Source organism: Podarcis erhardii (assembly GCF_964252035.2).
Source record: "Podarcis erhardii genome assembly, chromosome: 1".
In the NCBI taxonomy this organism is placed as follows: Eukaryota; Metazoa; Chordata; class Lepidosauria; order Squamata; family Lacertidae; genus Podarcis; species Podarcis erhardii.
The window spans coordinates 34,216,980-34,286,875 of NC_138497.1; the positions used below are offsets into that span (position 1 = coordinate 34,216,980).

At 42.1% G+C, this 69,896-nt stretch overlaps 1 long non-coding RNA gene across 1 annotated transcript; it reads left to right on the top strand.

Annotated features, from left to right (window-relative positions):
- Window positions 1–2,465: 2,465 nt before the first annotated feature.
- LOC309345395 lies at window positions 2,466–51,533 on the top strand. The gene is made up of 3 exons (XR_014158221.1): window positions 2,466–2,626; window positions 50,304–50,484; window positions 51,368–51,533. It is a non-coding gene; the product is annotated as an uncharacterized lncRNA (long non-coding RNA).
- Window positions 51,534–69,896: the final 18,363 nt, after the last annotated feature.

The following is a 69,896-nucleotide window of genomic DNA, read 5'->3' on the forward strand; positions in this document are numbered from 1 at the left end:
AGCAGGTTATTCAAATCTATTTCTCCACCTGAGAAAGAAGGCTTGCTCCTCTTCAGCCTGAACAGTTCTTGAATCAACACACTATGGGAAATTGGATACAAAAGATTGTCATGCTTGGACACACAACGTTTCGTAAGTCCCTGTAAATAAAAGTGACGCATAAAGTTTACTAGGTTATGTATGCAGGGCCATGAAATCCAGGGTAACATTTAATAAGGCACAGGAAGGCACCATACTAAATAAATACTGAAAAGTATTTGTATGAAGGTATAGCTATTAACATTTAGAAATAGTTTGGGTTTCTAACCGATGCAGTTTCATTGAAACAGTCCTAATTAGAAAGTGTAAAACAGACACTGTAAATAAGACTGAAGACCTGGGGCAAAAACAAAAACAAAACATGCTTGGATGCAGTGCTTTAAAGTTCACAACTGTGCCTAGAAACACAGCACAAAAGGAAGTCTGGATGAGTCCTAAATGGTAAAATGTGCTTTGGAATCCTTCAGAACATAAAACACCCAGAAGTATATAAAATCATTCTGCCATCTTTACCGATAAATAAACTGCACTACAGTACTTGTGTAAAATAAGCCGTAAATGGTTGGGAAAGTTGTTCAAAAACTCAGAAGCAACAATACTTGGGTTCAGCAGTCAGAAAATTGTATGCCAATGGCTGGATAAAACAGAAACGAGGATTAACACAAGTATGATTTGCACAGCAGCCCATCTGAGAGTGATATTTGCTTCGATTAAACAGCTAATGTCTAAATTACAATCTACCACATGTCAGCGGAGGAAATGTTGCTGTTGCTTCACAGCAGCTAAGACAATGATTATTACGTTTCTATTTATTTTCATTTGCCAAAAGAAATTTGGTGGTTTGCTCCTAATCTGCCCCACCAGCACAAGGATTACAGTTAGCACAGTGCGATTTCTCCTTCTCCATCTCCTGCACACACACACCCCCCCCATAGCTCAGATCTGCTCTGGGGGGTTGGGGGAACCCTTAGAAAAGATTTAAGGGGCACATTTTTGAGAGGGTGGGGGTGGAAGTTCAATGGTGTAATCAGAAATGCTTGCCTGGAAGTAACTGCTTACTTAGTGCTATGTTGAATAAAACCCTCTTTTTTTACCAATTTCCCTATACAGGGCTGCCTTCAGGTGTCTTCTTAAGGTTGTATAGTTACTTATCTCCTTGGCTCGGGGATCGCATAACTCTTTACCCTTAAACATTTCTCTTATGAAAATAGTGTCGCCCTAAGGAAAAGCAGGACATCCTGGAATCAAATCAGAAACTGGGACAGCTTCTGTGAATCCTGGACTGTCCCTGGAAAATAGGGACACCTGGAGGGTCTGCATAAACACTTATATGGAGTAAACTTAATTCAACTCAGTGGGCCCTAATTACAAGATAACATGCAAAATATTTCACCTTGAACTTGCCACCCCAAAGTCTCATGGTGGAAAATGTTGTACAGTCATACCTTGGGTTGAAGTAGCTTCAGGATAAGTATTTTGGGTTGCGCGCTGCGGCGACCTGGAAGTAACAGAGTGTGTTACTTCTGGGTTTCGCCGCTCGCACATGCGCAGACGGTCAAAATGATGTTACGCGCATGCGCAGAAGCGCACAGACATGGGTTGCGTTCGCTTCTGGATGTGAACGGGGCTCTGGAATGGATCCCGTTCGCATCCAGAGGTACCACTGTATTTGGGAAGAAGGCACTTTCTGATTCCTCTCACTCCTCCAGTTTAGACAGAAGATAACTTGGAGTTTAGCCAAGATATCGGTTAAACTGATTGATATATAATTTGAAGGCAAAATTCTGTTCCCTTTTTTGTGGATTGGGATTTACAGTAGTTGAGCCTCAGCCTTGTGGTGTAATCCCAGAGGGGTTTATTCAATCAAACAGTTTTGCTGTTGCACAAGTACCAGTCAAATTATGTTGGAACACTTCACAGGGGGCAGATGCTGTCTTCCCAGGTGCCTCTTTACTAGACAGTAGAGTAATTAGCTCTCCCACTTCTCAAAAAGTAACTGTAGGCCATGGTCTGAGAAGAGAGAGATCACTAACTAACCATTGAGGTTTAATTCCATGGTCAAATGATATCTTGTACTGGTATAAATGTTGCTGCTCCCTCTCAGACTTCGACAAATTAGTAGACAAAGGGTTGCGGTTCCATCAGCAGCCTGCATTTACTAGCTTTCAAAAACTTGTACATTCTTTTAATTGGAGAGCAGATTCAGACCAAATACGCTTTTGGGTGGATAAACATTTCTTTTTAAAACCCCTGAAAACTTTGTAATAGTTTAGAATTTGAGCTCAGGGGCATACCTTTTATATACAGTTAGAAATGTCTTGTTTTTTTTCCAACTTAGGCTGGTTTTGCACCTCACTTTGAATCTGGGTCCCAATTAAAAGATATCCCTTGTTCTTCTAGCAGAGGGAAAAGGTATAAAGTAAAGTAGCTCTAAGCTCTTAGGGTTCTAAGATATGCAAATAGTTTTCCCACTTCAGATCTCTGCATAGACTCGGCCGGTGCAAATTACTAAAGCATTCTGTGTGCCTCAGAGAGAGACAATGAGACCGCTACAACAGATGAAAAAGAGTTTCCAGCATGTTTGAAGGTATGCATCAGAAACTTTACTTTATTTTATATAAAATTATATGGTGTTCCCTCTGCATGAATTGTATTGAAAGTGTGTTTGGACTTTAAAAATTGAATTTAAATTGATCTTTAAAGCTTTGAATGTCCTGCTGCCATAAAGAATATAGAGAATTAGCCATTTTTCATGAATTATGGATTACCTTAAGAATTGCTGCCACTACAAGAAATGCACGCTTTTGGATTTGAATTTAAGTTTGTATATTTATCTAAAGAATTTTATAAAGATATAGTCTTCAGCCATATTTTTTTAGCTAAAACAAAAAGAAAAAAATGTGTGCAGTTCCTTACAGGAAAGTTCTATCTTGAGTTAACTGAGCAACTATTCTTACTAGCAAAACCTTAAGGCAGTTAACAAAAATCCAAGTAAATTAAAAATACTTTTGATATTTGTATTTGTCCAGTTAATAAAGTATTTGTCCAAAGCTCATTTTTTCCAGAGCTCTTCTTTCTTCCTCATTACTGAAATTTAGCAATATACTTATTTAACTATTGCTACAAAAAGAAAAGAAGTCTTAATTAAACCTTTATATTATTCAAATCCATTTAAAGTCTTTTAGTTAAGCCAGTTTGAGGGGGGTAGGGGAGGGATCATAATCTTACATCAACTTCTTCAAAAAGTTGGTTTACATCAGCAACAAGCAGTAAGACTGAAGTAGCAACTATCCATCTTAAACTCTCTTGTCTTTTAAGTTTGTTCTTCACTGTTCAACTGCAATGACCACTCCAGCTAATTTTTTTGTATTTCTTTGAGTATATGAGTAAAGAAGGTATCCTTAAACATTTGTTTTAAAATGCACACATCTCAAGGCTTCTTTCCATTCCTACATTTTACCCACACAGTGGCCAGTTCAAAATAAAACACTGAGTACGTACGTACGACAATCAGCCTAATGAGAGCAGCCTTAAGACTTTCTGAGATGATTGGCCAAAACATATTTCAGCTTTTGCTGGATTTCATCCTTGTATGGAATATTATCCTTTTGTGGGATAGTCCTACATATTCTAATTCAAAGGCAATAAGATGATTTCTGGTCTACATACACATATACCGCTACAAGCATGAGTTTGACCAAACTGCGGGAGGCAGTGGAAGACAGAAGTGCCTGGCGCGCTCTAGTCCATGGGGTCACGAAGAGTCGGACACGACTAAACGACTAAACAACAACAATACATATACCAACTAAGATGGCAGCCTTGATGGGCAGGGCATTAAATGTGTTACTTAAAAATCAAACAAACACAGGAGAGATGCATTTCAGGGCTGGAAAAGAAAACAGGTAGTGGTGGCAATTATTTTGATTCAGAACTCTACTATATATTTTAGTAGAACTGATATATTTTAGTAGAACTGAAATGCACATTATTCAATTTAAAAATAAATCACCAACGTACACTCAGCAGTTGACAGATAATGAGACTAGGCCTCAATGTTTCCTTGCACAGTGATGTGTTCTAAGTTTAGCACTGTTGTTTTCTGTGTATAGATATGTGTGTGTGTGTGTGTGTGTGTGTTCGTTCCATCTATCCATCCAATATAATGCTGAAGTCCATTAAAGCTTCACAACACACCTCCTGGAACTATGTATGGTGTATATATATAATTGGTTTCTTATTTTATTGGCCAGACCAACTTAACTTTTGCTGTACAAATTGTTGTTGTTGTTGTTGTTCTTGTTGTTTTTAAAAAACTACATTGCACAGCATCTAAAGGGAATATAAACTTTATAAATAAATAGGTTTGTTGTACATGTTTGTTGTGAGGAGTCATTCCTTTCGTGTGGCAGCACCTATACATTGGAATTCCTGGCCTATTGAGATTGAGCTGAAATCACTTCTGTTTCAGCAGGCCTTTCCAGACACCTGATTTGGTTATATTTGAACTTTATTTTTTTTTTTTTAGATGTTTATTGTGTTTTATTGGTTTTAGATGTTTTAAACAATTTTTAAATATGTTTTATCTATCTATTTATTTATTTTGTTTTGCTTTTTAATAACAGATGTGTTTACTACCCTGTGCTCCTTTGGCGGGAAGAGTGGAATATACATTTAATAAATGAATGAAAGAAACAGTGATAGATTTGCACTCAAAATAAATCATGATTCATATGCCAACAAAGTAACCCTGTTGCTTAAATCTATTTTCATCCATAATCTAATTTTTAATTAGAAATGGTATCTTTGCCCTATTGATATAATAACCTATAAAACCTTTTTGGTTAACTAGTAAATTACACCGCTACAACTTCTGTAACTTCCTCAACTTTTTCTAACTTCTAATCCACCCTCAAGTCAGAATATTTGAACTTGAATATATGTTAGCCTCAGCCTTCAGCTTTGCAGTTACTCTGACACACACGCACACACACGGGTCAACGGGCTTGTCCATGTTGCTTCTTTACAAATCCCATTTCCTCAGAGGTGACGGAGGGCTATGACACACTTTAGAGAAATTTAAGTGTATGGTAAATGTGTGTGTATAGCAATCAGTTGACTGCTTAACTGCACATACAGAGCAGCAGGGTGGGACCACTTAACTCATGTGTGTCTATGAATAAAAAGTTATCTGAATTGGTCTTTAGGAAAAATCTACTGTCAGCAATGGAAAGCACTTCCATATTCATCTGAGAAAACTGAACTATCTTGTAGGACCTGTTGTAAAGGAAAAAGAAAGGAAACAGTGTGGTCTCTTTCTCTACCAAATTGGCAATGAACGTAACACAAATTGCCAGGTAGGATGACCTTTCACATTCTGAGTGGAATTTGTTTTCTCCACTGTAGTACCATTAAAACCAGATAGGTTGCTCTGGAGTAAGCAGGGCCGGCTGATGTTCTTGTGAAGCTGGCAGGGAGCACTGCTGATGCCTGCTTTGAACCCAACGTACGGTAGTTACTTTTGTGGTCTGGCCCTAAGCAGGACCACGTGGTTGCTTCTGGCCAGCCTTTGGACCATGTGGCTGCACATGGATTGTAAGGAATTAAAAGGTTGGCTTAGAGCCACTTGGAGTGCTACCAGCAAGGGCGACTGATAGACGACAGGGCTTACCAGAGGTCGATTTGCCCAAGGCCCCCTGAACATAAGAAGGCTGCAGCTCTGACACATGAAAAGAAATTTCACTTTACAAGACAGGGTGAGCAGAGGAGGTTATTTTATTTATTTAACAAGATTAATATGCCACTTAATCAGAAAAACCGCTAAGTTGCATAAAACAATATAAAAGAAAATAGTGATTTGTTTTTTTAAAAAAAAAACCAACCCACTAGCCCCGCCTCCCAGTATGTAAGACTTTGGAATTCATAACACTTCCATTTTATAATTTGTTCCTTGTTAATCCCCTTTTCCTTTGACATGTACTTACCTGCAAGGCATGTTATCTTTTTTTCTCTGGTATCCTTGCAAATATGAAAAATAGTAGGTGATTTCATGCTCTTGGAACTGATGCACTATTTTCATAAGTGTTCCTAATGAAATACTTAAAATATTTGGTTCTTTGTTATTTGGTTGGTTGCATTCTACTTTCATGTGTATTGTCTACATTAAAATAAATAAAAATGGAAGGGAGGGGGTAAAATAAAGATTCTGTTAAACCTTTAAAAAAACACAACCAAACACCAAGTAGCCATAATGAAATTCTTCAAAACATAGATAAAAATGAACAGTTTTGCAGCAAATATATGCAATAAAATTACATATCTAGGCAGGTTTGCTGAAACAAAAAGAGGTTTTGGTGGGTGTCAAAAACAGAACAATGAAGGAACCTGCTTAATATTAATAGGCAAGGAGATCTAGGGAGTAAGGGATAAATTCCCTGCAGAAGTGCACTTGGAGGGTTGGCAGCCCAGTACCTCAGTGCTAGAGAGCCCCGACTGCTGTGGAAAGGTACCAGGAACTCACAGGAACAAGGAAAGCAAGCTACCTTATGCCACTGGTCCATCTAGGACAATATTGTTTAAGCTGACTGGCAGCGGCTCAGGTAGGGGGTCTCCCCCCGTTCCTCTTGGAGATGCCAAGGCTTGAACCTGTTGATCCTGGACCTGGCTACACAGGGGCAGAGGAAGAGGAGCAGGCGGCGTGCCATGCCCCCAGGACACGCATCATGCCTCTGTGGGTAGTGCGCCTCGCCCCTGGGAGACGCGCCAGCTCCATCCCTGCCTGCTCTCTGCCCACCGGTGTCGGTGCATGAAGCTCCGCCACTGTGGCTACATAGAAGCATCAACTATCGCAATTTTAAAAGGGCATTGTCAGTAACAGAGGGAAGTGTAGTGGTATCGAATTTCCAGATGCAACGCTCTACATTGCCCATGAGTAGGAAAGGTGATAGAACCTAAGGATAGAATTTATCACAAATGATCCTGTGTTGCCTCCCAAAAGTGTTTGTAAGCAGAACTGAGACCGTGTGTGTCTTGCAGTATTAATTCTCACTGTGCTAAGGGGCTAACTAGAATGCAGCCTTCCATGCAGGGCCGGATTTCGGTTTGTTGAGGCCCTCAGCTACTGAAGATAATGGGGCCATTTCTATGTCCAGCTGTCCGTTGTCAACAATAAATTGTCGCTGTTTTTCATGTTGAATATATGCTATATGACAATTTGTGGACCTACTAGGTATTTAAAGCCATTTGCATGTTGCCATGCAACCAGTCCATGCAAACTGTAGGCACCCTATATATAGAAATGAGCAAACCAGTGATATTTTAGGGAGCAGGCTAACAGATGGGGCCCATTACTTACATCATAGGAGCCTACACAACACAAAACACTCTTGCTGTATGTAGGTTTGATTTTATTTGTTTTTTATCTTATATTTTGGAAATGCACATCCAGTTTCTTTTTTCCTTTACATTTTTTGGGGGCCCGCAAGAGAGTGGAGCCCCAAGCTATAGCTTGTTAAGCTTGTATGTAAATCTGCTGCTGCTTCCATGTGTGAGAATGCAGATCTGGCACACCGTGGGAAAAGTGGAAAGGCAAAGTAAGGAAGAGAACCAGGGGGCAAGAATACTGGGTACTGAAAACGTTTTCTTCTTGATGCATTGGCCACTATAACCACTACCATCCCCATTGCAGTTATCCCAAGTGAGCTTCCTTCCGGTTTCTGAGCCACAGTTGCTGCAGAGAGCATGGCTGCTGCAGGAGGGATTTCAGGGTTAGAAGCAGAAAGCAGAAGTAGGATTCGGCACTCCTCTCCAGTTCACTGCGCCTCCTATTTGAACTGATAGTTGCACAGCAGAACTACATTCTAGCACACCACTGCTGTCACAGGGTTTTGAAGGGGAGAGGTTAGCTCTCGCAGAAGGCACAAATCTCAAATCCCTGACTCTGCACTCCATGTGCTCCAAGATCAGGTTTACCACCCCTTCCTCTATTTTTCTTTCTTTCGGTGTGAGCACATCGCTGCAGCCACTTTCTTTTGTGTTTTGGGTGATTAGAGATTCTTTTACTCTTTAGGACTAAGGCTTGTGTATGTACTGATTATTTGCAGTCCTGTTTAAAGTAGCAACCACACACTCTGTCTCTTTCATTTTTGTGTATTAAACCAATCTTTTTCTGCTTCCTGGTGCAACAAGTTCTTTCTTAGGCATGCATACTTTAAACAGACACATGTCCTGACTCCACATGAAAGCTTCCATTCCTCTCAAGAGCACACACTGGGTCTATATCAGTGGGTGGATAAAAATCAATGATTTAAAAAATAATAATCAGATTTTTTAAAAATTTAAATTGGTGGTTTTTTCATTTAAATTGGATTTTTTTAAAAAATTGGATTTTTAAAAATAAAATGCTTTCGGAGCAAAAATATTTCTATTTAAGTTACATTATAGTCCAAAGGCTATTCATCAGGAAACAAGGATTTGTTTTTAACTGTGTAGCATAAGGCTTTATATGCAATGTTTAAATTTTTTGGGTAAATTAATTCCATTAATCCATTCACTATGTCATGGTCTTCCAGAGGTTTCTGTAAGATTTTGGGGAGCAGTTTTTTCTAACGAGAAGACACTATTACAGATGCTTGTTTTTGCAGTTCTCAAAAGGGTGAATTTGTGTCTGCAGGGGTAACATGCCTTTTCTTCACAGGAAAAATGTTATAAAATAAACATACAGAGTTGAGGGGAAAATCTTAATCTGCACAAGTAGCTAAGTGTGAGGCAGTAAAATGAAAGTGCAACCTTGTGAGCAGAATACATTTGGTTGCCGAACGCCTTGGTACTCGTAGGTTTCGACTCATGAATGATCGAAACCCGGAAGTGACTGTTCCGCTTTTTGAATGATTTTTAGAAGCCGAACGTCCAACATGGCTTCCATGGCTGCCAACTGAGTGCAGGAAGCTCCTGCAGCCAATCGGAAGCCGCACCTTGGTTTCTGAATGGTTCTGGGAGTCAAACAGACTCCCGGAACAGATTAAGTTTGACAACCAAGGTACGACTTCAGTCTTCAGATCTTTGTGTAATAATTGTGCAAGTCAGTTGCATGTCTAGGCAACTCAGACTTGAGTCAAGTGCTGAAGGCACTTTAGGGCTGCCAACCTCTTCCAAATCTTACTGGGTTCCAAAAACTGCACTAGCACTTAACTGAGTAGGCACCTGAATGTAGAAGCAAATCTAAAGAGGTGGGTGATGGTGCTCAGTCTGTGTTTGTTTGTTTTTTAAAGTTTAACCACATCAGTTAACGAACATGGCTACATATGCTATAATGTTATTGTTTCAGTTAAATAAATTGTTTAAGCTTTTATTAAGGAAATGATTATTTTTCTCCTTCAAATAAAGCATAGCAGAAAAGTTGTCCAAATATAAACAGTTAACTTACAATAAATTCATAATTATCTGTCTATGTATTTCTAATAGTATAACCAAATCAGTAATTTTGGATATAACTGTAAAAACTACTCTGACAATTTATTATTCCAAAAATGAAACCTTCATCTGGTTGTAAATATTAAGATTATACCAGCAAGAATGAGTCTTTCTGTAAAAAAGTGATTTAAATCGAGTCTTACTGACTAGTGATTTAAATCATGACTTAAATTGTGATTTAAATCGATTTGATTTAAATCAAATCCACCCTGGTCTATATATGGGGTGGACATGTATGTGGGTTCAGATATACCGGTACATCTGTAATGCTTCTAAACTACAGTGGTGCCTCGCAAGACGAAAAGAATCCGTTCCGTGAGTCTCTTCGTCTAGCGGTTTTTTCGTCTTGCGAAGCAAGCCCAGTGACGGCTTAGCGGATTAGCGCTATTAGCGGTTTAGCGGCTTTTAGCGGCTTTTAGCGGCTTAGCGGCTTAGCAGATAAGCAGATAAGCGGCTTAGTGGCTTAGAAAGGGGGGGAGGGGGAAAAACCTGCAGGAACTCGCAAGACATTTTCGTCTTGCAAAGCAAGCCCATAGGAAATTCGTTTTGCGAAGCACCTCCAAAACGGAAAACTCTTTCGTCTAGCGAGTTTTCCGTCTTGCAAGGCATTCGTCTTGCGGGGCACCACTGTAGGGGAGATTAGCGGCCAAACCTAACAAATGCATATTCCTGCAAGTTAGCCTGAGAAGGGGCTAAGTCCACAGAGCTGTATTGCTGATAGACGGATACTCAGACCATAGAACTACAATTGGTAGAGAGGACTCAGTGTGATGTCATTTCCCCTCCTCTCCTGGAAAGGAAGAAGCATATAGCACTTCCAGTTCCTTTCTCTCTTTGACATGCCTGAAGCTGGTTATACTGTGAATATCAGCATTTTGCTTTTAACTTTGCTGCTAAGGATGGGATTTGAAACTCTGTTCTACCGACACACGTGGGCACCTGGAGGGATAAATTGCAATTAATTGCAATTATTATATCCTCTCCTACCCATTAAAACCCATCCCATATAAACTGGCTTGGACAGCAAGCTTCAGTTTTTAAAAGCCATCTGGAGGCTGTTCTTCCCAACATTTCTCCTGAAGAGTTTCAATTATAAATCTAGACATAAAATTTGGCACTCATCCTTTCATCCTTGACCATGTGTGTTAGCAACAAAAATAAGATTCAATGGAAATTTATGCTCCCACTTTTGTCTCTTACCTTCTCCAATATCTTTTCCGTGCCATAGAATAAAATTGGGAATCATTTGAGCCATTTCATTTTAATTTCTGGATCCTCCCCCTTACCACAAAGCAATAACAAACATCAACAAACCAGTTTGTATTCCAGTTATGACTTTAGCCTGAGATCTTGTATGTTTTTATAGACATTGAACTCCTTTTTACAGCACCATCTGTTGAATATAACTAGAATTTCAGTGTAACATTGTACCCAAACATTGTTCCAAAATTAGATTAAAAAGAAAAGCACACTGGCTACATTATGCCAGAAACAAATAAATCCATTCATTTGAGCGTCTGTGCAACCTCATCTTTGGGAGCCAATCATTTTGAGATGTATGAAGAGCTTTTATAATGATGGTGATTATGATGAGGGGGAGACTAGGTAAGGAACAATACACAATGGCCTTCAAGCAAAAAGAAAGGAAAAAAGAGTGTCATAGCAGAGAGCCTTTTAATGTAGGTGGGAAGTACCGCAGGGTGTATATTAACTGTAAGCGATAGCATTACATCTCTGCTTTAGACAGAGGCAGGCATTTATCAGAACCCAAACAAACAGATTGTTCCAGCGCTACACTGCTTTTTATAAGAAACACTGACAAACTGAGAAGTTCACAGAGCACAGCACATTTCCCAGCGCAGACTTGAAACGCTGTTGAAAATTGAGATATAAGATAGTGACTATCCCTTGATTTTAAAAAAACCACTATTTGCATCTGATTACAGCCAATATTTCCAAAGCTAAATAACATGCTTTCTCAATCAGGCTATAGCATATCCAATATGGGGACTTCCGGCTGGTTTGCTTCCAAGAAAATCTACACCCTTGCTTTGCCTGTTGGTGGTAGAGGCTGATAGTCATTTTTGCTTGCCTAGCTAACAGCGGGTGGCAGTGTGGTCTAAACCACTGAGCCTCTTGGGCTTGCCGATCAGAAGGTCGGCAGTTCGAATCCCTGCGATGGGGTGAGCTTCCATTGCTCGGTCCCTGCTCCTGCCAACCTAGCAGTTCGAAAGCATTCTAGTGCAAGTAGTTAAATAGGTACCACTCCGGCAGGAAGGTAAATGGTGTTTCCGTGTGCTGCTCTGGTTTTGGTGTTCCGTTGCACCAGAAGCGGCTTAGTCATGCTGGCCACATGACCCAGAAAAACTGTCTGCAGACAAACGCTGGCTCCCTTGGCCTGTAAAGCAAGATGAATGCCGCAACCCCAGAGTCATCTGCGACTGGACTTAACTGTCAGGGGTCCTTTACCTTTTAACTAACAGCTCTAATTGCTGAATTGTTCAAAAACTAGTAGAACTGACAGGATATGACAGAACTCAGAGCCTTCATTTAACTTTCCCCCTGTCATGATACCCAAGCTGGAGGCAGTAGGGACGGTGGTGGTGGGGAGAACAGAAAGCGTGGATGTGGCTGAAAACCATTTAGAAAGGAAGAGAGAAAAGGGGAACACCCCTTATACAACAATGTTTGGTCTTCCATCTGAGGGATTGTCTCCCCACTAAGCATTTTTTGTACTTCTGCAAACCTCGGGTTCCCTTGGGCCTTTTGATGTGCATGGGTCATGCCATTTGGGCTACTTAAGGATCAGTGCTCACTGCTGAACATCACAAACAGAGGGAATTATACAGAATTCTATGAGGTTCCCCCCCCACACACACACCACCATAGCTACCATGCCATCAAGATTATTGTCTGAGATAACTGCTAATCAAAGCAAGAATACTGCACACAAGAGAATGAGTCATTTGCTTCCATTCTGGGAATCATGAGCACAGATACACACACTGTAACATGAGTGGTCATGTAGGATTCAGATCGGATAACACACAAGCTTTCATATGCGGTCTACTATCATGAGATGTGACCTGTTGCACTCTGATATGTGTGGGTGGAGAATATTCTTTTTTCATCCACGAATTCCCTGCTGGATTGGAGTGGTTGACTTCATTTTTGTTTCTGAAAGTGCAATGCAAATGGCAAATGATAAAACAAAGCTGAACAGATGTTCCATTTTGAATGGGAAAAGGCTTGCTTTGCTTATTGGAGAGCTCCCAGGGAAATCTTCCAGAAGATCCTAACAATAATCGGAAGCTACGAACGACGTTGCACTGTTCCTGGCGCTAGTCAGGGACAGAGAGAAAAAAGGAGCCTGTGAACCTCATGTGAATTTGAGGGGAACACCATAAAGACAAAGGGCACAGCCCAGCCACTTCCAAGTCCCAGTGATTTTGAGGAGACAGAGGAAACACCTGCTTACTTCTCCTGCTGAAATTAAATGGGACTTGGAAAGGCTTTGAGCCAGTGTGGTGTAGTGGTTAAGGGAGGTAGACTCGTAATCTAGTGAACCGGGTTCGATTCCCCGCTCCTTCACATGCAGCTGCTGGGTGACCTTGGGCTAGTAACACTTCTCTGAAGCCTCTCGGCCCCACTCACCTCACAGTGTTTGTTGTGGGGGAGGAAGGGAAAAGGAGAATATTAGCCGCTTTGAGACTCCTTAGGGTAGTGATAAAGCAGGATATCAAATCCAAACTCTACTCTTCTTTGGGTCCTGCTCAGAGATAGTGCTTCATTGGAGCTGTTAATGGAAATCTTGTCACATGGCAAGTTCACTTCAAACCTTTCCTTTGAAATGCATTATGAAATCCCCAGTTATTACAAATAGGTCAATGGTACCGGGTTGGTCCAACTCATATTATCTGAACGCCACCCATAACTCCAACTGCCCACCAATTCCTCTTATTGCTGCCATTTCCTAGGTAACCAAACAGCCAGCCATAGAAATGGAATGTGCAAAGGGAAGAAGGAACCCAATCTGGAAGTATTTCTATTTGTGTCTTGTTTAATCGTATTCCTAATTCTCAAGAGTTATCTACGATTGACGTCAGAAAACACACAACACAAAAGGCAGGGGAGAGGTTAGGTCAGCATGGAAGAATGCAGAACTTTCAAGCTGCTGTGCATTTGAAAGTTTTGACTTTAGAATTTAACTATTTCACTGCACGAAACCCACACATTTAGGATAGTTTTATGATCCAAGACATTGAACTTTGGAAAGAAGACTGCATCACTGAAATTCTGTGCCATCCACAAATCTGCTCTAGGTTTTTTTAAAAGCAGTTTTTCCAAATGCACAAATTCCACCCCACACTAAAATAAAAAGGCCAAATGCACACAAAGATTGCTTTGCTCTTTGCTGACACTCTGTATCAGTTGCAGTTTCATCATCCTTCACCAGAAGTTCTCATGGTGGTGCACAAGATAAAAATACAGGGTAAAAGCACAAAATAAATTGTTAAAGTGCAGACTTTTCAGTACTGACTCCTTTTAGCTCACAGAGGAAATAAGACAACTCTTGACATGATGTGGTATTATTGTTTGGGTATCTGTGGGCTCAGGGGGTGTGGGGCATACATATGGGGGGGGGAAGAAAAGAAAAAAGAAAAACCTCTCACACCCCCATGCTAGGCTCAAAACATCCCTGTACAGTGTCAGACCTTGGCTTGTTCTTGTCTTAGCCAGCAAAGACTCCAAAAACTGTCCCCTGCAGCTACAGTTCTCCTCTTCCCTCTAGTTTCTTCTTGCTTGATCCTTCCGCTAAGTTCTTACAGTACTGATTTACTTACTGTACTTTTCTGTGTATAAGACCATGATTTTTTCTTTAAAAATCATGCTAAAAAGTGGTGGTGGTCTTATACATGGGTAGTGCATAGGGTGGATTGGTTGCTGCCATGGCTGTCAGCAGCTATTGTGCATGTTATTGGTTACTGCGCCAATGGATGGTGTTGATTCTGTGATGCTCCGGCAGGTGGGCAGACGATTGGCAACTTCCGCTGGTGATGGGACAGATGGGAGGTGGATTGGGCAATGTGTGCGTGTGTGCGATTTATGGCAACCCCCCCCCCTAAAAAAAAAGCTCAAACAACTCTGGGCAATCCTCCAGAAAAAAAGCTCAACAACTCTGAGACATCTCCCCCCATTTCCTTAAGTTTGAGTCCCCAAAAATAGGGGTAGTCTTATAGACAGAGAAATACGGTACTTAGTTGTTTCTCAGTTTAACAGATGTCACAGGGCAGGCCCCAACTCTTTCTCAGAGAGACTCCCAGACTGACAGCTGCTAGGTCTAGCAGACTCACTGAGCTAGGTAGGCCAATGCAGAAAAGAATACCTCCAGACAAACTGAAGGACAGTGCCATGTAAGTTTGTGCCTTGAATGTATTCTGAGAGTGCAAAGTCTGTTAGAACCTCAACAGATCTCGCAAAATACATGCTGGTCTATGGATTATCTTAAAAATACATTCAAATGAGACAAATTGACTGATATTTGTTTTTATGTGTGTGGTGCATGCTCTGGTTATCTCCCGCTTGGACTACTGCAATGTGCTCTACGTGGGGCTACCTTTGAAGGTGACCCGGAAACTACAACTAATCCAGAATGCGGCAGCTAGACTGGTGACTGGGAGTGGACGCCGAGACCACATGACACTGGTCCTGAAAGACCTACATGGCCTCGGCTCAGTATACCTGAAGGAGCATCTCCACCCCCATCATTCAGCCTAGACACTGAGGTCCAGCGCTGAGGGCCTTCTGGCGGTTCCCTCACTGCAAAAAGCAAAGATACAGGGAACCAGGCAAAGGGCCTTCTCGGTAGTGGTGCCCGCCCTGTGGAATGCCCTCCCATCAGATGTCAAAGAGAAAAACCACTACCTGACATTTAGAAGACATCTGAAGGCAGCTCTGTTCAGGGAAGTTTTTAATGTGTGACATTTTAATGTATTTTTAATCTTTGTTGGAAGCCGCCCAGAGTGGCTGGGGAAGCCCAGCCAGATGGGCAGGGTACAAATAAATTGTTGTTGTTGTTGTTGTTATTGTTATTAAAAAGCCACAACAAAGCTGCAATAAATGTTGCTCCTTCTGCCAGGTGACTCGGTAGAGTCACAGTAAAGCCAAGCATCCCTAGTCACAGAGCTCTACCACCCCTGAACTTACCACAAACCTGTAAGCTCCACCGCCTGGCTCCACCCCTAGACCTGCTCTGAGCCCCTGCCACCTCCAGGCACTAATCACGTACCCAAACTACTGACTTGAGGAGGTGGCAATCAACATGATTTTGGTTGCATGTATGAAGAGCACAACCTCTCACACTAGACAGTATCTGCCATCACTTTAGATTTAGCGATTAAAATAAAATAAAACCCATCAAAGCAAAACAGATACTCAAAGTTTCAGCATTGAATAACAGCTGCATCGTCAAATAAAGCTTACTCGTTCAGCCATTATTTGCAAAGCATTCAAATGGCTTATCCAGGCAGTTGTGGAGATTTTTAAACAACAAATAAAAATAATACTCAATTTGAATTTTTGTGCACATGATTTCAACTTCACTATGCACAAAAGTTTCAATGTCCATAACGATTTTATCTTCTTCTGAGAGCTGCTTCAGTTTGCTTTCCTGCCTAGGTTTCTGCCTGCCGCTTCTAATCCTCATTTTTATTCCTGTTGGTTATCTGATCTCTTTGATCCTTCAGAGGAGGCCTTGAACTCTGGTTTTATTCCTAATGGAGTCCACTGGCAAGAAGTGGTGTTTTTTTTCCTCCTGTGGTTTTGCAGTCTTTATCACATTTGAGCTTTTTGTTTACTTTTCATAGGTTTTTGTAGCTTTTTTATATTTTCTGGAGATTCTGGACATTTTGTAGCACAAGAGAAACTACCCAAACACTTGATATTTCTTCAGCCACTGAGAAAATGGCCTTTTAATTTTTATCTTGTGTTTTCATTAAACAATGAAGGAGTTGGGGGGGAGGGAGCGGAGAGAGAGAAGGCAATGTTTAAACAATATGGCCCAAGATACAGTCTGAAGACACATGAGGCCACTTAGCTTGATGAGCTAAGCAGGTTTGGGTCTGGTAAACACCTGAGCAAGTGACTCTCTGCAAACTGCAAGTACACTGCCATGGGCTCCCTGACAGAAGAAAGGAGGGATATAAGTGTGAGAAAATAAATAAATATGGCAGTACAGTGGTACCTCTGGTTACATACTTAATTCGTTCCGGAGGTCCATTCTTAACCTGAAACAGTTCTTAACCTGAGGTATCACTTTAGCTAATGGGGCCTCCCGCTGTTGCCGTGCCGCTGCCATGCGATTTCTGTTCTCATCCTGAAGCAAAGTTCTTAACCCGAGGTACTATTTCTGGATTAGCGGAGTCTGTAACCTGAAGCGTATGTAACCCGAGGTACCATTGTATAGAAAATTCAGATTATAGACAGGGTCAATATAAATACATCTAGAAGTCTGCAAAAATTCAACCATGTCAATCAGCCTAGTGAATGAATTCCCTTTCTAAAGTTACTAGTGATGGGGATAATTCAAACCAAAAAAGGCAAGTCTGAGGTCAGACTTCTTAGATGTCCTCTCTAATCTTAATTAATTAATTAATTAATCAATCAATCAATCAAATTTGTATACCACCCTGCATTTGAAAATCACAGGGCGGTTCATGACAGAAAAATACAAAATACATAATAAAATGTAACCCCCTTCTCACAAATACGTTGGCAACTGGCTGGTAGTTACTTAGATTTTTCAAATCCAGGGAGAGTTTCTTGAGGAGTAGTTTTACCACTGCCTCTTTCAAGCAGGCAGGGACCCCACCCTCTCACAAGGAGGCATTAATCACTTCCCTAGCCCAGCCAGCTGTCCCTTCACTGCCAGTTTTTATCAGCCAAGAGGGGCATGGGTCCAGAGTGCAAGTGACTGATCCAACCACGTTATCCACATCCTTGAGCCTTACTAACCGGAATTCACCCAACAGAACACAACTAGACAGTGCTCTGGAAATCCCTTGAGAATCCAACTGTTGTAATAGTGGAGTGAAGACCTCAGTTGACACAAGTGATTTTGTCATCAAAATGCTTTCTCAACGAGTTGCTGTCGGTTCTACCACCACCTTTGGGCCAGACTGTGTAAAAGGTCCCACACTACCTGGAAAAGCTCTGCCGGACGGCATAGTGAGGAGACAATGGAGGCAACAAAGTATGCCTTCTTTGCTGCCTTCACCGCCAGTAGGTAGACTTGATGATAAGCCCTCACCAGTGTTTGATTGCATTCCACTGGAGTTTTCCTCCACTCACATTTGAGCCGTCTCCCAGTTTGTTTCCATTCCCTAAGCTCTGGAGTATACCAGGGAGCCAAGTGGGCTCCACAAAGTGGGAGAAGGATGTCATTGGATCCATCAGTCTCTGAGGGTGGACCATGCTGATAGGTCCCCCGTCTCTGCAGAGGGAAAAAGGTGCTGAGAGCCTAAATCTCAGCAGGAAGTGATCTGACCATGACAAGGGACTGATGTCAAGATTCCCCACTTTCAGTTCACCCTCTTCCTGCCCAGTTGAGAAAACAAGGTCCAGAGTGTGGCCTGTCACATGTGTTGGGCCAGTGACAACTTGGGGCAACCCCATGGTTGTCATGGCAGCCATGAAGTCCTGAGCCACTCTAGAGCCAGTTGCATCATCAATCCCCCAGAAGGAGTCTGGGAGTCCTCAGCATTGTCTCTGAGACCAGGTCTGTCAGCTCAGGCAGGGAGACTGCTGGGCAACAAGGCAGGTAGTAAACCAGCAGAATCCCTAATCTGTCCCGACTGCCCGGTACCAGGAACAAGCACTCTAGTTCTCCCTGTAACTGACAGAGAGCAAGAGAGAGATGCAATCTCTGCAAACCACAGCAACGCTCCTCCCCCAGTCTACCCTGATGCTGCACCGAGTACCCAGGTGGGCACAGCTGGGTGAGACCAACTCCACCCTGCTAACACAACAGGGTATTAGTTTTACAGATCAGATCATGGACGACAGAAGTCCTACTCAAAGTAGACCTGGCATTCAGCAACAGCAGCCGCAGAGCTGAGGGCTGGTTAAGGCCCACATCACTGAGATGCCATACCTGCATCTCCACTATACCACTTCATTTTTTTAAAAAAATGATATTTACAGTGGTACCTCAGGTTACATATGCTTCAGGTTACAGACACCGCTAATCCAGAAATAGTGCTTTAGGTTAAGAACTTTGCTTCAGGATGAGAACAGAAATCGTGCTCCGGCAGCACAGCGGCAGTGGATGGCCCCATTAGCTAAAGTGGTGCTTCAGGTTAAGAACAGTTTCAGGTTAAGAATGGACCTCCGGAACGAATTAAGTATTTAACCTGAGGTACCACTGTATTCAGCACGCGGGTGGCGCTGTGGGTTAAACCACAGAGCCTAGGACTTACTTGCTGATCAGAAGGTCGGCGGTTCGAATCCCCACGACGGGGTGAGCTCCCGTTGTTCGGTCCCTGCTCCTGCCAACCTAGCAGTTCTAAAGCACGTCAAAGTGCAAGTAGATAAATAGGTACCACTCCAGCGGGAAGGTAAACGGCGTTTCCGTGCGCTGCTCTGGTTCGCCAGAAGCAGCTTAGTCATGCTTGCCACATGACCCGGAAGCTGTCTGCGGACAAACGCCGGCTCCCTCGGCCATTAAAGCGAGATGAGCACCGCAACCCCAGAGTCGGTCATGACTGGACCTAATGGTCAGGGGTACCTTTACCTTTACCTTTACCACTGTATTAAGTTTTCCAGTTTAACAGTCCAATAAAAACCTTATTAAAACATTCCAAATTATAATAAAATAAAAAAGCCGAATAATCATGCCAAATTATATATCTTTGGGTGACTTCCCATGCTCTGAAGTTTGGGGAGTGATGATCTAATATTGTACTGCATTCCTTAATTAGCCCAAATAGTCCCTATAAACATTTCCAATGTTCATCCTTCGTTTATTTTTAACAGCCTCTGAGTTCGTTTAACAAGTGGATTAATCCTTTGTAGTTCTGTGTGAAATATTTTAATTCTCTTCTTCTTTATTGTCCTGTTGTAATCCAGCGTTCTCATCAATGCACTTTCACTTTCTGCACACAAAGGCAATTCTTAGTGCGTCACATCCAAGACAGAGGGAGATGTGCCTTCCGCCATTAGCGCCGGGCGTATATCCAAAATTCCCTTCTGTGATCTTGTTCCAGCTGCTGACAAGCTGATGCCTCAGTAAAAATGCCATAGCTCCCATCATATATTCTTTTTGTCATTCCATTAAGGGTCATTGCCAGAATCATAATCAAATTTTCATACAGTCAATTTTGGAGTTAAACCATAACAATAACGATAGCAAGATACTCTTTCAGTCCCGCTTGCATATTTCAAACAGACAGTCCTTCGGGGGAGATTTGCTGAATAAAGCAGCAAATGCAAAATATATCAAGAGAAAATAATGGAGGGTCACCTCCCCCAACATACCGATAGTTACAGTGAAAGTCCTTCTCCAGGTCGAACCCTTGGCACCCAGTGGCTGAATCAGTTAGCAGAGTACTTTATCTCCCCTAGTTCAGAGCATGCCTGTTAGTTAAGTCCAAATTTTATCTTATAAAACAGGTGTCCTCTGCTCATGGCAACAGCTTGGGGGAGTTGCCGAAATGCGTGGTGCAATGCATCCAGTTCCCCCTGCCCCCCGCATTCCTTCAGAATGGGCGGCAGGTATCGGACGATCTGCGGGTGAAGCAGCGGGTGAAGCAGCCCCCCCTGGGGTTTTGGGGGGAGGATAATTACTCCCATATATCCTCAATTAGCTGCACGGAAAGGCTCCGCTGGCATAGGGACAGTGGTTCGCCATGGCAGCCAGACAGGAAGTGCCCACTATACCACTTCAGACTGCAGTTCAGGACTCACATCACTGAATACTTCTCCACAGAAAAAAACAAAATGTCAGCGAGATGGTGGCCTTCTGTGAAAACTAGGCCTAATCCTTTCCAAAGAAAATGCTTCCATTGAGTGTCTGCCATGATTCTCCCGAAGTCTTTTGCCCCTCTTTGTTCCTTTTGTCAGTAAGTTATGAGTTTGCTGTTCTAGAGGTAGATAAAATTCTGTTCAAAGGTACATTTCACAGCGTATAAAATACATTTATTTAAATTTTGATGCCATAAGGCATTTTGTGATTAACTTAAGGAGTCAAGCCCTCTTTACAGGTTATATAGCATATCTGAACTCTTTTCGCTTGATCTCACCTTGAAATGTGGCTTTGCTCCCTGGTTCTTTATACATGCTACAATGCATTCTTCTTTGGAGTTTCTGTCTTACAGAATGTACTATTCATGATTTTCTTTGTTGCTTCATTCCTTTTGCATTTTAGCCTTGAGGATGTGAGAAATGTAAACGAATTATTTCTTTTTCAAACTCACTGCAGGTTAAATATGAAACTCCTGTTCTGCTGGACAAAATATCTGTTTTAGACATGAAGGGCTCACAGGAGATGCTTTTGTCATAACCTTCCACATTGCAGTGCACCCTTTGTAGGGCTGACACTGAAGACGGTTCAGAAATGACAGTTCAAAAATAAGGCCACAAGATTATTAACTGGCTCTGGACATTTTGACCATATTTTATCAGTGCTTTATCAACTGTGCTGGCTTCCATTCCATGTTGAGGTCCACTTGGAAGTCTAGATTTTAAGCTCTAAAATGTTGAGCAGCTTGGGATCGGGTTGTTTGGGGGAGGGGGAAAGTCTTCTCCTGTAATTGCCTACCCAGATCTTAAGATCTTCTTTGAAAGTACCTTATCAAATGAGGGTGGCTGCTAGCCTTCTCAGTGGTGACACCCCAACTGTTGAATAGCCTCCTCAGAGACACTCACATGGCACTTCTTTATGGTTTATTTCGTGATAAATACAAGGTTGTCTACCTTTAAGGGCAAATTTCAAATTTTGAGAAATGACCATGGGGACCAGTCACAAAATGGCTGCTGTGAGAGCACAGAATAGCACAAAATGCCCAAAGACTACTGTGAGGACAAGGCATAATGACCCACATCTAAGAGAACAAAAGATGACACAGGACCACAACATAGTGCATGTCCCCTCCAATCAGGAGACAACTCAAGGGGCAGAGAAGGCAACTGCAGTAGCTGTATTGTGCTCATTTACAGAGAGAAGCTTTGTACCTCTCCTCAGAACTGATGAATAAGTAAATTTTTTGCTGCTGCAACAGTTTGACCTACAAATACAAAGGGAAATACAGTGGTACCTTGGGTTACATACGCTTCAGGTTACAGACTCTGCTAACCCAAAAATATTACCTCGGGTTAAGAACTTTGCTTCAGGATGGGAACAGAAATCCCACTGCGGCAGCAGGAGGCCCCCATTAGCTAAAGTGGTGCTTCAGGTTAAGAACAGTTTCAGGTTAAGAACGGACCTCCGGAACAAATTAAGTACTTAACCCGAGGTACCATTGTTGCATGGACTACAAGGTGTTTGTGGATGTGGGGAAGTAGAAACTGGATCACGTGTACTGAAAGATTGAGACAGACAAGCAGGATTCAACCACCCAATTGTCCTTCAAATGCCCTTCCTGCTGAAACGCATCCATTTACCTGGAAGTGAATCAGTTGCCTGATATTTTCAGAGATGTTTTGTTGCACTTACTGCTTTGGAGGAGGTGGGGAGTGAATTTCAGTATTTTTTATCTTATTTTAAATATGAAGTAGTTATTTAATTTTTTAAATTTCTCCTTCCTTCCTGCCTTTTTTTCACGAGGTACATTGGCTACACTGCCTGCATTTCTGGGACACAATGCCCCCAGGAAAGACACCTCTCCCTGAAAGTCACCAAATATCCACATGCACCCACTATCAAAAGGGATAGATTGCTAACTTCCATCCAATCTAACAAATCTAACCTAAGCATCTCTGGCACACTATAGCAATTTTAAAAGAAGTGATTTTTCATAAAATAATGGTTGCTACATGACAAGTAATTGCAAGAACTGAGCAATGCTGTGTTTGCTTAGTAAATGGCCAAGGGTTTTATTAGTACAGGCATTTCCTCCTGTCTTTAGTATTGTATCTCTTCCTACCTATTCACCTGGATGTCTCAGACTCATCTATGTCAGCCTTCCTATCCTCAGGTTCACACTGTTGATGGGGCATTGTCAGGGAACTGCCATCGGAGCCGGAGGAGGAGGGAGGGCTCCAGAGGGATGCTGGAGAGCGTCCCAGGAGGGAGAGAGGCAGCCCATCTTCTGGGGAAGGAAATCAGCGTAGCACCAGTGGAGAAGGGGGGCAGATGGGGGAATCGGCGAGGGGGCTCCATGACTCCTCGCCGGAGACCAGCGGGGAGAGCACGGGTCCTCCGCTGCCCACGCCCTCCCTGCGCAGAAGGCTTCCGCACAGGGAGAGTAGGCGGAGACTAGGCGTCAAAGAGCTTCTTTGCTGAAAGAAGTTCAAGAAACGCCCACTGACAGATTCTGCTAGCGATTGAGGCAGCCACAGATGAGTGGCTGTCCGGACAGAAAGGGTTCACCCAGGTAACCCAGCCAAGCGTGGCGCCAATTTACGCACAAGCAACCCCTAGAACATTACAGGCATGCATCTTCTTCTTCTCTCCTTTGCTCCCCACATTCAATCAGTCAGCAAGTCGCCTCACTCCCTGAACAGCATTGTAAGAAATCCACTTGGCCCTTCCTCTTCCTCCCACTCAGAGAAATCTCTCATTCATGCTCTGGTAGTCACCTGAGTCCTAGCTTGAGATTACTGCTCAGTGTAGGCAGAAACCTGAACAGGATCTATTGATAGATCTCTGGGTGATTTGCACTGGATCACCAAGGATTTCGCACTTCATAGCAAAAACTTTCCCTCCAGAATTAGGCGGGGTGTGAAAGGACTGCAAGCTCAGGTCTGGTTTTGTGTGAAAGGGCTGTGAGATCAGGTCTAGAACAGGCCCCCATTTTTCCTGGCCCCCGCGTAGCTCAGCAGAGTACACATAAGCCCGCCCCACCCTATTATTATTATTATTATTATTATTATTATTATTATTATTATTATTTCAACTTATACAGCATCCTATACCTGGAGGTCTCAGGGCGATTCACAACAAGATCACAGCATATGAAATCAAACCAAAAGCAGTAACCCAATAACCCTCCTCCCCAAAAAAGTCGCATTCTAAAAGGGTATTGGATGTCAATAAGATCAACTAAAGGCCTGGTTTAAAAGGAATGCTTTTGCCTGGTGCCTAAAGGTGTATAATGAAGGCGCCAGGTGAACTTTCCTGGGGAGAGCGTTCCATAGATGGGGAGCCACTGCAAAGAACCCTGTTCGGCCCTCTTCCAGGTCCAAACGGACCCACGCACCAGCCACCGTGCACCAGTTGAATGTGTTCAAAATGGTTGCCTCGTGTACTGAAAACAAATTCTTGGGATCCAGTACACTCAGAGACATCCTCTTCCTTACTTCTAAGCGTATAATGTCTCACACCCCCAAGATTTCTAGGCTACTAATTTGCACTTGATGGGCTACAAGGCCTATGGGGGAAAAACAAAGTAGATGTTGCAAGCTTGAACTCCCCCACACCATTCTTTTACGTTATAAACTCGCTTGGATCAGGGACCTACCTATTTTTCCTGTTGATGACAATTAAGACCTGCTGGAGCACAGTTGTGATTGGTTTTTGTCCTCAAGAACCGGCATTGTTAGAGAATGGAGTGCAGCTTCTTTTTTCTTTTCTTAAATATATATATATAGCTTCTTACGTGAGGCCCTTAGCCAAAGCAAGAAAAAATAACTTAGTCAACAGCTTTTGCATAAAATGCCTGCTCTATCACCTCCTGTGATGCAGTAATGAATGAGCACAGACCAGACATCTTCAGATTCTCCAGATGTTAAGGATCCTCCAGGATGCTTAGTTCCTGACAAGACACTGAGTGTATAATATACATTGAGTGTATAATATAGCCTTGCTCTTCAATACATCAGTCAGACAAGCTGTTGTTGTGTGTTTTTAAAAAGACTGTCACGGACTGTTGCAAAACAAAAAGGTGAGTCACCAGAAACGTTTTTTTACAAAGACTCCAAGGCAAACCACACACAGCTTTGAGAAGCCTATTAAGGCTGTCGGTTAATTTCAGGCTATGCTTCTGTTTTTTAAAAAAATAATATTTATTAAAATATTAAAATACAAGAATAAAAACAGAGAAAAGAGAGAAAAACAAAAAATACAAAATACAAAAAAGTAAAAACAATTAAAAACAAATCAACCTTTCGATGTCTTAACTTTCATTTGCTTGTTTCCCTGACCTCCCCACACCTCCCTTTTTTGTATTCTAGTTCAATTAGTTATTTCAGCAAATCCTTTCCATTTTTACTTTTATCATAATAATTTATCTTAATATATTATAACTTTACATTCTCACCTGTTAATAATCCATCTTTAAATACTCCTTTATAACATTACTGCTAAAACCACATAACTTCGTTCCAACATCCTTCTAACATTCCTTAATTTTACAATATTTCTGTAGATAGTCATTAAATTTCTTCCAGTCTTCTTCTACCGACTCTTCTCCCTGGTCTCGGATTCTGCCAGTCATTTCTGCCAGTTCCATATAATCCATCACCTTCATCTGCCATTCTTCCCGGGTGGGTAGATCTTCCAATACTTTGCGATAAGTCTTCTTGCTGCTATTGTGGCATACATGAAAAAAGTTCTATCCTTAATTTCAGGCTATGCTTCTGAACAGTGGTGAAGCTAGGTAGTTTTAGACCCTGGACTTACTGGTCTTACAGAGAGCCCTCTTTTAGATGACTGTGTGTATTGCTTCATTCCTGAAACACATGTTGTTGTTGTTGTTTAGTCGTTTAGTCGTGTCCAACTCTTCGTGACCCCATGGACCAGAGCACGCCAGGCACTCCTGTCTTCCACTGCCTCCCGCAGTTTGGTCAGACTCATGCTGGTAGCTTCTAGAACACTATCCAACCATCTCGTCCTCTGTCGTCCCCTTCTCCTTGTGCCCTCCATCTTTCCTAACATCACGGTCTTTTCCAGAGAGTCTTCTCTTCTCATGAGGTGGCCAAAGTATTGGAGCCTCAGCTTCACGATCTGTCCTTCCAGTGAGCACTCAGGGCTGATTTCCTTACGAATGGATAGGTTTGATCTTCTTGCAGTCCATGGGACTCTCAAGAGTCTCCTCCAGCACCATAATTCAAAAGCACATACTGAAACACATACTTAACATTTATTCCTCCCCTTCCCCCTCCAGTGTTATGCTTTACTGCTGCTTCTGCCAGTAGTAGCCAGTTTGCTAACTCTTACTAAAAATAATGGAAAAAAGACATAACTTGTGCAGTTTTGCATTTTAAACTCATACAAATCATAGTGTCATCATGACTATAGGAATAAAATGGAGTTTCTTAACAATGTATTAAGTGTAAAAATGGACCAAGTGTCTCACTTAATGGGATTAGTTTTACCTCATGTTGTGTTGATCAGGCAAAATTTTACCACAGTCTGGGCTCTCTCAAACATGATTAAATTCCTACTTTCCAAAAAAGCTTGTTATTCAGATGCAGAAAAGGTATTTGGAAACTTAGGCTGGTACTGGCTCAGGTTATTGTGCAATAACTCGTTCATATTGACTCATCTCCAGAAGATACCTGTAGTATGAAAGTATGCATTGGGGTTTTTCCTGATCATAGTAGTGACTGGTATCTTGCTTTGGATTTAATTTGATACTAAAGATTTATGTACTATTGAGTCTTCCCTCTCGCAGAAAAGCTTACAGGATGTATCTTAAGAAATTGGTACTCAGTTAATTGGATTTCTTGGCCACACTTCACCTTACGGTCCCAGGGCAGGCTACAACAATATAAAACACAATATTAAAAATCATTTTAAACAATTTACAACCAGAAGAACAGGGTGGGTCCTAAAAATGCAAGTATCTCAGGTGTCAGTGGCTAGTTGTGTTTTCAGCATATGACAGAGAAAGCTCTCCTGGATGACATACACACATGTTGTTGCTGTTATTCAGTAAATGTAAGACAAACTTACATACTGAATCAAATCTCTGACTATTTGGAGCGGTGAAAAATTTCTCCGAAAACCCACTTTTACTGATGAGGAGGACTCTGAAGCCGGAGGTTCCATGTAGTTACTGTGGCAAATATCCATTTATAGACCAGTTCCTGATCTCCTTTTAAAGCCATTTAAGGAAGTGGCTTCAACGACATTTTTTTCTTTTTGTCTGTCCTGAATCTTCTGCCAATCAGTTCCCCTGGGTGATTTGTATTATGGCAGAAAGATGAGGGGAAGCCTACCTTTCTGTTTCTGTGCCCCATTCATAAATTTATAAATCTCTACTATGTAGCTCCTTATAGTGCAATCCTAGGCATGTTCCAATTGAGTTCAATCAGATTTTGCTTCAAGATAAGTGTGTATAGGAAAGCCAGCTTTCCAAAATGAACATGATTGACTGTGCAAAACAGATTCACACCCCAGAAGCCACTGTAGTTCAGGGAAAGGGATGGAGGAGAAATTTAATTCCATTTCACATTTAAAGGCAAACCTACCAAATTCGCCCTCTCCAAACCAAGCTGTGAACTGAGACACAGCTATTATTTAAAACTGGTGCTTCTTTGAATTTTGCAGTGCCGTTGTCCAACCAAGTAATGTGAACAAAAATGCATATATTTGAGTATATTAGAGAAAGCAGTATATTAGTGAAAGTAACATACAAAAATGCATTATATTATGGGAAATGGATTTGGGGGGAAATTGCATATAAGGTCAAACACAAAGATGTGTTTATTAGGATAAATTCACATTAATATGCTGATGAATTTTCAGGAGGATTTATTTTTTAAAGAAAGAGAAACGTTGCAAACTGATGTGGAAATCTGGAGAACTTAAGATTGAAAAAATGAGAAGCCAAGAGAAACCCAAATGGTCAGATTTGTCTATCTGTATGAGTGGTTGGGTGTTTTCAACAACCATCCAAAGCAAGGCTTAGCAGCCACCCTTCCAAGTGACCATCAAAATTCATCAACTTTGTGGAGCAATACCAGGACAGAACTAACTTTTATATAGTTCAGTTAAACTGTGGCATTCCAATGAAAGATGGAATCCTATGAAAATGCCCAGCCAACATGTCCAGAATTTAGTCTCCCACCACCCCAGCAGCGTCCCAAAAGGCTGTTGTCCATAAGGGAGAAGTTCAGAAGACCAAAAATACACTCTAGCAGATGCACTCTAGCAGATGGCTCCCCAGGCTGTGCTTGGAGACCCCCATTGAGGGAGAACCCATCACCCCTCTAGGCAATTTGTTCCATTGTCTTAGCTACTCTTGCCACCAAGAGGCTTCTCCTAATGTTCTACCCAGAGGTGCATCCAGGTATTTGCTTGAACATGCAAAGAAGCCCAACCGCAAAGCCCTGTCCCTGTGTGCATTGTGCCTCCAGGCTGAGCAGCATGGGTCTGCCAGGAGCTTCTACTCATGTTGACTTGAACGCAAGTTGACCACCTCATGCAATCAAGGATCCTGTTTTATCAGGGCCCCCAATCAAGCAGGGTCCCATTCATGTCAAAGTGAATGTGAGTGTAAGGTCCCTGAAGAGCTACCCTACTCAATACGGGGAAGGTTAGAGTCTGAGTGCATTGGGCAGCACACATAGGGAGCGTTGGGCGCAGGTTGTCCTATCCACAGCCACAGGGTTTCTACAAACCTGTCTCAAAATGTAACCACCTGTAACTTGACCACATTCAATCTCTTCCCACCCCCCACACCCCAGTATGGATGAAAGGCAGAATCACTTTCCATTCTGCCCTGTATACATCACAGGCAGTGATTCAGTTTCCAACATAACCTATGTTGTTTGTCTTGCGGTCCACCATAGCAAAATTTCACATAATTAATTACAGCATTAATTAATTGTGCGATCACCCCATTATTCCACTCTATTCATTTCAGTGTGAACGAAACACAATGCAAACGGGCAGAGGGAGTCATCGGTTATGAATCATTATGGATCATTTCCAGAATGAGCAAACACCGATTGTGTTTTCTGTTCCAGATGACTAAGTGAACTCTGGCAATTCCCCACCCCCACCCCCTTCCATCGGAATTCTCTGACATCCCTACCTCAGGGGCAGGGCAGCAAAAAGAAAGTCTTTGCCCACTGACATGTGACCTCCCATCAGGTACTTGAAGAGTGGCATCCCCCCCCCCCGCCCCAAGTATTGATTTCTTCAGACTAATCTGGTGTCATTTGCCTTGTTTTATTTTACTTTATTTATTTATTTTTAAATAGCTCCATTGCATGGCCCATTACATTTAAGAGGACACAAGGCAAAAAGAGTAATCAGTGATTTAGTTCATTAACACACTGGGGTACCACCAATCCTCCACAAACGGAACTTTTTTCAAAAAAAACCACACAACTAACTTGTTTTTGCTTTCGAAAGAACCCATCAAAGTAGGTGAAAATTTGGTAACACTTAAAAAAAAAACCCACCCCAAAGCTAATTTGACTGTTTTATAACTGTTTCATTACAAAATGATGGTTATATTCATGAAATATACTCGGAGTCGAGAGTGGATTTCATGCTCTTTATTCAGCTCATAGTGGTGAGGGGGAATGGAAGTTCCCCCACAATATCTGCTTTATAAACATTATTTACACAATGGGCTTCACGTGATTGGCTAATTCTGGGATTCTCCTGTAGGCCAATCAGGTTGTGGATTCACTTCCACCTGGAGCTGGATTGGGTGGCTCCTGCGGACCAATCATACTGCTGCATTGTTCTAGGACCAATCAGACTGCTGCATTCTGGATCCTATTGTTCTAGGACTAATCAGACTGCTGCATTCTGAATCCTATTGTTCTAGGACCAATCAGACTGCTGCATTTTGGATCCTATTCAACTCAGTACATAACAATTCAGTATATTTGCCATGTTCAAACTTGTTTTCTCCTGAAGTTAAAAAAAAAAAAGTTTTGTTAATTAGACATGCAAACTGATGTTATACCATAAGAATATGTTATACTCATTTGGCTGAGCACCCTTTTCTCTCACTGGGGACAAACAGATGCCTGAGGGAATCCTGAAAACGGGACCTGAATGCAATAGCACTCCTGAAGTGTATTGAGTTTTGAAAAATGAAAAAAGAAATGTGAATTCCCCCCTAAATATCAGTGCATAATGGACAAGCTCTGAAGCTTTGACAGCTATCAAATTCAGCCTTATTTTTCAAATACTAAAAGTGGATGGAGTTTCACTGGGGAAAGAGTGAAACAAATACAGTGGTACCTCAGGTTAAGTACTTAATTCGTTCTGAAGGTCTGTTCTTAACCTGAAACTGTTCTTAACCTGAAGCACCACTTTAGCTAATGGGGCCTCCTGCTGCCGCTGGAGCACGATTTCTGTTCTCATCCTGAAGCAAAGTTCTTAGCCCGAGGTAATATTTCTGGGTTAGTGGAGTCTGTAACCTGAAGTGTATGTAACCCGAGGTACCACTGTAGTAACTATGGCATGGTCTGAAACATCATGGCCCCAATCCAGCTTTCCATATTTGCAGCAGTTGAGTTGAGCACCCACCATTTACAGCACAAGCACACAATTTCCTCTGCCAGCAAAGGCAGTCTCAGTCCTCTAGTTTTTATTGGCAAGAGCTTGGGAAAACACTGCCGTTTGTTCTTAGAAGTAGCTGCTGCTCTCTAGACTCCCCGAGTGTCTGCTGGGGTTTAAGAGCAAAGTCAATTGTGCAAGTGTGCCATCTGCTGGTTAAAATCATGTATTTCCAGACTGCTCTGTATTTTTATTAAATAATCTGGGCCTCCACCAAATTTTTGTGGGGTTCATTTTTTAACAATGAAAGGTGCCATTTGCGGGTGTGCGTGCGATGTGAAATACGCTTTGAAAGAGGAGCACTTCCCAAAGGTGGAAAGTCGCCTTTTACTGTGAAATCAAAACGTTCCACTCTCTTAATAATGCATTTGCCAAGAGAGGAGGAGGGATTGCAATAAGCATTCTGTAAGAACGCTTTAAAAAGAAACCATTCACAGTCTCCCTTTGCTGGACAAGCAGCCAAGGAAACACACTGGGGACAGAACTGTGGATTGCATCCTTTAAAGCAGGGGTCAGCAAACTTTTTGAGCAGGGGGCCGGTCCACTGTCCCTCAGACCTTGTGGGGGGCCGGACTATATTTTTTTTGGGGGGGGGGGAGAACGAATTCCTATGCCCCACAAATAACCCAAGGATGCATTTTAAATAAAAGCACACATTCTACTCATGTAAAAACACCAGGCAGGCCCCACAAATAACCCGGAGATGCATTTTAAATAAAAGGACACATTCTACTAATGTAAAAGCACATTGATTCCCGGACCATCTGTGGGCCGGATTTAGAAGGCGATTGGGCTGGATCCAGCCCCCGGGCCTTAGTTCACCTATCCATTCTTGAAAGTGACAAAAGCCACTTTGAAGTAGACAGTCCTCAGCAAAATTCTCCCCCGTGTGATGTTAAGGAATGCAGTCTGCGTCTTATGTATTCCCAACCACCAGAGTCTGGAGTGGTTCCAATCCAGGTTTTATACAAAGTTCAGGAATGCTAGACACCAGTCACTGGGGCAAATGAGAACGCGAGGAGGAATTCAACACTGGGCTAAGGCAATCAGCTTGCCAGATGAAATGATCGCCCCCTCCCCCCTGTGCCACTCTTTGGGTTCTCTTGACACATACAACCCCCGAGTCAATTTTTGGGGATGCACAGAGGAAGATTAAGGAGAGTGGAAGTCCTTGCACAGGGCATTTGCTGATAAAACTCGATCATTGAATACTGGCCACAGATTTCTAGCAGCCTTTTCTCATGCCTAACGTGAGGTTGAGTTTGTTCTTATAAAAGTGTGTTGGTCTCCATCCTTTATGCGAAGAGTACACCCTAAACCTCCCCTCCCCAGCCCAGCCCACCCAGTAACTGACATTTTACAGAATCAAATCATTGGTCCATCTAACTCAGTATTGTCTACATAGACAGACTGATTTCCCAATCCTAAATTGAGGAATAATAATAATAATAATAATAATAATAATAATAATAACAACAACAACAACAACATTTATTTATACCCCGCCCATCTGGCTGGGTTTCCCCAGCCACTCTGGGCAACTTCCAACAAAAGATTAAAATACAATAATTCATCAAATATTAAAAACTTCCCTAAACAGGGTTGCCTCCAGATGTCTTCTAAAAGAAGAAGAGGAGGAAGAGGAGTTTGGATTTGATATCCCGCTTTATCACTACCCTAAGGCAGCTCAAAGCAGCTAACAATCTCCTTTCCCTTCCTCCCCCACAACAAACACTCTGTGAGGTGAGTGAGGTTGAGAGACTTCAGAGAAGTGTGACTAGCCCAAGGTCACCCAGAAGCTGCATGTGGTTAACTATGGTTAACTATGAAAAATATAAATCTGATTGAAAATAACTACAAGAAAACATGGAAAGAAATAATGAAGGACTTGAATACATGGAATAGAATACATCTCTCGTGGTTGGGGAGAATGGCGGCGATTAAAATGAGCTTACTACCTAAATTACTCTTCCTATTCCAGAATATACCGATAATTAGAGGAACCTCAATATTCAAAGAATGGCAGAGATTACTTTCTAAATTCATTTGGCAGGGAAAGAGACCAAGAATTAGATTTAAATTGCTGACAGACCAAAGAGATAGGGGTGGTCTTGCGGTTCCAAATTTGAGGTTATATTACGAAGCAGCATGTCTTTGTTGGGTAAAAGACTGGATTGTCATCAAAAACAAAAATTTGTTAGATCTAGAGGGGTTTAATCTAAGATTCGGTTGGCATGCCTATTTATGGCGAGACAAAGGAAGGGTTCATAAAGGTTTTTCTAATCACATTCTCAGAGGGCCACTGCTGGAAGTGTGGGAAAGGAATAAAAAATTGTTGGAGCAGAAAACGCCCTGGTGGTTATCACCAATAGACATTTTAACAATTAAAAAATTAAACATCGAGGGGGAAAGATGGACATATGAAGATTTACTAACCAAAACAGAATCTGGGTGGAGGATTAGACCTTACGAAGAAATAAAAAGCAAGCTGACTGGCTGGATTCAATACCATCAAATTAATTCAATGTGGAGGGAAGATAATAAGATCGGAATAAATGACAAGAAATCTAGATTTCAGATTGAAATAATAGAAAGTAAAACAAAATTATTATCAAAAATGCACAACCAGCTGCTTGAGTGGGACACCAAGGACGAGGAAGTAAAGGAAGTGATGGTGAAGTGGGCGGTAGACCTAGGATACAACATAGAGTTTGACAAATGGAAGGCATTGTGGTGTAAAGATATGAATTTCTCAGCATGCACGACACTAAAGGAAAACATGTATAAGATGATGTACAGATGGTACATAACGCCGGTAAAACTACATAAAATGTATAGAACGGGCGATAAACTGTGTTGGAAATGTAAGAGCAAGGAGGGCGATTTCATCCATACTTGGTGGACGTGCGAGATTCTCAAAAAAATTTGGGAATCCATCTATAATGAATTAAAAAAAATTCTTAAATATACGTTTGTTAAAAAACCCGAAGCCTTCCTGCTGGGGATAATTGGTAAGGATATCAAAGAAGAAGATATAACCTTTTTTCAATATGCAACGGTGGCCGCCAGAACCCTCATAGCACAGTACTGGAAAACACCAAAAATCCCAACACTAAAGGAGTGGCAACTTAAATTATCTGATTATTTGGAGTTGGCTAAATTGACACAGAAAATAAGAAATCAAAGAAGTGCAAAATTTAACAATGAATGGAATAAATTTAGGATATATATGGAAACAGAGACAAGGGGAAAATCAAAATGTTGATCAGAAACACATATGTACTTACAGAAATCACAGTAGGCATGAGATAACGCTTACTACGTAAAAAGTTTTATTAAGGAATAGACACAGCAGATAGATAAACAAGGCAATATTTTCCGAAATCGAGATAAAGGGAAGTCGATCAATGTCATTTAAAGTTGTATGTATTTCGGGTTTTTCTCTTTTTTCTCTTTTTCTTTTTCTTTTCTTTATTTTTCTTCTCTTTTTCTGTTTTTTCTTTTTCATTTTGTCTTTTGTACGTTTGTGAAATATATTTATGTCAAAATTTAATAAATAAATTAAAAAAAAAACAAAACAGAAGCTGCATGTGGAGGAGCAGGGAAGCGAACCCGGTTCACCAGATTACAAGTCCCCTGCTCTTAACCACTACACCACACTGGTTCTCAAGTCAGAATAACTTCCCTAATTATTTATTATTATCATTCTTCATGTTGTTGTTATCATCACCATCCTTCTTAATTTATTCATCTCCTACACAACTATCTCAATGCGATGTACAATAAAAACAGCAAAAAGATGAAAATACACACAAATTGGATACATTCAAAATGAAGTTAAAAACCATACAAGATAGACACTCATCGCAAAGCCCCCATTTTTTCAGCTAGGAAAGTCTATTGGGCCAAAAATGTCTTCAGCTGTTCCTGAAAAGTGCACATAGTGAGTCATATCTTAACAGGGATGCTATTCCATAGAACAAAGGCAGCAACACTAAAAGCCCTTTTCTGAATTACTGTGGAGTGCGTTTCTGAGATTCTTGGAACTTGCAGCAGAAACTTTCCACAGACTGCAGGGATCTACTATAAAGGATAAGATGGTGTCTTAAGCAACCTGATTCTGAGCTCTGTAGCCATTGATTAACTTATCTCCACATTCTGGTGGAGACAAAAGATAAAAAGAAGGCAATGCCATTAACAGGTCAGAAAAAAGAGGATGGGTGCCCTTTCCACCATTTTCAACCTTTTGTCCCTCCCATTTTGGAGGCTGCGACTTTCATTCCTCCCATCTTTCCTGGGCCCATTCATGAATCAGAAGGACAGGGCGTCATTGTCAGTGTCAAAATATTATTCAGCTGCTACTCAACATCTTACTGTCAGGAGCCGGTCAGCAATAAAACACCTGGTGTCAGTGAAGTCAACTCTTCATTCAAAGAAACAAAAAAACCGCAGGCCTAGCAATCACAGCAACTCTTCCCAGGAGGTCTTGCCCCAAGAAGACAATTGTGAGGACTGAAGGTCCCCATCTTCCCACTGCTCTCTAAGGCTTACCTTCCGGTTCCTTTCCCAGCAACCTGAGGCTCCTTTGCCTTGTCTCTCTTTGCTCTGCCCTCTTCATTCCTCCTGGTGTTTTAGGAGACCAGGGGGGAGGGGAGCTGGTCACAGCAGGAGCGGGAGACTCCCTGGTTTCTTCAGCAGCCTGCCTCCACTCTGCCTCTTGACCCCTCTTCCTCTCCAGCTTGCACTTCGGCCTCTGATTCTGCACTGCCACAGCTTCCTTTTGCTCCCTAAAACCTGTTGCCTCTTCAGCTTCTGACACCTCCCCCCCCCCACATCTGCTCCCTCTTCTCTCTCTGACAACTTGTCATCATCCCACCAACAATCCCTGGGCTCTGAGCCATCTTCCCCTGGGGGTCCCCTTGGTGCCTCCAACCACTTCTCAGCATCCAGCCAGTCCATAACACTTACATGAATTGGGTGAAAGAGTTCTGTCCTTCACCTTGAGCAGCGCAATGTCTTGGGACGGTCATATTGCAGAACAGCAGCAAGAGATGGCATGAAGGAGCATCTCCACCCCCATCGTTCTGTCTGGACACTGAGATCCAGCACCGAGGGCCTTCTGGCGGTTCCCTCATTGTGAGAAGTGAGGGTACAGGGAACCAGACAGAGGGCCTTCTCGGTAGTGGCGCCTGCCCTGTGGAACGCCCTCCCTTCAGATGTGAAGGAAATCAGCAGCTGAAGGCAACCCTGTTTAGGGAAGTTTTTAATATTTAATGCTGTATTGTTTTTAACACTTGATTGGGAGCCGCCCAGAGTGGCTGGGGAAACTCAGCCAGATGGGCGGGGTATAAATAAATTATTATTATTATTATCATCATCGTCATCATCATCATCATCATCATCATCATCATTACCATTACCCTCCTGTCCTGCTTGTGGGCTTCCTTTAGCCAACTGGTTGGCCACTGCGAGAAACAGGATTCAGGGTCAGATGGGCATGTGGTCTGATCCTCTTCCCACATTCTTATGACCGAACTTGGTCTACATGCAAAGCTGGCATTCCACCACTGAGCTGTGACCCCCACCCATTGCCAAGAGCTTGTTGGGAGAGGGAGAAGAATCGGGATGGATATCTTTTCAAATGGCAATTGCCACTTTGAAGGATGCAAAGACTTTGACTTGCTCATGAACGCCAGGAAAGGCTTCTGAAATGATTGGCCTCTCACTGACAAACTTTGTGAAATGAGGAACCCTCCATCTCAGTACTGCTAGACTAGAAGCTGCCTAGCTACTCCAACTTCACCTGCTTCAAGGTTTTAAAAAGTTAATAGATTCATACTTCTTTTCAAAATGCATTAGGCATATAAAATGATGGATTTAGTCCTTATTAGGAGCACTCTGTTCTGAAACTTTACCTTCCAAACATATTGAGGTAGTGATTGCTGTATTCAATTGTTGCTGTTCTTTAATACTTGAATGTGAAGCATCATCGAGAAGTTGAGTAAACACCATTATCTACACTTCCATGCCAATTTCAGTCAAGGCTACAAATTAGTGAAAACCTTCTATTTTGCATACAGTAGCCTAGGGACCTGACTTATACTGGGACAGAGCATCAGTCCACCAATCTCAGAGTCTACCCTGATCGGCAGGGGTTGTCCAGGAATTCAGGTGGAGATCTTATCCAGCCCTACCTGGAGATACCAGGGATTGAAACCAGAACTTCCTGTATGCAAAGCAGATATTCTACTACTGAACTACAACCCTTCCCTACTCATAAGGGAAGATAGAGGGCCTTCACAATGGCGGTTCTGCCGACATGAAATTCTCTCACCTGCAAGGCACATCAAGTATTGCATACTATGACATGTCAGTTCTGCAGCCAAATGATTTGCACCCAAAAAAAGCACATGCTCCGATAATGTGTTCATATAAATGCATATGTTTTGGGGAAAGAACATACAGTAATGCACTATATCGGTGGAAATTGCTTCACATATATGTGCATATTAGGCTCAATGTGTATAGTAAGTGAAATTCACACAAAAATCCTGACAAATTGTCATGACATTGAAAAAAACAAAAACCAACAGATATAGAAATGTAGAAAACTGAAGACTGGGGAAATGAGAAACTGGGAGAAACCAAAATGGACATGACCCTGCTCCTCAGACAAATGCAGTACAATGTACACAGGCCTGCCTTTGTTCGCAAACTTCGGTTTGTTTAAAGCACAGGTGGAAGATCTTTGATCCAGAGTTTAAACATCTTCACCTTAAAGCTCTGCTTAAGGTCTGGGGTTCCAAAGAATGCTTGCTTTCACACACCTCTGTCTGTGCACTGATATTGTCGCAAAAGGTGCTCTTCTGAGGGGCCCTGCTATGAGAAGTGATTTGGGTACAGGGCCTTTTCTGTGGTGGCCACCCACTCCTGGAATTCTCTCACCTGTGAGACTCATCTACTTTTCATTTATATGCTAGGCAAATACCTTTATTATTTTCTCAGTTTTTAAATTGTTTTTGGAGCTTGCTATTGCTCCTAGTTTTATTAACAATATTATTTATAGGTGGTACCCAACTTAGTCACACTTAGTCATATTTCTTCTTCTTCTTCTTCTTCTTCTTTGAATAAACCAATTTGCTAAAATTGTTCTCTGCAAATATTGACATGGAGTCTTTGACAACAATTTGCAGCATTTGACATGCAGTACTGTATGTGAGACAACTTCCAGTGTTCAACCTATGACATTTGGCATGCAATATTTGTTAAATGACAGCATTTGATGTTTTGTCAGTCAACAGCATTTGACATGTGACTTCTAATATTTTATTGGTTAAATAATAGTCCAGTGCTTCTCCAGATTCATCCACTCTTACACACAGAGAGGTGTGTACACAATGGAGCTGCCAATCTACCATTCTCCTGCTTGACCAGCATCCACCATCCTACTTGAGATACCTTAGAGGTTCTTCACATAAAATTCACCACAAAGAAAAAGTCAGTATGTTGGTGTCTGTTGGAGCTCCTCTCTCAGACTGCTTCTGGCTCTGCCCCCCTCCAATATGAGCATCCAATTAAGGTGACTGTTGGAAGAGTCAAGACAGACAAAAGAAAGTGCTTCAGACTTAGTTAAACTACAGCTTGCTCCCGCAATATGTAGCACTGGCCACCAACTGGGATGGCTTTTGAAAGCAGATTAGACAAGTTCATGGAGGGAAAAGGCCCCCAGTGGCTTCTAGTCATGACAGTTATATTAAACCTCCGGTGATAGAGGGATTACATCTCTGAATGCCATTTTCTAGCGGTCATGAGTGGTGACAGTGTTGCTGCACTCAAGTCCTCAGGCTTCCCATAAGCAGCTGGTTGGTCACTGTGAGAACAAAATGGTGGACTAGACAGGATTTTGGTCTGATCTGGCAGGAATCTTTAAGTCCTTCTATAGATAGAGACTGAATATTGAGGCCATATCACCTCAGTTGTAGATTGCCTGTTTGCTTCTGGGCCTAATTCAAAGTGTTAGGGATGACTTTAAAGCCCTAAATTGTTTGGGACCATGTTATGTTAAGGGCCAGCTGCACTCATACAAGCCTGCCAGAGTATTGTTCATATACCCACCTGGAAGCGAGGCTGGCTGGCAAGAGAGACAGTAGTGGAACTACAATACAATACAATCAGCCTCTTCCTTGTCATTTAGGCAAGATTTTAAAGCATTTCTCTTTTGGATTACTTTAAAATAAAATGGGTATATTTGGCTTCATTTTGTTCATAGTGGCCTGCTTCAGGCTTTATGTCGGTTGGATGAAATAGTTGGTTTGATTTAATCAATTCATGCTTATTATTGTTGTACAGCAAATTATTGTAACATTGTATATGTTTTCAATTGATTTGCCAGATTTTGTACTTAGGGATGAGGCAGCAGTTTGATGCAGTTTGCAATTAAAGGTGAACCTACCTAATTAATACACATGTTCCAAAACTATATGTGAACCTGACTGACTCCAGCTACAAAAGCTGAGGCTGCAGGACAGACTTTTGGGCTGGGGTTTTGTTTAGGGGGTTTTGTTGCTGTTATTGATATCAATATTTTGTATCTTTATTTTTATATATTATGATTTGTGTGAAAATGCTTCAGTTTTCTTTTGTACTTTTTGATGTCTTTTATTTATTGTTTATGAGAACTTTTGTTATGTTTGTAATTTTGCAAATCTTTTCATGCTGTAAGCCGCCTCGAACTGTGGAAAGGTGGCAGACAAATAAAATGTCGATGATGAAAATAGAATAAAGATGCATTATATTTAGAGAAATTGCTTTGCAAAATGTGTATATTAGCAAAATTGCATAGTAAATTTTTGCATATTAGAAGAAATCTGCGCTAAAATGCCGGTGAATTTTTATGAGGACTTTCCCCCCCCCCCAAAAAAAAGCAAACTGATGTGGATATATGGAGAACTGGACTTAAGACAGGAAAAATGCGAAAGTGAAAGATTTGCCCATCCCTGATTTGACATCCCAGTGAGAAAGGTGGAAATGAAACATAATACAAAGCATAAAGGCACTGATAACATGATCCTAAGCATGCTCACTCCTAAGTAAGTCCTATTTAGTTCAATGAGACATGTCTCCCCCCACCCCGCACCCAGTAAGTATGCTTAGGATTGCAACCTAACTAAACAAATCAATAGTTGTTTTGCAATGCAAGCCGTCAGCACATTAGTGTACCAGGTGGCTTGAAGTGACCGATAATCATTGTCTTTTCTCGTAGCATCTGGCTCCGTCTCCCAGGTTGACACATTCTTTCAGCAGCAAATCAAGCATAATAATAATAAAAAAATGAATAAAATCCCCAAGGGTGAAAATGCTTCAAAAATCTTGAAAATCATACCTACTTTTGTTTGTAATGTGTGAAATTATTACAAGTATGTTCACCAGGAAGACTATTGATGGATGACTCACAATTTAGCTAAATTCAATAAGCTACACACTGTGCGTAACCCAGTGGGTGAGCCATACATTTTATATTTCAAGTATCGAGTGTTTGCCAAAAACAGTATTTTAAAAAAGTGGGAAAGGAGCTCATGAATAGGATAAGACTACCCACAGGCAGCTCCTACTTCTCCTCTGGCCACTTACATGGGATTTCGTGGGACTTCTGGAGCATTTGAGGAGAAAAGAGTGCTTACCACAGCAACCCTGCTACACCAGTGCTTTCCCAGAGGCTTTGTGCTGCCTTTAAGTATACACGCCCAGTACTTAATGGAAACCTTTAAAAGACTTGTGCTTCAAGGCCAAAATGCACAACAAACATTTCCTCCCAACGGGGTCACTCTTTAACTGTTCTTAAAGGTAGTCTCCATGCCATCGCCATGCATTAACAGCACTTTTCTCAAGCAAAATGTTAATGATGTGAAAGGGCCACAAAACTACAGTAGGAGAGTGAAAGAGGCGGAAGATCATCCTCTAGGATGTGGGCTCTTTTGAGAGAGGTGTGACAAAAGAGGTGGCTGAATGAAAAGCAGCCCCAATATTAGAGATACCTTCACAACACAATTCAAAATTCTCTTCTGACCATAGAAAGTTCCTTTTGGAGGGGATAATTGAAGGAGGGGAAAGTGCCCGGCATGTGATGCCATCATCTTGAGAACATGCCCAACTCTTTAAGTTGTGATGGCAGCATAAAAATGATACAGAGAACCAGGAGTGAGGAGTATGGAATAGCATAGCCACGGGGCACATAGCCACAGCAGAAACCACTTATTTCAAATAAATTCTTATCCGTCTTGGAGTAGAAAATTAATAATAATAATAATAATAATAATAATGTATACCTCTCCCATCTGGCTGGGTTTCGCCAGCCACTCTGGGTGGCTCCCAACAGAATATTGAAAACACGATAAAACATCAAACATCAAAAATTCCCTAAACAGGGCTGCCTTCAGATGTCTTCTAAAGGTCAGATAGTTATTTATTCCCTTGACATCTGATGGGAGTACACAATAGATAAAGTTGAATAAATAAAACAGGTATTGGTCACAGCATCAAAGCCCAGTTCTGTTTTTCAGATGTGGGACTGTGTTCCTCATTTCTTATCACTCCAGATATTGTGATCCAATTTCTAGAGCTAAGCTTGCCTAAGGAGTGGCACGGTCGCTGCTTCCGACACTGCTGTAGCAATGTGTATTCCCTTTTCATCTCTGGGAAGGACAGTTGGGCTATATATGAGCATTCGTAGTTTTGAAGGGTGCAGCCTAGTCGTAGCATTGAACAAGCCTTTGGGATTCCCAGGAGCTCTGGCCAATGTGTGCCAGTCAAATGAGCCACTTGAGCCTACGTCTTTGTTTCTTTGTTTTTGCAGGAATATAATCCAGTTTTAAGCATACATGTCAGTATCTGGTACTACTAAAACTAAAGCCAACCTATATCTACACATTGGCCAATTAGTCTTCTGTAGTGATGGGGAGGAATTTGATTCAGTTGGCATTTTAAGGAGAATCGATCAGTTCACAGTTTGTGAAACACAGCCACCTTTCAATAATCTGCACTTATCTGAATTTTGCAATACAGTCCTCCAACCAACCAATGTTTTCCAAAAAGTCATATATTAGGGGGACGTGTGCATAAAAGTGAAGAAATTGGTGAAAATAACATTTAAAACATACATAAATTATATAAGGAAAAATTGCTTGCAAAAAAAAAAACTGCATTAAAAAAAAATTTTGATTGTTAGGAGCCATTCACACCAAAATGATGGTGAATATTCCATGAGGATTTGTTGTGGCAAAAATCTGGAAAGCTGGATTTAAGATTGGAAAATTGAGAGCCAAAAATTGACAGATGCTCCCATCCCTAATTTTGTTTGTCTGAATTTGTCAGCCTTTAAGGTGCCACAGGACTCTTAGGTTTGTTTGTTTTTGCTCCATTGCTTACAAGCAAAAATTATAGCTGTGGATAAAAACAGCAGCCATTCTCCCTTAATTTAAGCATGTTCCCTAGCAGCCAATTTGAGTGAAACAGCACCAATTCGAGTCAAGTAGTTAGACTTGCACATCACTATTTTAATATGCAGCCAACACAGTTGGGAAAAACAGTCGATGTGTTTGTGCAATAATCTTCTGAAGATTAAGGAATAGGAAGACTTATTTGGCCATTCACCTTAATCATACAACGGCTTGTCCTAATGTTAATGTTATTTCCAAAGAACTGCATTGCCTTGTTACCTGGGCATCATGTTAGAAATAGTGTTTATCATCACAGCTCAATATTTGTCAAGGGGGTGGTTGATTTAATAATATCCAGCACAAGAGTACTCCAAGGTACCCATTAGTTTGATTGAATGCTGTATTTGTGTAAGCAAGCCAAGCATTCAGCACTTTGGCAAAAGTCACTTGGAAAGGGAGAGATTCAATGCATGAATGTTTCACTAGTTAGTGAATTTCCATTGAAACTTTAATGGAAATGCTTGGAAATATACTCCCCCAAAGCCACATTGTGTGCCATTTCCCAAAACAGGGATGGGTGTAAAGCTGCTGTTTAACCAGGAAAGGCGGGGGGGGGGATCGATTAGCCAGATCATTTAACATACTAAAACAATTATGGCATAATTATAAGGAACATAATTATATACTCTTGATGCCTTTAATTGTGTCATCCTCACTAACTAACATTAAAAACTCAATCAAAACAAATTAAGCATTAAAATTTAAATCAGAAGTTAATGGAAAAAACGGTTTTTCAAAATGAAATAATTATAACTCTGAATTCCACCTGTTAACAGGAAACCTACTTAACTTGGTTTCTTTTTCCTTTGTTTTTCTGCAGTCTCATACAGGTGAACGATCTCCCAGTGAGAATGTTAAGCAAGTTAAATAAATAAAAAAATCAAAGTCACACACTCTTTCCTGTCCCCCTTTTTATACTTCTATGAACTTGTGGAGACATTTCTTTAAATCTCATTTTCTAATGCAAAGGTATAGATATGGCAAGGAGGTCCCTCCTATGTCTCTGATCAGAAAAAAAACATGTGAAATTTGAGCATTAGCACTGCTAGCTTTTCAGCCCCAACTGTGAAAGTTCTCCTCCTCTCCTATTTTTATCAAGAGCAATTCCAGCCTTTGCACAAAGCTGTGGTCACGGGGCCCTACCAGAGCCCTTCTGCCTCTGCAGGAGGGGGGGCAGTTCCAGGCAGGCATGCCAATTCTAGGGGGCTAAGGTGTCTTTGGTCCACTGACTATTTGTTGGAATAGGACTGGGCTCCCTCACTCTTGAGGGGGCCTGGCGCCCATTACGTGTGTGGGACATCTCACGAGTAGCAGTTTCAGTGGGTGGCTCCTCCAGAGCCCTCAGCCCCCTTCAGACGATGCAATGGTGTGCGTCCATCTCATGCGTGGCACCAGGGGCGTAGCTAGCGGCTCCAGCACCTGGAGTGGCAGGGGTGGGGTGAGTTGCCCACAGGGGCCGGGGGGTGATCCGCACATGGGGGTGGTGCAGCGATCTGCCTGGTGGGCACAAGCCCCACGCTGCCGTTTCGGGCAGCACAGGGCCCCGAGATAAGTGGCTCGGGCGTACTGCAGGCCAGGCCCCACAGTAATGCCGCCATTTTGTCACCCCCTCAGGGATGACACCCGGGGCAGACCGCACCCCCATACATACCTCCCTCCCTACGCCCCCGTGTGGCATGCAGCACACACCACATCACGCACGCGTGACACACACTGAACCCTTTCAATCTTAGGGGCAACCTCGCACCTCTGGTTCCAGAGGTTCCCGGCTTTATGTGATTTTGCCTATATGCATGATGGCCAGGAACCTAACCCCTATGCAAGATGCACATTGCCTGTACTGTAAAGTTTGCAACCTCCAATGATTTCTGCCCCCCAACCCATGTTTCATTGGGTGTGTTATGTAGCTTTGGTTTTCATTTTGCCTACTCTCGAGTTCTTGAAAGGAAATGGACTGGGCAGCGATGCAAATGAAGAAGCTACGATAATTTGGACCATATTCTGCAGCTGTGCCCATGCCTTACTCACTTTCAGTGAATAAGCTGGAGATATCTTTGTTTCCTTGAAATTGTTGTTGTTTCTGCCGCTGCTGTCTTTTTGAGCCAGGCTAAAACAGCATTGTCCTTGGAAGTATCCAAATGCCTGGATGTGAAATAAATGCATACCATTATACTTCTCTTTTTACCTCACGCTCACGGACGGAAGCGACCTGTCGCCGGTTGTGGAGGCAGGAGTCTTGCCTGGCTGCTGAAGGTCAAAATTAAGTCAAAACGGGAGGAGGGGGAGAGAAAGGGGGAGGGCAAGTATAAATAAATAAATAAACAAACCCATTTCACTGTGAAAGGAGTGATTACCAGGCTGCTGATTACGAGTGGGCAAATGACGCGTAGAGTCACAAAGGTACAGTAGCTGTGGCAATTGTGGGGAATTAACTGGGGTGCTTTGGTGCACTCCTTGGAACAGGAATGACTCGCAGAATGGTTTGCAGCGATGTGAAAATTATTGCCATCCTTTTCGCAGGAGCACTTTACTTGATTTCCTTCCCTTTCCCCTCCCCACCAAAGGAAGCTGTCGAGCCATCAGGTGAATTCACCATTTATTACCTACCTGCCAAACAGATGTGGCAAGCAGGCAGGCTGTGAAGAAACGGTCAAAAGGACAAAAATGCTCTTTTGGATGATGTGAGGAATACACCTTTCCCTCCTGGTGTTTTGATGTTAAAAATTGTGTTTCTATTGTCAGCCCTCTTTTACAGAAACATTTTTAAATATATATATATATATAAAAAATGGAGTGGATTTGGAAGGAATACCGCAATATGTACTTACTGTATGCTTTTGGAAGAAAATATTTTGACCAAAGAAACATTCCACATTTACCTTAGAAAAATAAAAGCTTTTAAAGGCCATTTGGAAGCCTACAAATAACTCATGCAACTCCTTGTAAAAAGCTTTTAAAATTGTTAAAGCCAGAACCCCAGCCACTCCTTCTAACTTGTGTATTCAAGAAGAAATTCAGTTAGCTGTGGTCTCCAGAAAATAACTTCTTACATAAATTTATTCCCAGTAGATTGACATCTTCAGCAGCTTTACAGCCAATTGTTAGATTAAATGGGAAGAAAAAAAAATCTGGCAAAATGGGCTGCAGCAAACTAAAACTCGTGGCAAAAAAATATTAGCCTTTCGGAGGCCAGAGAGCTCTCCAGTGTTTTTCATACAATGGACTAACACAGCTACCATTTGGGATGCAAAGTAGGAACATATGAGTCCTGCAGGATCATATCAAGCACCTCCCTAGCTCAGTGACCTATTTCAGACTGGACAAAATAAAGTATTTCTTCCCACAGCACATAGTTAAACTATGAAATTTGCTCCCACAAGAGGCAGTTATTGCCATCAACATAGATGGCTTTAAAATAAGGTAAAGGTAAAGGGACCCCTGACCATTAGGTCCAGTCATGACAGACTCTGGGGTTGTGGCGCTCATCTCGCTGTATTGGCCGAGGGAGCCGGCATTTGTCCGCAGACAGCTTCTGGGTCATGTGGCCAGCATGACTAAGCCGCTTCTGGCGAACCAGAGCAGCGCACGGAAATGCCGTTTACCTTCCCGCTGGAGTGGTACCTATTTATCTACTTGCACTTTGACGTGCTTTTGAACTGCTAGGTTGGCAGGAGCAGGGACCGAGCAACGGGAGCTCACCCCGTTGTGGGGATTCGAACCGCCGACCTTCTGATCGGCAAGTCCTAGGCTCTGTGGTTTAACCCACAGCACCACCCGTGTCCCGGTTTTAAAATAAGATTAGACAAATTCACGCTCTCCTAGTGATGCAGCAATAAAACTGCTAGTGTACCTCCCAAGTGCCCTGGGAAAAGGGAAATCCCATTTTTTCACGAGATCTTGGTAGCCATTTTGAGTGCCGCAATCTCTCGTGCTCTCACGCTGCACCCCGAAAAGCGTTTTCTCAGGGCGAGAGCAAGGCGCAGGTCATGTGTCTCACCCAGGAGCATTTCCTGGAAGCTGTGCGTCCCAATTTGGGACTTGAAAATGTTGGATGTTCTGAACTAGATGGGCCACTGGCAAGATCCAGCAGAGCTTTTCTTATGGCCTTCATAGAAAAACATGAAGTTAATACAGTGGTACCTCGGGTTAAGTACTTAATTCACTCCGGAGGTCCGTTCCTAACCTGAAACTGTTCTTAACCTGAAGCACCACTTTAGCTAATGGGGCCTCCTGCTGCTGCCGCGCTGCTGGAGCCCGATTTCTGTTCTTATCCTGAAGCAAAGTTCTTAACCTGAAGCACTATTTCTGGCTTAGTGGAGCGTATGTAACCTGAAGCATATGTAACCTGAAGCGTATGTAACCTGAGGTACCACTGTAAATCAGATCTTGCATTCCTTGTCCAAATGAAGTGGAAAGTCTGCAATATGGAGGTCCTGCTAGCAGGCCAAGAGTGGGGAGTGCTCTTGTGCTCAAGTCCTGCTTGTGCATTTCCCACTTGCATCTGGTCGGCCACTGTGAGAACAGGACTAGATGGGTCACTGGCCTCATCCGGCAGCTCTTTTTTCCATATTAAATTTTCAATAATTTAACATCCTAATTAATTACTTATTCATCCCTCCTAGACTTCCCCCCACCCCCTGGTTTCCAATTTCTCCCCTTTGTTACCATACACATCCTTAGTTTTTCATTCAGTTACAAGTCCATTGATAACCCTAATTCACAATACTTCATAGATGCTACATCAATCCTGCTGAGGCTTTTAAGTCTTTACAGTGGACCTTAAAGTATTCTATAAATTTAATCCAGTCTTGTATAAACTTTTTTTCATCTTGGTCCCAGATTTTCACAGTTATCTTTGTCATTTTGGCATAGTCTATCATCTTAGTTATCCATTCCTCCTCCATTGGTACTTTCTCTTCTTTCCATTTTTGGGCAAGTAGCATCCTGGTGGCTGTAGTTGCATATATAAATAGTCTTTTAACATTTCTTGGTATGTCTTCACCTGTTATTCCTAATAAAAAGGCCTCTGGTTTTTTAACAAAAGTTATCTTCAACATTTTCTTCAATTCGTTATAAATCATTTCCCAGATCCAGCAGTTCTTATGGAGGTCACACAAGTCCCCTATTCCATGTAATGGCCCCATGTGTTGAGTATCTGTGTCTGCAGGGGTTGAGGAACAATGGGACTCTGCTATTTGTAGTGGGGTTCCCTCCACGAATGGCTCTGTGCCCAGCATACTGGAGCCTGCTAGTTGTATAAACATGACTGGCTATTTTTCATGCTAAATGGGGGCGGAAATAGTTTCTTTAATATATTTTTCAGTCTGTGAACACGTTAACTGTAAGAAACTGTTTCTGAGGTCACCATTTTTACATGCATTTCGACACAATTTTGCTTTGGAAAACTAACATAATAATTCAGTGGGTCTGAAAAAAACTTTTAAAATCTCTGAATCCGTACTCTTAATATTGATGCCTGCCACTTAATGAATAATACATTTTATCATACGGCATCAAGGCTTTATAGGAACCAGGTACTTATGTAAGCGGAAAAGCAGATTCGGATCTTATATAATGCTTATATAATCTTATGTAATGCTGTCAATGGCGACTAGCTACAATGGCTATATGCTGCCTTCACAGTTGGGGGCTGTATCCTTCTGAGTTCCTGGAAACCACTCAGGTCCTGCTTGCAGCCTTCCCATGGACAACTAGTTGTCTGGATGCTCCTTGTCTGATCCAGCAAGGCTTTCTTTATGCTCCCCAGCAGAGACCTGGATGCACTCCTCCATCTCTCTAAATATTTTTGCGCTTGATGTTGCAAAGTAATTTGATTGGTGTTATGCAAGTCTTGCAAGTCTGTGCTAATACTCAAGCCCAGATATTTTGCTTTAGAGCAGAGTCTTATTTGTTAACCAGTTAGCATCCTGAATTTTATCAAACCCTCAAGATTTAGAGGAAGCACTTCAATTTTGTAACACTGACTTTGCACCCAGCTACTTTTGCATATTGTTGCAGGAACTTTTCTAATTCCTCCATTCGTCAAAAAAACTGCCATATCATCAGCACACATACTTTTAGTTCTGTTTGTCCTATGTGTATATGTGAAATCTTATTCTGCTAGCTGATGCTTTCTGCCAAAAGTTCTAAGGACCGTCTAAACCATGGGTAGGCAAACTAAGGCCCGGGGGCTGGATCCGGCCCAATCGCCTTCTAATTCCGGCCCGCAGACAGTCAAGGAATCAGCATGTTTTTACATGAGTAGAATGTGCCCTTTTATTTAAAATGCATCTCTAGGTTATTTGTGGGGCCTGCCTAGTGTTTTTACATGAGTAGAATGTGCCCTTTTATTTAAAATGCATCTCTGGGTTATTTGTGGAGCATAGGAATCCATTCATTCCCCCCCCCAAAAAAAATAGTCCGGCCCACCACATGGTCTGAGGGACAGTGGACGAGCCCCCTGCTGAAAAAGTTTGCTGACCCCTGATCTAAACAATACTTCTGGCAAGGCCACGCTTGTCTTGCACCCCTCAGCAAATGAAAAGCTGGGAAACCTGATGTTTGGCATTTAGGCACAAGACTTGTAAATAATATTGACCCATTCACAGAAGTTGGTCCCAAAACAATAACATGGCATACAGTCCTTTAAGAAGGGCCATTTTAACCTGTCAGACACCTTCTCAGTGTCCAAAAACACACACAGCTGGCAGTTTATTTTTTCTGTTATAATCTGTTATGTCTATCAGTGTTCCTAGATTTACCTTTAAAAAAAACTGGCTTGAACTTTGTGGCTATTATTTAATGCACATTGAATCCATATTAATAGGAATTATTTTATTTACTCTGTTCATTAGAACTGCTATAAAGATTTTATAGTCAAAATTCAATAAGTGTCTGTATGGTGCTACATCTCCTTGGCCTTTTCCTTTAGTATATATATTTATATTATAATTATATATCAAATTATTTCCCCAATTCTTGAGGTATATGGTTTAGAGTATATACTTCATTTAGAGCTGCTGTTATTGTGTCTTGGATAATATTTATAAATTACTTATTGTACTCTGTGATAAAACCATCTGATCCAGGTGGCTCTCCTATCTTTAATTATTGGATGGTCTGCTGCATTTTAGTACAACTTGCACTTTGGTCCAGCCATAACTTATTTACTTCATTTAAGGTTTGAATTTCAGTTTATGCTACATATTCTTTAATGTCCTTCCCCTCTGGCTTTTGTGTTTTATAGGGGTTTTTCTTTTAGTACTCTAAGAATTAAATTTACTATTTCCTTACTATCAGTTATTATCTATCTATCTAGCCAAAGTGGATGGAACAATGTATGTAAATTTTACCCTTGTACAGTATGCTAATTTCTACATCTACTCATGCATCCTTCTCTAGTCTCTACCCGGGCAAGCAAGAGGCATTATCAGAATTCAAGGACACATTCCAGCTGGGCAAAAACACTCCAGAAAAATGAGAAGCAGAGCTAGCAAAGAGTGTGACAGGGAGAGAGGCGGTGTGCTTAGGGATGAGATGTGGCCTGAAGAAAGTCACCAGTGCCAGAGAGAAAGTTCTGGAGGGACACATTTCCCCCCTGGGCCTGAGGTGCCCCACCCCTGAGCTACCAAAGGATAAGCCATGAGTGGAGAGGAGTTGTTGGCACTGTTCTCCTCCCCAGACACACATAAACCTGCCCATCCCATTTGCTTTAAGCATTGGGATGGACACTCCTTGCAGCAGAAGCAATTGAGCTGGAGCTGAACCCTAATAATAATAATAATAATAATAATAATAATAATAATAATAATAATTTTACCCTGCCCTTCCCCAGCCACTCTGGGCGGCTTCCAGCAAAATATAAAAAATAATAAAATGTCAAACATTTAAAACTTCCTGATCACCAAATGTTGATGAAGTTCTTCTATCATAAATATAAGCAATAAGGCAGAAAGCAAATAGCAGAAAATAATGAGAGGGTCATCTTATACAGTTGCAGAGGATACAGAAGGTCAAAGGATGTTTCTTAAGTGCAGCAGAGGCCACAAACAGGATACAACTCCAAGCTGTTCAGTCCAAGGTAATATCAGTGTTCAGTAAGCTCGTAACTTGCGCACATTCAACTTTACACACTTGGCAAAATATAAAAAATAAAAGGGGGGCAGACGTCCCGGGGGAAAAGACTTTGGCAAGCCCACCTGCCATTGCGCCAAATATGTTTTCACTATGTGATTTTGTGGGATCCCTGGAATATAACCCCCACATAAGCTGAGAGATACCTGCATTGACATCACAACCAAATAGGTCTTATTTATAGAGAAGAATAGAATATTATGCTGCATTTATAATACAGCTGCTGGCTGATCATTCATTTGTTAATGGTTAGGAGACAGTGTCTGGATAGCAGCAGAGATTCTCTCTGTGTTTTTTGAATGAGATACCCAACAAAGGAAAGCGAGAGAGCACACACAGAAACAGCAGCCTGGAAGTTGGAATGGGCAGAGAAAGAGAGCTGGCAATTCTGACTAGAGTTAGCTGAAAGTGGGAGCGCCCACACAGTCCCAGGCAGCAGGCCATTTTCTTCCACCTGTAGTCAGACTGTTACTATTTTTCAGGAAGCATTCAACTGCATACCAGCAAATTTAGGTATGTGCAACATATATCTGATGCTGTACACAACTTCCATGCAAAGAAATGAGTGCGCAATAAAGAGTGGACATCGCATAACTTCTGCACAGGCTTTGTGCAATCAAATCAGGATGAACGCGCAACATACAGGAAGCGATTAAAGGTTTGGTAAGTAGCATGACAAATATCAGGGGGTCGTGGGAAGATGGCAGTAAATACAATTGTACTATGCCCTTTTTGGCACAGAAAATTATGTAGCCTATTTAGCTCTGGTGTGTTCTTAGAAACCTGCAGAAGTCAAAGCCAGGAGAGCTGAGCTTTTTCCTAAATGTGCAATTTGGTACTTTGATTCAGTTTTTCATTTGATGCAGGGTTCATTAACCCATAACGTTTTAATCTCTACTACTCTGCCCATTTCCGAACATGTGCCATAAATTATGCATTTTTGTCTTCTAGCTTGTTAACAACTGTTACAAAAATATTGTCAGGCAATCGTTTATTTTTTGCCTTAATCCCACCCCCTGTAATATCAAGGAGTGTATTGTCTGCAGAGCAATCATAAATCCGTGGTGCCATAAACTATTTTTATTGCATTTTAACCTCTTTGAGTTTTTTTAAGTTTAAGATGGTGGGAGTTTCCCATCCTCATCTCTTTCTAGGTCTTTCCAAGCAAGCGAGAATAAGGAATCACTTGGATTTGCTATCACTGAACTTTAGCATCACAGAACTTTAAAAACATTAAACATGTTAATTTAATTAAAACAAAATTGTTTGCATTAGTCAGTGTTAGCTTTCTTAAACCTCTCTCTGTTGGCAACACCCAGACAGGATAATTGGCTACCCCATACATGCACAGCCATAGGGAAACATAATTTAGTGGGAGGGAACATCCTAGACAAATGTCTACTCCGTGGTTTATGAGGGCATGCAATGCTATCCACACTTTTAACAGCTAAACCCCTGAAAACTGGGAGATTGACAAAGGAGCCCAAACGTGAGGAGTATTCATTAAAAGATGCAAATAGCCAGAATCTGTGCTGTTTTGTTTCAGTCTCCTTTATCCCGTTGAAAACAGGGAAGCCTCCTGTCATGCAGACTCAGATTCTCAGGGCCCAATAAAGGTTGGTGGCATTTTCCATCTATGTTTGTTTTCCTTCTTCTAATCACACATCCCAAATCTGCCACAAAACTCAGCTGGACTTAATCCATAACCTTTCACAAGTGTAATAACTAACTTGTATCATCCCATGACTTTTTTCAACCAATTTTTTGTAAAAGCTTAGAAAACAGTGTGCATAACAACACAGATGGCTTACAAATATATCCCATTTATTGTAGAGATGATTTTCTATGTGAGTAATCTTAGGAACTAAAAAAATATCCCATACATATCTGCAGATTGTATCTACTGACCTAACAATATCTGCTGATTTAGTAAAACACACCTCTGCTTCATGTATCACAGTGAGCAAAACCAAAACTCCAGAAGAATATGTCGGGTTTGAAGGAGGAGTGGCTAGCTTTACCTTTCCCATGTGAGGATGGGAAAGTAACTGACAGAGGAAACTCAGTAAGAGCTGAGAAAGAAGGCTACCACAAGTGGGAGCTGTAGCTGCCATCTAATGCTGGTAAGTCAGTTGTGGTGAGCTTCTATGGAATGTCATTTTGGAATAATGATCCCACCCCTGCCCAACTTGTATACTATCATTTTATTTCTGTGTTAGGCATTATTGTGTCTCCTGCTTCATTTTAAGCTGTTCAATTAGGTTAGCTTATTTGTGTATTGCTTTATATAATGTGCGGATTTATTTTCTGTATTTATGGACATTAGAGTTATTTTTAATTCTTATTTTTTAAAAAATAATAATGTTATATTTACTGTTCATTTTATATGTTGTGAGAAAATTGGGCACAATTTTCTAGGAAAAGTGGCATGCAAATAAAGAGATGAAGAGGAGGAATGGGACCTTATACCAAACAATTTCTCTATCTAGCCCTATATTGTCCAATGAGCAGTGGTCTTTATCACCTGCTATGTGATACTTTTTGCTTAGCTAGAGATGCCAGGAATTGGACCACACACCTTCTGCTTGCAGAACATGTCCTCAACCTTTCCACTGCTCTGTACTCTGTGTTAGATATGAGTATCTAACTCTCAGCATTCCTAGAGCTCAGCCTCCTTTTGTCACCAAAGGTTTGTTACTTGGGGCCCTTCTGAGCCCACTGCTGCTCATACAATATTTAGGTGAAACTAAGAACAGCTGTTCATTAGGAGGGTCGAATTTCACACTAATGTACATTCAGTCTGAGAATGGCACCCATCTCTTCCCTAATGCCATCAGTCTCTTGCCTAATCATTGTCCTGAAACCTCTTTGCTTTTTCTGTGTCTGTCCACGATTTGAGAGTAGAATCAGGTAAGTCAACTGAGTTGAGACAATATCTTGTTGCTGCCTGTCATTCTAGAATAACATCAAGTATCTATTGTTATCATATGTAGTGATCCTCTTCGAAATTCTGTGAGGTGCAGCTCATGCAAAACCTAGCAAAAGACCTCTAGGGTGGCTGTCACTAGGACCGCATTACACCAGCGCTGCAAGATCCTGCAGCACTGCTCAAGAAGGTCCCCACCCCACTGGAATCTCCCAACATTTATTTATTCATGTATAGCTTCAAGTAATGTATTCAAGCCATGAACAATAAAAATCAATACATGAAATACAAGTTAAACACAAAATAGCTTAAAATACAGATCACACATCCTAATTACAATATATGCAAATGTTCCACATGCCCCATTGTGTTCCATTTAACCCACTGATTGAACTTCATGATATAACGGTATATATCTAGACATTCTCACAGTAGACTCCTGACCTCATACCCATCCTGTGTTGGGATTATTATTTCTAGCTCTCTGTTTCGGGAAAGGCTGTGCTGGAGCTGTGCCACCTCCTCTTTCAGAGCAAGGGGGCACTGTCCTTGGCTGCTATGGTGAATTCTCCTCCTCCCTCCCATCATTGGCCCAAGAGGCCACTGGGGCAGCCACACCCATGTTTAGACACTTTATTTTGGTTAAGAAGACGAGACACTGAGAAGGTATAGCAAGGTTTGAACTCCACCAGGTGACCTATTTATTTAGTATTCACCCTGATGTCCTTCTGCAAGTGGAAGTTCTTCTGCAGAGTGCTTTTCTTCTAGAAAAAGGTGCCAGTACTGCATACCCTTGAGTACCCCCAGAAAAAGCACCCCTTTGAGAGAATGAGATAAAAAAAATATTATTTACTTATTTGTTTCAATATATATATATATCCTTTAAAAACAGAAAATAAAAAGGGGGAAAACAAGAAAGGAAAAAAGAAAAGAAAACTAACAATAACAGTAAGGTGAAATAAGAAAGGAGGACGTCCCCGTTCTTAAACAAGGCCCTCCATGCCAGCTGAGACCCAGGACCAATCGGTTGGAAGCTAGATGGTCCAAGTTACCCCAAACAAACACCTATATAACTACATACAGTGGTACCTCTGGTTACAAACTTAATTCCTTCTGGAGGTCCATTCTTAAGGTGAAATTGTTCTAATCCTGAGGCATGCTTTTGCTAATGGGGCTTCCTGCTGCACGCACGCCAACACGCAATTCCCGTTCACATCCTGGGGCAAAGTTCAAAACCAGGAACAGCTACTTCCAGGTTCATAACCTGAAGCGCTCATAACCAGAAGCGTTCGTAACTAGAGGTACCACTGTATAGGCTACTTTCTGTAATCTATCCCCCACTCTTTAACCCAAATGTAACTCTAACCCACCTCTTCCCCCACCCATCACACTTTATGTCAATGCAACACAATAGGTTTGATAGACACAGTGAGAGACACAGGACAACTATCAGGGAATTATCCTATAAAGTAGACAAACAGAATGGCTAGTTTAAAAGCAATTACACTAAACATGAGCGGGTTCGGAAACCGCATCAAAAGATAACGCATCACCTCTTTTGTAAACACCATGAGATCACACATTGCCTTCCTACAATAAACACACAATCTACCCAAAGGAAGCAAACTCCTGAGCGAACCCCGCTTCAGTCAACAATGGGTTGCACCTGGCTCAGGAAAGGCCCACAGAGTAACTATGATATTCAGTAGAGACCTGAATTTCAAAGCCACAACAGTGTGAAAAGACAAAAGAGGCAGATAAAATCTTGTTAAAGGGATGCTAGATGACAATACTAAACTGACCATTGGTTCCATATATGCCCCAAACTCAAGACAACTAGAGTTCATCTAGAAAACACCAAATAAATTCCTCTCCTTCTCCAAAGGGGAAACAATCTTGGGAAGTGATCTCAGCCTAAACATGAGAGGCACCTCCCTGAAAGACATCCACCCTACAATCCCATGGGCAACCTTCCTCTGAAGGAAACCCCAAACAATTACCGTATTTTTCACTCTATAGGACGCACTGGACCACTGGAGGGGCAGAACAGGGGGAAAAATTCTCCCCCTCTCTACTCAGTGCCCCTTCAGTGAAGCGGCGGGAGAAACGGAGCCCCTTCCATTTCTCCTGCCGCTTTGCTGAAGGGGCGCTGCGCAGAGAGGGAAAACCGTGCAGCGCCTCTCCAGCGAAGCGGAGCCTGGAGAGCAAGAGGTGTGCACCGACCCCTCTCGCTCTGCAGGCTTCAGGCGGCTATCCGCAAGCCTTCGGAGTGCAGCGGGAACTCCTGCTGCGCTCTGAAGACTTGAGGATAGCTGCCCGAAGCCCCCGGAGCGCAGCGGGAGTTCGCGCTGCGCTCCGGGGGCTTCGGCCTTCAGGCGGCTTCAGCGAAAGCAACGCGAAGCCAAGGAGTGCGGGGGGAGCTCTCCCTCTGCACTTCGGAGGCTTCGCATTGCTATCGCTGAAGCCAAGGAGCCTGCATTCGCTCCATAGGATGCATACACATTTCCCCTTAATTTTTGGAGGGGGAAAAGTGCGTCCTATAGAGCGAAAAATACGGTAGGTACTTTTATAAATTATTAAAAATGCTTTAAAAACATATGGGGTGAAGAAAACCCAGGAGACACCAGCCACACATCACAATCCAGGCACCACGGCGCAGTGTCCAGACTTGATAGCATTCTGCTCCCACAAGGCCTAATCCTCCTGGTTGAATCAATGAACATAGGTAACATTAAAATCACAGACCATGCCCCAGTAGAAGCTACTCTTAAAATAGGAGACACAACATGAACCACCCCATCGTGGTTCTTCAGTCCCATCCTAACCACAAATAAACTAATTAGAGAGAGTCTCACAAAAAGTTTCCAAAACTATTTCAAAGAAAATGATGTAGACAATATAACAACCCCCTCCTTTGGGACACCATGAAAGCTGTCCCCAGGGGAGCTTGCGTAAAAGAGAAAGCACAGCTTAAAAAACAAACCTCCTCAAAAATTAGCAAAATAGAACAAGACATCATGGCCCTCTCATCACGCTACAAACAAACAGGAGCCAAAAGGCTCCTTAAATTTATAGAGCCATAAAGGAGGGAACTCGACTCACTAGAAATCAACGAAACAATGATCAACATCCTATACTCAAAACAGCGCTTCTACGAGTATGGAGGGGGAAACTCCAGACTATTAGCAAACAGGTATAAGGGGAAAAAACACTCAAAACAAGAATTCACTGCATCACCAAAAAACCCCAGCAACATAACATTTTCCTCCAAAGAAATAACCTCAGAATTTGCAGAATTGTATTCCAACCTATACACCTAGAGATGGGGAGACCTGGGAAAAAACTGGAAATCCCCCCCCCATTTTTTACCAAAGCTTTTGGGGGGGGACTGGGGGGGTAGTTTGATATAGTTTGAATATTCCACACCCTTTTTTTCCAATTTTCCGGGGGGGGGGGCAGCTTTGGGGGAAAATGAAAAAAAACTTTTTTTAAAAAAAATAATCTGGGTTTTGTCCAGGCCTTCCCATTTCTATATACACCTCACCGAAATGCTAGAGAGGCTGCACCTCCACAGGCCCATACCTCCACATGTGGTGGGAATGTCCCAGAATCCAACTCTTCTGGACATCAGTCATACAAGAAATATGCAAATTAACTAAGCAGGTATTAGAAGTCACTCTACTCAACATCTTCCAAGATAACAATGTCCACTCACATAATAAGGAGCTCATAACCCACCTACTCTCAGCAACCAGAAGCATCATAGCCAGGCACTGGAGAGACCTGTCAGGAGTAAACATGGACCAATGGTATCAAACAGTATGGGAAACAGCCTTACTAGAAAAGCTAACCAATAAACTGAAACGGACATGGGGACAAATAGAAGAAGATGCCTTTACTTCGGTACGGGTCCCCTTCATCACAGCCCAACAAGACAACAACAAGAATCCACCGACAACAAATGAATCAATATGGCTAACCTGATCCAAAAATCCACCCCCTCACACACTCACACACATAAACAAATCTCACTACAGCCAGTCAAAGGCAACCAACCAAACCCTAGGCCACTTGCAACTTCTCTCATCACCAAGGAAATATAACAAGTGAACAGAAAGAGAACCCACACAAGTGACGCTGAAACAAAACCCCACACATACACTAAGTAGAAGAATAGAAGCATTCAGAACAGTGTCATTTTCAAAGGATGGCTTTGCTTTGGGTCTCATACTGCTTCAATAAGTGCAAATTAGATAGCTTCTCCTTTAAAAGCACACTGAGAATCAAATGTCCTCCTCATCCGCAAGCACTATTAACAGAATTGTGCATATACTGTATGACAGTAGTCAACAGTGTTTATCAGGGCTGTAGCTTTTCCCTTAGGTCATTTGCTCCACTTGGAGATTCCTTGAAGACACACGCAGACCTGACAGCCTCAGCTCTTCTCACACCAGAAATGAAGAGTGAGCAATTTCCCATCTGTGTTCTATCCCTGCTGTTTAAAGATTCAAATAGAGAGGCGAAAATGAACCAAAATATGCTTCTTAGGAATTTCAAATTTGCCATTGACATTTGGAGGTTTCCCTCCAGCTCAAGCATAGGCAAATTCAGCTCTCAATATGTTTTGGGACTACAACTCCCATCATCCCTAGCTAACAGGCCAGTGGTCAGGGATGATGGGAATTGTAGTCTCAAAAAACATGTGGAGGGCTGAGTTTGCCTATGCCTGCTCAAGCTATTCCCTTGTCATACACCAACCTGTCTTTAGCACTGGTGATCTGTTTTAAGCCACTTCTGATGGATACTCCACTAGCCAGAGTTCTTCACTAACACCATTCCTGTAAGCTTCACATGTCTTTTCCCTTTTGTATACAGTGGTACCTCTAGTTACAAACGCCTCAGGTTACAAACGCTTCAGGTTACAAACTCTGCTAACCTGGAAGAGTTACCTCGAGTTGAGAACTTTGCCCTAGGATGAGAACGGAAATCGTGTGCCGGTGGCGTAGTGGCAGCGAGAGGCCCCATTAGTGAAAGCACGCCTCTAGTTAAGAACAGTTTCAGGTTAAGAACGGACCTCCAGAACGAATTAAGTTTGTAACTAGAGGTATCACTGTATTCTGTTTGCATCACTTTGCCTCCAAAAGGTTCACTTCCTGGTATCTCTAGGTGGGTCTGAAAAAAGTCCTAGAGAGCTACTGCCACTTTCTATTGAGACTTCATCCTCATCCTCCAGTCTAAAGCAACCTCCCCGAGTCTGGTGTCTTCCAGATGTTTTGGACTACAACTTCCATCAGCCCCAGTCAGCATGGCCAAAGGGCAGGGATGATGGGAGTTGTAGTCCAGCAAGTTCTGGAAGGCATGGGGTTGGGAAAGTCTGCAGTATAGGGACAGTACTGAACTAGACAGATTAATGGTCTGAATGTAACCATATACCTAATGATATGTATTGTATTACACTACCTACTCAGTCCTGAGCTTGTAGTTAAAGAGAATATTGCATTGGGTTAAGGCAAGGTAGGGGCAGGTGGGTTCACTGACTTTAAAACCCAATCAAAAGTTTCACTTTACTTATGTTGTCACCCTAGCACATCACCCATTTCATTACTGCATCTAATTTGGTTGATATCACAACATTATTACATTGATCACTGTTTCAACTTAGCCTAATTTAATTGATAGAATTCTGTGTCCTTGCTATTATAAGAGACAATTAGCTCTCATTAGTTTACATTTCACTCATTTTCTGCTGACTGATTGCACTACATACTGATACTTGCTAATATCAATATGCAATGCAATCAGTCAGAGGGAAATGTTGGTACAGTATCTCTACAAACTATCACACTTATCATTCTGATTGTCTGCAAAGTACCAATATTTGCCTACAATTTAATAGTTTCATAATGCAATATTTGGTATTAATAATCATCATCTGAAGGTCACATCCTTAATCACATTTGCACTGAGCAAAAATTAACTAATGAAGATTACAACGTATTAATAAATTGCAGATGGTACCTCTCTATTTTCCAACATAACCTTCAAATAACAGAAATGGGAGCTGTGATTTGACTTAAAGACTTTTTTGCTTCCCTCTTCCTATTTATTCAGTCTTCATTCTGGGTTCTAAGCGCTTTTTTTTTTTTTTAATCCTTTTGTTAAGGTCCTGCAGTAACCATATGGAGAGCTTTAGCAGAGCAAGAACATGCAGCTGATGCTTTGTATTAGAGGTGAAGAGGTGACTTGAATTGTGCTACTGTTAATTTGCCCTTTAAGCAGCTACAGCAGGGAGTCTATAATGGCAAGAAGCCATGCAAGGAGAGTTGCCTATCAGATTATTATGTCAGAAATGCTAAAGATTGAAAGCAATGGAAGGGCAAATAGCTTTTGGTAACCAATTTAACATAATCCACTGAGCATTCAAGGGCACCCATTTGTAAATATGTTGTAAGTTTACTCAGATAAAATGCATTCATACCTACATTTCTCCCCAGTATTTTTATGCTAGTGGAGACAAGATGCTTTTGGTCCTTCATTGAGCATGTGTGAGTGTGTGTGAGTGTGTGTGTGTTTAATGATGCTGTTAACTCCTCTGTGCCATGCCAGAGTCTATTTAAAGAACCATCATAGCAAAATACACCCCAGTTGTATTGTTTTTAGCAATCCGTCCCACAACGACAAACATATTCCTCTCAACCCTCACAGCTGGTTTCCTGAAAAACCATAGAAGAGAAACATTTAGTATTGGGAACATGAAATAAATAGATGTCGGTTTGAGATTGAAACACGCAGCTTCAAAATAAGCACACATACACACACACCCCCCCCGAAAGTACAAATTAGGTTTGTGACAGGACGTTTGAATGCCACAGTTGCTAAAGTAATCTATGTCTGAAGCAGGGCTTCCCTCAACCGGGCTAAGCCTTTAGACAGAAAAACTAATTGCTGCAAACACTAATTTCCTAGTCCCTTTTGTCTCCTATAGTAGGCACCTCTGGATGCAGAAGGTACCCAATTAGCAGAATTCATGGGCCTGATTGTGTATTGTGGGGCAAGTGTGTGAATAGTATAAACAGTGCTGATTACTATTCCACTGTAATGGCTGGAATTTTTTATTTTTTTTATTGCTTAATAAGGCCATCTATTCTACATCAGTCTCTGGCAAAGCTGCTGGGGAAATCAGTTAGGTCACTTTTTCTGGTCATACTAGCAGGAGAAGCCTTGTGATGCTAACAGATGACTAAAGACATAATTACAGGCTATTTAATCACATCTGTTTCCCCACTTAACATTGTTTGCTCAAGTTAGATGTAGTTTTTTAAAAAAAAATCATCAAAAGGACAATAATGGCAAACAGACTCAAAAAATTACTCTTGCATGGTTAGAACTCTAGGGCTCGTTATAATTACAGAAAACAGAGTTTACAGTGATTTTAAAAGGCATTAATTTATATTAGCATGTTTCTATACACATATTGAGGATTGCTGGTTGTTTGTGGAATGGGGAGAGGAAGAATGCACTCGATTTACACACATGCTTGGGGAAAGCCAAGGGAATATATTTTTTTTTAAGCAACTTTGCTAAAATAGGGTTTGTGCCTAAATACATTTCGTTCTGAAGCTTAGAATAAGATATCGGTCCATAGAGCTTGCCTGACAGTCGCAAACATTATTCATTTAATTCACAGGCAAAATAGCAGAGGCTAGCCATATATTCTACTGCTGAAATGAGCCACCTACTCCAGCAAGGAGCTGTCCTTACTTCCTGTGCTGAGGGAACAGCACTTCCCATCCGAACTAACTCTCCAGCACGTGAGAACTTTCAACTTGCAGCTCAGGCACAGCAGAGCACATGTTTGTTGGACTTTGCATGATTTGCATGCAAAGGTCCCTGGTGCAATCCCCTGCATCTCCAGGTAACACTTCTCCTATCTGAAACCCTGGATTGCTGCTGCTGCCACCACCAGTCAGTACAGTATTGACCAAACTGGGCTAGGTTGGTCCATGATCCAGCTCGTGTTTGAAGAATGTTTGTACAAAGGTTATCCAGAACTTGTGAGCACCAGCAAACTTGTGAGCACCAGTTAGTAAATTATCATAGGGCCTTTCAGACACATTTAGCAGTATATGAGACCAAATTGTCTAGATCTGTCCTACATGCTTCACAAATGATGCCTTGCAATTAAGCCAGTATCATTCAACTCCTCGGCCTGTTCCATCACTCTCTGGGGCAAGCAGCTAACTCTTGGTCTGTGCAGATGTTTTCTTTTTGTCCATACCTCCACAGAAATTAGATGATAGATAGATAGATATGGATCATATCTCTCCTAACGTGCAAAAATATCTTATCCCCATGGACTGAAATGCCCATCTCCTTAAATCAAATGCATATAACCTATCAATTATGCTGAAGGATTTGTATTTCCCTTTTCATTTTTGGAACGAAACATTCAGGGCATCTTATATATGTAGTTTAAAAACTCTGAACAATATAATGGTCATTATATTTAACTTTAAGGATTGGTGCCAGAATTTGCTTCTTCACCACCCCCTCTTCCCTCCCCCCTTTTTCCTTTAGTGTTGTGCTTTGAGTTGTGAGCCTGCAAGCAGGGTCTGGTTTCAAGCAATGCCGGGAGCCTTTTTGGATGAAGAGCAGGGTAAAAAAAATATGCTTCCAATAAATAAATGTACAATTAATTTTACAAATATACTAATAAAATAAACGATAAAAGAAGACATGCACACGCAAATGACACAATGTAAAGGCAACAATATCTACAAGGTTTTGTCTGAAGTTAGTTTGAATGGCTTTGGAGAGTTCTACTCTTGCAAAACATTTGTTGTGAGTGAGTGCCAATAACATTAGCAAACAGTTTTCAGGTTGTTTGTTTGGGTTTGCTTGTTCTGTTTCCATATCTCAACTGATCCCCCCTCCCCCTCCCCCTCCTAAAAACATATCTTGAGGGGGTTTAAATGGCCCTGCTAAGGTAAAACATTGCACAGGCATTTTGATGGAAATTAAAATGATCCCAATTAGATTCACAAAAATTCTCATGGGAGTTTCCTCTTTTTATCAGCACTGAGATGAGAAAACCCAATGCAGATTCAGGAACTATGTCTTTCACTGATCCCAATGGGCTTTGGGCCAAAGTCGACATTAGACCCAGGAAGCCTGTGTGGTTTCATTGGTCTTGATTTTCAGTGGAAAGCATCTGTGGGAACCCTGTGACTGGAGGAAGGGGAACAGATGCCATTTGTTGGCTAAAAACACCCCAAAACTGTTTTTCCCTCCTCAAGGTCCACATATATTTACCTCCCCTTTTGCAGAGCCCCCATATATTTCCCTCTGTTGGTTGAAAAGCAATGGGGTGATTTCATAGACAAAGGGCAAAAAGGGAAAGGGGGAGACCTGTGCTTAGTTTTAAAATGCCTCCATTTCTTCCTCTAGCACACAAAGGTGAAGGTGAAGGGAGCATGCTGGCCTCAGACTCCTCATGTCTGAGTTATGAATTGAAAAACAATGATTTCCCATTATGTCTGAACCATGCCATGAAATGGGAGCTGTAATGATCCAGTGGGCAAGGTGTTGATCAAGGACCTGGAAGAGTTTTAATTCTTCATTGTCTCTCTTTGATATCTGGACAAAGCTAGCAAGTAGTCTTCCATGAGCCTGACTTTGTCTTTACACTTCCTTCTCTTGAGCATGCATTCAGCAGAAGGGATGGAAAAGATGGCACAGGTTTGGGAAATCTGCAATTTGCAGAGACAAAGTTCCCCACATGCCATTTCCCCTAAGGAACTGCAGTGCGGAAAATGACATATGGCGAACTTTGTATTTGCAAATTGCAGAGTCTGCCTAGAGTCTGATGAATTCCAATTAAAAATAAATCCATTAACTCACTCTGACCCAGTGGCTCTCATTGCACACCTCTTACATTTGTTGCACACACCCACATGGCATGCTCAGAACATTCCACAACATAGCAGAAACAGGAAATAGCATGCATGTGCAAAATTGCATGAGACACCATGAGCTTTTGAATCACATCCATTTTTTCAGTGGTGCAACAAACTTTCTTGTGTTGGGGGAAGGGAGGCAGAAATCAAGGAAACTTCATCCTGTGGAGCCATTAGTTTTCAGTTTCAGCACCATATGCATTCCTCAAGGGAGCTTTGTGAACAAACTATAATTTCCAGAGTCAGTCAAACTCCTTAAATACAATAAAAGTGTGAAAACAACATGCAAAGAGAAGGGGGGGATCACTTTATGTTTAAACATGTTTTAAAACATCTATCAGGAACACTTGCGCCTGAGGAAGTATAACATAGTTATAGTTTCTAAAACTATAACCCAGGAACAGGGTCATTGAAGACAAGGCTCCTCTGAAGCGAAAGGCTTAAGCAATGCACCTAAGGCAGTTTTACACAATCATTTTTGAACAGAATAACTATATAGGTGGCATCTGTCACCCACACAATCCTAAAAGCAAAGAATGAATTGCTTTCTTTTCTATGTTTTTAAAAAATGGAGGGGGGGACCCTCCATAAATCCATAAATGGAGCCAAGGAAATATCGAATCCATTAAAGGCATTCTAGTAGAAATTCACAGCATGCCTTCTATTTAGCTGTTGCCAGCTAAATAGCTTTCAAATCATATAGCAGCCAAATTATAGACAAGAAAACTTAAAATATTGACCTTGTTGAAGTTTAGTTTATTTCCCAAGTTTATCTCAAAATGTCTGTGACAGCAAAATAGCACAAGCCTAATATTTTTATTTGGATCTCCCAGTGTGGGACATGATTTGAGATAGATGCTTCAAAAAAATTGAGGATAATATTGCTAAAATAATTAAGGTCATAATAAGAAGTTATTTAAACACATTAGTAGCAGGAGGCCATCTAGTGAGATAGTGAGACTCTTAGATGAAAAGCAAGTCAAAGGTGGATTCAAGGAAGATAAAGAGATTGAGGAGAAGCTGAATGAATTCTTTGCATCTGTCTTCACAGTGGAAGATACAGTGGTGCCCCGCAAGACGAACGCCTCGCAAGACAGAAAACCCGCTAGACGAAAGGGTTTTCCATTTTGGAGGCGCTTCGCAAAACGAATTTCCCTATGGGCTTGCTTCGCAAGACGAAAATGTCTTGCGAGTTCCTGCGGGGTTTTTTCCCTCCCCCCCCTTTTCCTAAGCCCTAAGCCGCTTATCAGCTGATCCGCTGATAAGACGCTTATCAGCTGATCCACTAAAAGCCGCTAAACCGCTAATAGCGCTAATCCGCTAAGCTGTCAATGGGCTTGCTTCGCAAGACGAAAAAACCGCTATACGAAGAGCCTCACGGAACGGATTAATTTCGTCTTGCGAGGCACCACTGTAAAGGACAAATCTCAGTGCCTGAACTAACTTTTGAAGGAAGGGAGTCTGGGAAATTTAGGCAGATAGTAGTACTGAGAGATGAAGTTGTAGGCCTATTAGACACAATAGAAACTGAAAAATTGCCAGGTCTGGATGGCATCCACCCAAGAGTTCTCAAAGAATTCAAAGGTGAAATTGCTGATCTGGTAGCAAAGATATGTAACTTATTCCTCAGATCAACCTCTGTACTTGAATGGAAAGTAGCCAATGTAACACCAATTTTTAAAGAAGAGATCCAGTGGATACTGTGGAAATTAAATGCCAGTTGGCTTAATGTCTGTCCCAGGAAAACTGGTGGAAAGTATTGTTAAAATTAAAATAACCAAGCATATAGAAGAACAAGTCTTACTGAAGCCGAGCCAGCATTGCTTCTGCAAGACAAGTTCTGTCTCCCAAACCTGTTAGAGTTCTTTGTTAGTTTCTGTTTCTCACTGAGCAGCTGCTGGGAGTCACAGTACTCTGTTTACATTCCAGAGACCTTCCAGTCTCACGGGAAAGGAGATGGGATGTGACATTAGTGGTTTCCTGTTTCCTTTGTTCCTTTGTTTCAGTTACTCTCTGCTCTCACAGGGAGAAGATGTATATTTCTTTGCTCTCTGCGTAGCTAGAAAATAAAGCATAGCAATGTAGCCATAAATCTCATCACTTCCACGTGCTGTTTTGATGCTCTGCTGGGACGACGTGCCTGAGGCCTTATCAAAGGATCAGGTCGGCAATTAATCGTCGGGAGGCGATTCCGAAGATGAGCCTTATCAGCTCGGTCGAATGGAGATGCCGACACTTTGAGTGTGACAACAAGCTTAAAAAAGTGATCCAATTGACATAATGTACTGTTCTGGTTGCCTTACCTCAAAAAGGATATCGTAGAGCTGGAAAAGATTCAGAAAAGGGCAACCAAAATGTAAGGGGAAGGAGCAACTCCCCTAACAAGGAAAGGTTGCAGCTTTCAGTTCAGAGAAAAGACAAGTAAGAGATGAGATGATATAATGATGCATGGCACGGAGAAAGTGGATAGAGAAAAGTTTTTCTCCCCCTCCAAAAACTGATGAACATGAAGCCAAATGTTGGGAGATTCAAGACAAAAGAAATGAAGTCCTTCATGCAGCACATAGTTAAAATGTGGAACATGTTTCCACAGGTGGCGGTGATGGCCACCAACTTGGATGACTTTAAAAAAGAATTGGAAAAATTCATGACTACTAGGCTATTTTCTAGTTCCATTTTCAGAGGCAGTATGCTGGGAATTGCAGGTGGGCAGAATGCTCTTGTGCTCATGTCCAGCTTTCAGGGTTCCCATAGGCATCTGGTTGTCCACTGTGAGAACAGGATGCTGGGCTAGAAAACAGGAGTAGAAAACAGAGGAGTCCATTAGTAAAGCAGGTTGTTGTTGTTTAGCCATTTAGTCATGTCCGACTCTTCGTGACCCCATGGACCAGAGCATGCCAGGCACTCCTGTCTTCCACTGCCTCCCGCAGTTTGGTCAAATTCATGTTAGTAGCTTCGAGAACACTATCCAACCATCTCGTCCTCTGTCGTCCCCTTCTCCTTGTGCCCTCCATCTTTCCCAACATCAGGATCTTTTCCAGGGAGTCCTCTCTTCTCATGAGGTGGCCAAAGTATTGGAGTCTCAGCTTCACGATCTGTCCTTCCAGTGAGCACTCAAGGCTGATTTCCTTAAGAATGGATAGGTTTGATCTTTTTGCAGTCCATGGGACTCTCAAGAGTCTCCTCCAGCACCATAATTCAAAAGCATCAATTATGGTGCTGGAGGAGACTCTTGAGAGTCCCATGGAGCAGCAGGTTACCAAGACTCATACAATGCATCTGACCTAGTTTATTAATTGGTGGCTTTTTTTTACCAAAGTAGCTCTAAGCAACTTACAATATAAAAAAGGGATACAGGTGGATACAGGATTCAAAGCAGGAATGGGTATAGTATATGGGCAAAACAAGGGTCAGGAATTCAGAAAGCAGAGCACCATGAACTCTGAACTTCACGTTCCCGGCAAAGAAAGAAGTAACAAGGCAAGGCATGAAGCGAGACACAACTTGCACAATCAAAGCCCACATCCATACCATGCTTTCCACCTGTCAGCACCCTTCACGAACTACAGTTCCCATGATTCATTGGGGCAGCCATGACTGTTAAAATGGTGTAATGGTCCTTTAAATGTATGGTGGCGTTGTGTCCAAGGTTCAAATGGATGTGATGCAAACCAGTGAACTGTGCATGGCAATACAGTGGTACCTCGGGTTAAGTACTTAATTCATTCTGGAGGTCTGTACTTAACCTGAAACTGTTCTTAACCTGAAGCACCACTTTAGCTAATGGGGCCTGCCGCACCGCCACAGCACAATTTCTGTCCTCATCCTGAAGCAAAATTCTTAACCTGAAACACTATTTCTGGCTTAGCGGAGTCTGTAACCTGAAGCGTATGTAACCTGAAGCGTATGTAACCCGAGGTACCACTGTATAACCAACAGGACAGCAAAGCCATTGCAGCAAGACACTCTAGGAATTTACGGTCTTTGGTTTTACTCATTTTCTGCTTTGTTTTTAATCCCACCCTTTCACCCTCCTCAGGTGGGTGGATTCTGGGTGGATTCTGCCTCACTCTCCCATCGGCCTCAGCCCAGTATACCTGAAGGAGCGTCTCTACCCCCATCATTATGCCTGGACGCTGAGCTCCAGCGCCGAAGGCCTTCTGGTGGTTCCCTCACTGCGAGAAGCAAAGCTACAGGGAACCAGGCAGAGGGCCATCTCGGTAGTGGCGCCTGCCCTGTGGAACGCCCTCCCATCAGATGTCAAAGAGATAAACAACTACCTGACATTTAGAAGACATCTGAAGGCTTCAGGGAAGGCTTCATCTGAAAACTTCAGGGAAGTTTTTAATGTGTGACATTTTAATGTATTTTAAATCTTTCTTGGAAGTCACCCAGAGTGGCTAGGGAAACCCAGCAAGATGGGCAGGGTATAAATAATAAGTTGTTGTTGTTGTTGTTGTTATCATGGAGACTGCTGCTGCAGGTGAGGCAAAGGGCAGAGACCGAACTTTATCAGAACAAGCCATGCCTTATACTACTCATCATGAGAAAGTTGTGGGGATGAGTAGATGAGGGCAGTAAAAGGAGTGTGCAAGAGTGCAAAATGAGGGAAGGCAAGGGAAGGGGTAAAGTTGATGAGCAAGGTGGCAGGAAGTAGGTTAAGGTTCGGGGTGGTAGAAGAAATTGGGGGGAGTTAGATCTGTTGAGTTGAGTTTATTTACATTTGCGTGGACAGGCGGAGTCCCCAGATCCCGAGTGGTCCCCCCGTCATGTGGAATAACGACTCTAGACAACGTGCTATGGGATTAAATTGGCCACAACTTTATTAAATTTCAAATGTGGGCAGACCTTGGCTCAGGCATTGGGCGTTCTCCCTCCCTAGTCCCCAGCCGGGGACCTAGGGAGCATCAGGGTTATCCAGTGTGTGGGGGGGGATGGGCCGGCTCTGGAGAACATATGTTCAAGCAGAGATAGCCGCCCCCGTTACGCCGCCGCAGGGGAGAGCAATGACGACCTTTCGGCGTACGGCCAAAGCCTCCCTTCAAAAACCCCTTTAACGGGGAACCCTGGTATCGCCGCCGCAAAGAGGAAGATGGACTAAAGGATTCCGCCCACGGCCTGATACCGCCAAAGTTGTGACGTTTTGCTACGGGAAAGGCGAAACCTGCCAATGCAGGGAAATTCCTTTCCGGCCCTTTAACAGCGACCTTATCGTAGCAGCGCCCGCATACCTGTGGAGACAGGTTAACCTGCAAAACCTATGAAGAAAAGTTAACCTGCAAAAGAAGACATTAACTGAGGGTGGGTAGGGTGGGAGAAGCTCTGGAGCCAAGTGAGGATTAACAATTAAGATCCACCCTCTATTGTGTGGGCAGGTAATCCCTCCCCTTACCTGGCCTGGTTTCCCTGGCAACACTTCCCCCAGGTGGGATTGGACAACTCGCTGGGGTAGGCGGGGACCTCCAGGTATCCCACCTGAGGGAAGGCAAAGCCTATGCTGATGGGGCCACTCCAGATCCAGGGCTGCACGCGTCCACGCAAAAGGCGCCCCCCGTTTTAAGTGGGGAGCGGTCATTCTCATATTTCTTAAGAACAGTTTACCTATACAGTGGTACTTCAGTTGTCCAGTGTAATCCATTCCGGAAAACTGTCCGACTTCTGAAACATTTGACAACCAAGGTGCAAATGTCTGCAAAGTCTGCAAAGTCAATGGAGAAAAGGGGGGGGACACACAATGGAAGCCATTCGACTTCCGAAGCCCATTCGAAAACAGAAGCAATTACTTCCGGGTTTTCAGCATTCGAAAACCAAAATGTTCAGCTTCTGAGATAATCAAAAGCCGAGGTACCGCTGTACCTGCATCTGGGGGTGGAGGAAGGATTGATTATTATTATTTGGCTGCACAAAAATCCAATTTTACCTGATATGTGTACTTCTGCAAGGAATCGCACCTAATTTGGTGTGGTTTTGTATGTTGTTTTCACCACTGTGCACATTTCCTGAGTGTGCACTTTCCCTGAGTACACACATTTTTGGGTGCCACCATTGTTCCTGGAGAACTGCATCACAAACCCAGAGAAGTTCAGAGGGATAGCTGCCTTTTGGTTCACACCTTGGCTTAGGAAGTGTGAATTAGGAAGGTTTGTCTTAAAATGCAAATCAAATAAATTTGTCCCATGTCCCTAGCAGAGAAAGAGTCCTGGATGGGGGAAGGCTGGAGTTCCCATCCCCAAATATCACTGATCTTATTCATGGAATTTCACAAGTGATTGTTCTGGTTCCTATAAATGAAGCTGGCATGTTTTCGCAAAAGGAATGTTTTTTAAACAAAAATATTACTAATTAAATCCATTTCCCCAACAGTAGACTTTTACAGCTCTGGTTTGTCTGTTTCCCTTTATGTAGCCGGTAGTCATTCCACTGTTGTTGTTTTTTATATGCCCTCCACTCTGCTTTCAATCTTCTTCATATTTCTATAAGTTAAAGAGAAAACAGAGCTGATTATTGAGACAGTAACATATATTTGTGTTCTTAAGCGGGCAGCAGTGGAGCCAGAAAATAATAGACACCTCATTTATTCAGGCTTTCAATAAACATATTTAATTCCCAGTGACAGCTGTCTTTGCCACATTAGCATTGCAAATCATCTCCGTTTTGTAATGGCCTTCTATTGAGCATGATTCAATTATGTGTGATCCATAGCAAAGCAGCATAAGGCCTTACTATCTATAGCTAGATTTCTGTAAGCGGCTGCTCTTTACACTGCTTGCATTTAAGCTAGCTGTTTACAACAGTGCTTTCCTTGAACTACGCTGAACTCTCTGCACTTCCCAGCTAAATAAAGTAAAATTAATATAATTTGTAAAGCAAGTATATGTGTAGACATTGCATGCCTGACATTCTTTGCATACGCATTCAAGGAGAAAACACTTGTTAAGCCAATTGCTTGTTTCTAGACTTAAAACATTCACAATATGAAGCCAGTGAAGGGTGACATCAAACTCAGAAGTAGTGCTTTTCTTCTCAGAGAAAAAGGTGCCAGTACTGCGTACCTTCGAGTACTCCCCCCCCCAAAAAAAAATCACTGCCCAGAAGTGACAGTGGTCCTTCCCCTTACTCTGTTTCTGTGTGTAAGTGAGAGGAGGGGAGAGATTTGCTGAAGTGGGATTTTTCATGTTTATACTTTAAAGAAA